Below are 72,089 nucleotides of genomic sequence, written 5' to 3' on the forward strand. Positions count from 1 at the left end.
TCATTTTAATTTTTCTTATTATGCATGTGTTGATTTCAACTTGCATGAAAATGAGTTCCTATAACAACGATGAGCCTCATACTAGTTCAAATAATGTTGATCCTCAAGCAACAAAGGAGAAAATATTTCGAGATGTTTATCGTGGTAAAACGGTGATGGTGAAGTTGATCAAAAATAGAAGCATGGGTATAAAGCTACAAGTTAGCTAGAATATCAAGGGTCAACCAATAAAACCAAATGGAGAAAAATTAGTCACTTATATTAGGGTTGTGGCTCGAGATCATATGCCTATTACATTTACTAATTGGAGAAAAGTTCTGAATGAATACAAGAGATTTATATGGGAACAAGTTGAGGTAAGAAGAAAAAGTCATTAATATTTTATCTTTTTGATTATTTTCCCACACTTATAGTGATCCAAGTTATTTTCTTTCTTTTTTACAGTCTTGTTTTGAACTTGATGAGACTCAAAGAACATATGTCCTTAAAAAAGCTAGAGTTCTTCTTAGAAAATTCCATGCAGATATTTGCAAGTGGTATTTAATAGATAATAATCAAAATATCATTGAATACCTACTAAAGCTTTATGATGGGATTATATCCCAAGAAGATTGGGATGAATTTGTTCTAACACGCACAATAGAAGAATTTAAGATAATTAATTCTAGATTTTGAAAATTAAATATAGTTTTACTCATGTAAAATTAATATGAATTCAATTTGGATTTGAACAGGTGAAAAATGAGCAATATTGTCAACTATCTGAAAGCCAAAAACATCATTTTAGAAGGGAATGAAAAGGATATGCATTCACTAAACAAGATAAAGTACATATTTTATATTCAATAATTATTACATGCATCTATTACATATGTTTGAGTGATTTATAAATTTAGTTAATTGTGTTAATATGTAGATGAAAAAAGATAATTTAAATTGTGAACAATTTACATGGTATGAAGTGTGGGTTGAATGACAACTAAATTCAAAAAGTGAAATTGAAGATGAAGTTGTGAGGCAAGTTTGGCGGACTTATGTATGTACTAGTATTTAATTCATGTTTAAAATTTTATTTAAATGATTTCATTTTATAAATAATTTGTTATGATCCTTTATGATAGAAAACTTTGTCACAAGAAAGTCCAGAAGAAGCACAACAATTTGGCCTTTAAGACATCCTTAGCAAAGCATTAAATGTAACATCCTAAGTTTTTCCATTAGTAATTATCAGTATTTTCTAGGGTAATTTGGTCAATTTAGATAAATTGTTGATTTAGTGAGGGTTACGGGAGATTAATATGGTTTTTGGATCCTTGGACAGCCTTAAAAGAGGGCTAGGTCGAGGTTCAAGCGGCCCACAACACGGAAGAGAGTTTAAAATAATGTGGGACTTTCTATGCCATGCACTGCAGTGGGTGTGTTGACGCGCTGCAACGCATGTGTGAAATCAGTACTTATCAGATCGGGAATCAGACTCGAAAAACAGAAGAGATAAAGAGAGATAATGAAAGAGTGATGAAGGAGAGCTTATGGTCTGCTAGGGCACGATCTCTAGGCTACTTTGAGGGCATTTGGAGCTTGAATCACCATTGGGTAAGTTGTACATTCCCTCTTCTCTCTCTTTTATGCGAAAATCTGAACATTTAGGGTAATAGGGGCTTTGATTTCAGTTTTCTTGGATTTAGACCAAACCCATTAGTTTATTTAAGATCTTGGTGAGTTAAATCAAGCTTCTAACCTTAAGTTTATGAGTTTTATGATGATTGAGAATTTTTGGTAAGGGTTTGGACGAACCCTAAGTATAATTTGAGGATTTTAAGACAATGTAGGACATTGATTAGCAAATTTGGTGTGTTGGAATATTTAATAGGATGGTTAGAGTGTGTGGGAATGGTTGGTATTGTTAAGAAAGGAATTTGAGTATTTTAGACACTTAGAACCTAGAGAATTCAGGGTTATCCGGAGTGATAATTGACGATTGTCACTTATTGGTGTAGATTGAGGTTAGAGTGTGTGGGAATGGTTGGTATTGTTAGAAAATAAATTTGAGTATTTTAGACACTTAGAACCTAGAGAATTCGGGGTTATCCGGAGTGATAATTGACGATTGTCACTTATAGGTGTAGATTGAGCATTGCTCGGGCTATATCGTGGGTATAGAACGTGTGGAGCTAACGTTGAGCCATAATAACCCTTTTTGTATGATAAAGGGTTAAGGTAACCATATAGTTTATTGTGTTTATTAACTATTATAATTGTGTAGAAGTAATTACTAATGATAAAATTGTGGTTTTGAAGAGTTTTTGTGCATAATTTGACATTGTAAATGATTTTAGCATGAAAAATTAATTTATAAATAGTTATTGATTTTAACTGAAATGAATATACTATGTATATAAGTTTGTGATGTGAAAATGTGATGAAAAGTAGTGGAAATTGTGAAAGGGCATGATCATAAGGGGTGGGAGTTTACCCGAGATATGTGGGGACATGTGTGTGTGAAGATATGTGAGTGAAAAATCTATATGGTCGGGCTGACACCATATGACATCTGGTGCAGCATTATATAGGATTGTTATCATGGAACATCCGGGCAGTCTGGCAACTCCTTAGTACCCGTTAGGGTGCGGTTAGGAGTCAACGATGCCTCTATCACAAGTGTGTGGAGAGGAAAAAATCATAGTCCGTAGGTGGGTTAGATTACCTTTGACCGAGTATTTCTACCACTTAAAGTGTGCTCGGGTCAACAAGTGATTGATCTAGGAGAACCTATGGTTTCATGTCGGGGAGCATTGGAGGTTCAATGGTTAGACGATCATACTAGTGTGAAGTTATGTGTTTTGTTGTGAAAAGATACACTTATCTCATAATTATGGTATACTTGTTATTACTATAGTTTTGATACTTTTTCATAGTTATTTGTGGTGATAAACATTTGATGAACTATATTGGTTATTGAGATGTTTATCTCACCCTGTGGTTATATTTTACAGGTGAGGGCTTCGGTAGGAGCAAAGGGAAGGAAGGGGAATTTGAAGAGTGAAGAGCATCATTGTATAGCTCTTCCATTTCTCTTTATGGGTTTTGTAACAAATATTACCACTATATATTGCCAACTTAGGAACATGATATTATTTGGATATTACTTGTGTGAATCTTGTGATAAGTGTGTAAATCTTATTCCAAGATTGTTGTTGTGGATTAAGTGTGTGCTTGGCCAATTTACACTTACATGTGATATATATGTCAAGTATTTTGAGTGCCAAAATCACTAATTGATTTGTGTGTTGAATTTTATTCACCCCATTGTGTTATTGTCCAATGGGGGTTTAGTGGTCATTTTGAGCATGATTGCTTAATTGTGTGGTATGAATGAATTGTTATGTGGGGTGTCGTCCATTTAAGGTGGCCAAGGTGTCTGTGGGGCTAATGGCATTGTGTATTGTGAGTTGGACATCATAGTATATGTTTTGCTGTGAAAATGAACCATTTTAGGTTTGGGTGTCCATCTTTTAAATGGATAATTATTTGAGTGTGGAACCAGTGCCATTAGCTAGAGGGCTCAAAGAGCTTCATGTGGACACTTGAACCGCTCAAATCGGATGTTAGATGGCGAAATGGTGTGCTCTGAAAGTTCAGAGAAATGCCATAACAGCAATTTGCTGTCATGACAGCAGGTGCGCGCCGTGGCGCATTATTATTGTCCTAGTAATGTCAAGGTGGACATTACATTTGAGTTGTGGTAACTTTGTCAGAGGATTTTATTTAATCCGAGTTATCACAATGATGCGTGAGTATTATCCTGGTAATGTCAAAGCGGACATTACATTAAATGTTTCAAAAGTCCCTGGTCATATTAGAGGGATTAGTTTTGGTGTTACCTAAACCACTAATTTAGGGGGCCGAAGACGCTCAAAACAAGAGTGTAATTCCTGAGTTGAAAGAGGAAATGAATGTATTTCAGCAACAAATGCTGGAACAAAACTTGCACAAGTAGCATTGTGAAGAACAATATCATCAATTACAAGAATAAAATAAGAAATTATTTGAGCAAATGAATGTTGTAATGCAATAGAGCCTAGTGAGAGTTCCAACAATTGAAAGCCCTAGTTTGAGAGATAGCTGCACTTTTGTGTCAAAACACGCTGCTCTCCCTCTGGTAGTACTTTTTCCAGACAACTTTTAATGTTATTATCATTTTTATAATATAAATTGCTAAATATTTTATTTGTTCCTAGGGGGAATGAAAATGAAATTATACATAGAAATTCCCTTCAAAAATGCAGTTGTCGTGGGTACTGTTTATAATTTCATTGGGGACACTTTACATTCAATTCCATTATACCTTGGTACCTACTAAGTTTTTGTGAACATTTTCACTTATAATGATGTTTGTACATTTTTTCTTTTTTGAAAGACATGGAGAAAAAGAATAGATTTACATTTATTAGTTTTCTTGATATTAGTCATGGGTTGATGTTGAGTTTATTTGAACAAGTAAATCTGGTAAAAAATGTTCATAGAAAAAGCAAAAGTTGAAAAAAAAAATGTTATTCTTAATAGCTCACAATGTAGGGTAAGTAGTTTATTAATTATTTCTCTCTTCATGTGCTAGATACCTCAATTTTATTAAGACATAATTAAAGTTTAAATTTTTTAGGAAACATTGAATTTTGATTGTTATCAATCCTATGATTGTTCCTTTACCTTTAATTTATTATTTAATCCTTTATCAAGAGGTATGCTAACAAGTCAGCCTAATATATTGAGGTTATTCAATAAGTATTTATATTTAAAAGAATTATTTTACATATATATATATATATATATATTTTGCATCACTTATTATTGATTAATTTTTCTCTATTTTGGTAGGGTTTTAAATAGTATTTGGGGTCACAATGAGCTTTCCTTTTCTAGATATAAAGACCATGGTATTGAAAACCGGACCGGACCGGTCGGGTCAACCCGGAGACCAGTGAATCGATCTCCTGTCCAGTCTGGGTTTGCCCTTAACCCGGTGAGGGTGTGAACCGGTGTAACCCGGTCAACCCGGGTTCAACCCGGTATAACCCGGATAACCCGGTGGGTTAACTGGGTTAATCGGGTTAATATTTTTTCAGACTTTTACTCCCAAAACGACGTCATTTTTTATTTTTTTTTATTTTTAATTTTTTAGAGCTCTGAGTTCGGAAAAAAGATAACAAAAAAAATGAAATTGAAGTCAAAAAATAAAAAATTAGAGATAGAGCATGCTAAGTTCAAAAATATAATATTTTATTATTATTAGACTTTTGAGTGGTTGGATTTGGTTGAATGTTTTTATAATTAATGTCTTTTTATTTAAATTATATTATTTTAATCATGACCGGTTTGCCACCGGTTCAACCCTAATTGAACCACTAACCCGTGACCCAGTGTCATGACCGGTTTAATGACCGGTCCGGTTTTACGTACCTTGATAAAGACTTCTCTAAAAGTTATCAATAAACAAAAATCATGGTATATTTATACTTAAAAGAATTTATTGAATTATTGAAAATAAATTTATTTCATTCATAAATTTACATAACCTTTTGGTTATTTTTTAGAGCTCTTTCCAACCAAATGACAATGATTTGAGTACTATGTTATGAAATTCATAAAGGACGTGACCACTCACGGTCAAACTTTTGTCCCATTCACTCACGGTCAAACTTTTGTCCCATTCAAGTTATGAAAATTTAATTTCATTTAATTTTATTTGGGTTTGAATATTTTTAGTTGTTTATAAATGACATCTTGTTTTAATATATTTTATAGTACTATGAGGAGACAAAATGTTTGAAATATAGTGATGAGAAAATTTATAATCTAATTAAAGAATGACCATCCTTTATTTTGAATTTAGGATGCCAGAACATTGATAATTGATAAATAGTTTTGTAAATTATAACCTATTGGAATTTTTCATTAGATGTCTTCACCTTATTGGAGAATTTAGATATATTAATGTAGTTGTAAACTAAAGTATGAGGAAGAAGGATGAGAGAGAGTAGTGAGAGAGTGACTAAGAGTGGGATAGGGCACGGAACATTGACAGGCAACTCCGAGAAGCTGGATGACAGTGGAAGAAAAGGATTATCTAAGCAGGATGAGGATGTTATAGCTCGAAACACTCGGAAAAGAGAAGGAGATATGGATATGAAAGAACACCAGGAAGAACATAATGATACCCAGATGAACGACGTTGAAAAGGAAGAAGTAATAACAGGGAACAATGAAGAGAAGTTTGCTAAAAAAGAACTAGTGAAATCACAAATCTCTTATAAAGAGAAACTGGTGGGGAAAGAAAACTACAAGGTTGAGAAAGATATCAAGGAGCTTATGAAGGAATGGTTAACAGAGGAAGAAAGGTTGACACCAAACCTATCAGATGAGCAAAAAGAGATTCTTAATAGCTTGCCAAAGATAGACATGCCTGATGATCGTCTAAAAAAACTTTGCATGCCGTGGAAAGACACAGTGGTGTTAACAGTTCTGGGGAAACGTGTAATTTTGAAGATCATGAAAGAAAAGCTTGAGTGGATCCTTAAATCCATACAGTTCAAACTCATCGATCTTCTCAACAACTATTTTGCTTTTAGAGCGTCCGACCCGTTATTGTCTCAGAAGCTTTTGTTCGAAGGACCTTGGTTGATACAGGGACATTATCTTACGATACAAAGGTGGAGCCCAAACTTCAACCCTTATAGTAACACTGAGTAAACTTGCAGTTTGGTAAGGGCCCACTCTTCCCATGCATTGTTACACCGAGGAGTTCATGCTAGAACTAGGGAATATGGTAGGTAGGGCCCTGACGGTGGATATGAATACACTGGTGCACTGTAGGAATAATGGCACATCTGTGGAGAGAGGACATTTTGCCAGAGTTAGTGTTGAGGTAGATCTAAACAAGACGCTGCAATCTAGATTTGTGATCAAGAACTGAGTTTACAGACTCGAATATGAAGCTTTGGATGTTGTTTGCTTTAACTCCAGAAAATACGGCCACTAAAAGGAGCAGTGTCCGCTGCTAAAACAGGCTCAAACGGAAAAACAAAACTCATCAGAAAAAATAGAAGAGGAGCCAAAAATGGAGGAGACAGAAAAGACCGCTTCAACCTTGGTAAGTGATCCCTTTACTACTCTCGAGGAGGGCTTAGGAGAATGGATGCTTGCTAAGCATACTTTTCGACAGAGACAAGTCTTCACAAATAACAGGGGGCCATAGCAAATGAAGCAGGAGTCAGTGTTGAAGTCTAATGCTAGAGAAACAGTGATAGTAAACAAGTCGAGGTTTGGTATCCTGTTAGAGGAGAAAGAAGATACAAAGGACATAGAGAAAAACAATGCGAAAAAAGGGAAGAAGGGAACTTTTGAATGGAGAAGGAAAGAAGAAAACAACCTGCAAAAGAATAGAAGTCAGCCACTTACAAGCGCACAAGAGCAGAAGATATGCAGAGAATCAGAAAAAGGTTCAACTAGCAAGCAAAAAAATGGTGATGGGACTGCTAACATTAAGGACCCTAGAGAAAGTGGCGGACGAGATAAGACCAAAGAAGCTCCAGTAGAAAAAGAAATCACCTGGGAAACATATGAGGAGGAAATAGTTAAAGAAGCAGAACACATGTCAGATCTAGGAGTGGATAATATGTCTCCAGAGTTGGGCTCAAGCCCGAAATTCTCCTCAGCAAAGGCAGACGAACCCAAAGTAAAAGGAAAAAAAGAAATAAGAATTATAGGCCCAAAATAACCTCCCCTATTATGAAAAGAATGCATTTAATTAGGGCCCATAATCTTGTCACTAAGTCAATCAAAAAATAGGCTCCACTTTCCAGAATCCAGTAGAAGTAAAGGATAATGGAGGTAACTCAGTTAACTCAAGTTCAGAAGCTGCTGGAATTCAATTTTTGAATCTTGTCACCAAAAATCGTAGGCCATTAAACCAATCTTTAGAGGATGATCTAATTCAATCACCAAAACTACCTGATCCCTCTGCAAATTTGGCTATGAGAAATGTTGAATTGAGTCAAGTAGAGCCCTCTGACCAATGGTTTGAAACCCAAGACAAGGTGAGGGATGAAATTGTGGGAAGCGAAGAAGGAGATGTGGTTCCAGAATCACTTTTGTGAGTTCCTGGTGTGTTTCTCTGGTCATTATTCTATAATTTTTATTATGAATTTTTTATCTTGGAATTGTTGAGGCATAGCCTCCAAAAATTTTGTGAGAAGACTTCTTGATCTTTTTGAAGGGTAAAAATATTAATTTTGTCATTTTGGTGGAAACGCGGTGTAAATACTATATTTTATCCGGACATTTTTTTTAAATTTAATAATAAATAATCAAAAAAATATAAAAAAATATAAAAATAAAATTTAATCTTTTTTTAAGATTATATTTTCAAAAACATCCTGCTTAAATTTTTTAAAAAATCTCTCTCAAATTATCTCAACCATTCAAAAAATATTGAGTGTCAACTTTTGAGAATTAACTTTTCTCTCCTTAAACTTTTTTTTTCATTAAAATTAAAAAGATATATCTTTAATCTAATTTCAAAAATAGACATTAATTCAAAAAATAATAAAAGGCTGTGGTGAAACGCACAGCATTTCACCACAGCTAAGAGCAAATCTTTTCGGCGCTGACCAGGGAGGAAAGAAAATAGAAACACGAGCAGAGAACGCCAGAAGCACACAGTCACGAAATGGAGAAAGGAAAAAGCAAAGAGCAAAGAGCAATGCCAGACGAAAACGCAGACTGCAGAAAAGCTTCACAGAGAGAACACGCGAACATGCAGCAAAATAAGAGAGAGATGCAGAGCAAGCAACCACAGCCCTAAAAACTTTGGCCACACAGCAGAAAAAGAGAGCAGAGAGCAGGCAAAAGAAAACACTGGACATGCATACAGACTGTACGCGAAACACAAGCAGAAGGAGAGCAACAGACGATAACAGAAGACCAGGCGTACACGTTGAAGCAAGCACACACATGCACGGAAAACACGCTAGAAAAATAGAGCACGGTCTAAATGCAGAAAAAGGGGAACGAGGGCACGAATGAAAGACAGAAGAGAGAGACCGAGAGTGAGGGAGGACGGGAGACAAGAATAAAAACTGGAAGAGAAGAAAAAAAAGGGAGAGCAGTGACCGAACGTAGGAAATGGGAGAAAGATGAAAAAAGGGAGACCGAGGAGGTGAAACAGAAAAAGAGAGACTGAGGAGACAGAAACGCAGAAAACAGAGACTGAGAGAGAAGGTGCTGTTCTGGCAAGCTGAGGAGACAGAAACGTAGAAAACAGAGCACGAAAGAACATAAGAGGAGAGGAAGAGGAGGACGAGAAACTAGAAGAAAAACAAAGTACAGGGAAGAGGGGGCGGAAGAATGTGAAAACAGAGAAAGAGAGAGACCGAAAGACGTGAAATAGAGGCTGAGAGAGGAGCTGTTATGGCTGGAGAAAAGGAGAGAAACCAAGAAGAGACGAGGAGTTGTTCTGGCAAAAAAAAACAGAGGCTGAAACGTGAAAGAGAGAACTCAACAAAGAACAAGAAAGCAGAGACGACGGAATTCGGTATAGTCATTTTTCTTCTTTTTCTTAATGATCGCTGGTTTATTATTGAGTGAACAGGATATTATGCATATGATTTGCCTTGCTTTCTTACTTCTGAATTTGAAAGGCACACGTTCGATTTAGATTTATTTTTCATGTTTAAATATCTGTCCCACATTTTTTTTAGTTCTCAAATGAAAATCAATGTAATTGTCATTTTTTTATAAAAAAAGAGTGTGTGAAAAAGAAGGATAAAGAGATTACAAATAATAATTTTTTCTTGCTATTATAACTAAGCTTAATTTGATTTTAGGCATAATCTCATTTCAAATAAAGAATTAGTGTAATTATTAAGCAAGGTCTTTAAATGTGTTTTTAGCATGAAAGGGCATATTAATATGTATGAGCATGATTTTTTTATCTTCATTAATCCTGAGGTCCTTTACTTGTCAATACTATTGCTACACTCATATCGTATGGCACTCTCCATCATGATTCCATGTACGATTTCATTTATTATGACAAGCCTATTTTATAAAAGGCAGATAGGAGAGAATTCGATTCTTACCCAATTGAAAAAATGAAATGAATAAGAGAAAATTTATCTCTAATCATTTACTTGTCGTGTGAGATTTTAAGAATTTTCACAGACATTTAAAGTGGTCTCATTTCGTGTAAATCAATAAGATTTCACAGGAATAGAGATCCAATTTATACGTATAATCAATAGTTTTAATTAACTATTTTTTTTAATCTTAGTAATTTATTTAAGTCCCATGTGAGATTTCAAGAATTTTCATAAGGACTTAAATTAATCACATTATCGTGTGGGATAATAAGTCCTCGCAGATATAGTGATTTTTAATCTTTATAATAAATAAATAATTTTTGTAAACAATCATATAATACACAATTTAGAAAATTAATTAACCAAGTTAATGCATTTAAATTGTAACCATATTCACCAATTATATCTCTTAGTCATGTGAGATTTTTGAATCTCCGTAGACTTCTAAAATAATCGTATTATCGTATGAGTCAATAAGACTCTGCAGATATAACGATTAAACTTTTTAAAATATATATATATATATATATATATAAATTATATATTAAATTAATTAAATTAAAGATGTATTTAAATTTAATTCCTTTATCGTGTGAGATTTTAGAATCTCTGCAGATATTTAGAATAATTATATTACCATATAAGTCAATAAGGCTTTGCAGGTATGTTGATTAAAATTCTTCAAAACATGTATATACACACTTAAAATATATTTTTAACACTTAAAATATACATAAGAATATAAAATAAATTAAATTTTCAAACTCTTTTATCGTGTGAGATTTTAGAATCCCCACAGATATTTAGAGCAATTGCATTACCGTATGAACCATAAGGTTCTGCAGGTACTGCGATTGAAATTTCCAATCATAAAATATAAAATAAAAATAATTTTAAACTCTTTTCTTTCTTTATTCCAAAAATTCAAAAATTGAGAAAATAATTAAAATTAAATTACTTCTTGCAATTTAAAACACACATATCAAAATTTCAGAAATTGTTTTATTTGCAAAATGGTGAGTTATTTCTAATTAATTTCTCTTCAAAAAAAATATTTTCACTAACAAATTTTCAAGCCCGAACTACGTGGACTTTGATTCTCATCACAGGGTACGTTGGCCTCAGAGTCAGATTCTAAGTCAAGTCCGTCCTCCCTTGTAAATAAATAAACATTTCTCACCTAATTTTTATCATTTTTATATCAAACACATGAATATAAAAGAGATAATTAAAATAATTATAAAATCATATTAATAGAACACAATAAACTTTAAGTAACCGTTCTGACGAACGGGTGTTGTGGGGTGCCTAACACCTTCCCCACACTCAACCGACTCCTGAACATATTCTCTAATTTTGCAGACCATCCTTATCCTCCATTAATCGGTTTCCCAAGATTTCCCTCAAAATCTTGGTGGCGACTCCTCATCTGATTCGGTTCCCACCGCGAAGGCCGGGACCTCCGCTGGCGAGCCGTCCGCATCGCATTTTTCCGGGTGCGACACGCGGGTTGGTAGGACTAAAGCTAATCATATTTGTGCTCATTTGGGATTTTCTAATTGGATTTGTATAGAGGCAACAGGTTACGTAGGGGGCATTTAGGTACTCTAGATTGCAAAATCTTTCACTGTTCATTGCTCTTCTACTTAATTCTTGCATTTAAAATTTACCGAGTCTCAAACTAAAAAATACTTTTGGATTACTGGAATTTATGCTTAACCAAATTGTCTTGCTTGAAAATGTCTTTGGGATGACCTTATAAGTATTGGTCACTCTATTACTGGTGATTGGCTTGCTATGGGTAATTTTAACTCATATCTATCAGCTAATGATAAATGTGGGGGGTTTGTGCCTAATGTAAGATCTTTGACTCAATTTGGCAATTGTGTTCAAGAATCTATGCTACAAGTTGTTGAATGTGTCGGGGATAGATTTACTTGGGAATGAAACCTTCTTAAAGAGCGCATTGATTGGGCTCTTATCAATTCCTCTTAGGGTAACCTATTCCCTTGCACCTTAGTTCATTATCTGCCCAAGTTTGGTTTAGACCATCGGCCTATCCTTGTGTGCACTAATTGGTACACTCCTCGGAATCCTAGTACTAAGTTATTTAGATGCCAAGCTGCTTGGTTACTTGAAGAGGGCTTTACTGATGTGGTCAAACAGGCATGGTCAAAAGGGGATTGGCATAATAAAATTACCTTTTTTATGGATAAAGCGAGAGAATGGGATAAGCAGAAAATAGGAAATGTTCCAGCTAAAAAGATGTTGTTGAACAAGATAAAAGGGGTTGAAAGATCATGAATCTCCTATGACAACCAATTTTTGGTGGATTTGGAGAAGGATCTATGGATGCAGTACAATAAACTCTTAACACAAGAGGAACTCATTTGGTACCAAAAATCTCGGTGTAACTGGCTTAAGTGGGGGGACAAAAATAGCAAATTCTTCCGAGCTTCCACGATCCCTAGAATGAGAAGAAATTGAATTGAGGGTTTGAAAAATGAGAATAATGAGTGGATTTTTGATCAAGAGGAATTGCAATCTATGGCAGTCAGATACTATAAATCTTTGTTTGAAGGCAACAATCAACCCAAAAATGGCATGGTAATGAGAGACCATTTCCCAAAGCTTTGTGATAGGGATGTTGAAGAGCTGCACTGTGAAGTGAGTAACCAGGAAATTAAGGAAGTAGCTTTCAATTTGGGAGCTTTTAAGGCCCCAGGTCCAGATGGAATCCAAGCTATCTTTTATTAAGACTTATGGCATATTGTTGGGATGATATTTGTTCTCTTGTCAAAAATTTATTTTCCAATCCCTCTCTGGTGAAAGGCCTAAACTCTACATACTTGGTTCTAATACCTAAGGTGGAAGTTCCTGAATCCATGAAAGACTTTCGACCCATATCTTTATGTAATGTAAGCTACAAGATTCTGTCTAAAGTGATAAGTAGAAGAATCAAGAAGGTTATTGATTACCTCATGGGCAAACATCAATGTAGCTTTATTGCGGGCAGACAAAGCAGTGATAATATCATTATTGCCGAAGAAGTTATACACACGATGAAAGTGTCAAAAAAAGGAAAAGGCTTATGACTGTTAAAGTTGATCTAGAGAAAGCCTACGACTGCTTGGAGTGGGATTTCATTCATGATACCTTATGTAGTATTGGGATTCAACCTAATCTTTGTGAGGTAATTATGGCTTGCATTAAGAGCTCTTCTTTCCAAATCCCATGGAATGGTAATCCTTTAGACAGCTTTGAACCTACTCAGGGAATTAGACAAGGGGACCCTATATCCCCTTACATCTTCACTCTTTATATGGAATGGTTGAATCATATTATAGAAGATACGGTGGAGGAAGGCCAATGGAAAACAGCATAGATCTCCCCAGGAGAACCCAAAATCTCACATCTATTTTTTATTGATGACCTAGTGCTATTCGGTGAGGCTTCTTGTAATCAAGTAGAAGTTCTTCTATCTTGCATTAAATGCTTTTGTGATATGTCAGGGCAGAAAATGGAATGGTAATCCTTTAGACAGCTTTGAACCTACTCAGGGAATTAGACAAGGGGACCCTATATCCCATTACATCTTCACTCTTTATATGGAATGGTTAAATCATATTATAGAAGATACGGTGGAGGAAGGCCAATGGAAAACAGCATAGATCTCCCCAGGAGAACCCAAAATCTCACATCTATTTTTTATTGATGACCTAGTGCTATTCGGTGAGGCTTCTTGTAATCAAGTGGAAGTTCTTCTCTCTTGCATTAAATGCTTTTGTGATATGTCAGGGCAGAAAATGAACAAAGCAAAAACTAAGGTTTGCTTTTCCAAGAAGGTGCATTTCTCTAGAGCCTTTGAGATGAGAAGACAAATGGAAGTGGGGCTAACAAGTGATTTGGGTAAATATTTAGGTATCCCTTTGATGCACCAAAGGGCTTCTTACCTACTCTTTGCTCCGATTTTGAAAAAAAACACAAAGGAGACTCTCCAACTGGAAGGGAAGATTTCTTAATTTGGCTGGATGTGCAACCTTGATTAGATCAATTCTCTCAACCCTACCTTCTTACCATATGTAGACTATGCTTTTACCGAAGAAGCTTTTGAATGATCTAGAAAAACAAATTCGTAATTTTCTCTGGGGAGATACTGAGGAAGTGAAGAAAGTTCATCTGTTATCTTGGGAAAATGTGATGATGGATAAAAAAGAAGGCAGTTTGGCTATCAAGGCTGTGAAGAAACAGAATGAAGCTTTCATAATGAAACTTTATTGGAACTTGGTGAACAATACAGAGGCTCTTTGGGTTCAAGTACTTAAAGCAAAGTATAAATGTGGATCTAAAAATGTGTTTGAAGTGGTAAAGAGAAGAAATTCTTCATACATATGGAGAAGCATATGTGAGGTGTGGAATAGATTTAAAGAGGGATTGGGAAAGAAAATTGGGAATGGAAGAACTACCTCCTTTTGGTTTGAGAATTGGTCGTTACTCAATGTTCCCTTGATTGAACTTGTGAATGGCAAGGAAGGGCTTGTTAAGAGAAATGCAACTATTGTTAAGAGAAATTAAATTATTAGTTTCAGCCAAACTCGGTTGCCTATCTAACCCATGCCCATCCACCCTGTGAGGAGAGAGGAGAAGACAAATATTTTTGGAAACCATCTAATGATGGCTATTTTACTATTAAATCTGCATATCTCTTTCTTTCTGTAGGTACAGGGAGGAACTCTAATAGCATTTAGAAGTGGATTTGGAGATGGTCAATATCGGAGAAGATGAAGTCTTTTATGTGGCTCTTTACTCATGGAAGAGTGCATACTGTTGAGATGCAACAAAGGAGAGGCCTATCTATGGAGTATAACTGTCTTTATAGATGCGAAGAGGTGGAGAACTCTATGCACATGATATGTGATTGCAGACATGCTAAATAACGATAGAAAGAGGTAATTAAAGATGAACTTTGGAATACCTTTTGCAACCTCTCTAGAGCTGATTGGATAAAATGGAACTTAACATATAAAGCAGGGAAGAATTTTACCAGAAAGGTGAAATGGGATATTCTCTTTGGATATTTATGTTGGGATGTTTGGGTAGATAGATGCAAGATGGCCTTTGAGGATGAAAATGAATTTTAGCACCATTCAGTTCTCCATACTTTCTTTAGGGCTTGTTCAAATCTTGATTTAATTAATTTAGCCCCTTTGTTGTCTTACAATCACACTGAGCCTAGGATGAATAATAAACCCAAGAATGATATCATTAGAGTAAATGTTGATGGTTCTATGCTAGCTAATGGTAATAGTGGCTGCGGTGGAGTTATTTAGGATAAGAATGATAGGTGGTTCAAAGGTTTTAGTTGCAAGCTCATTAATGTTCCCCCTGTTATTGCGAAGATCCTGGCCATCATTCAAGGCCTTCAACTTTGCTGGAATTTTAGTTTCAAAGAAGTGGAGGTTCACACTAAATACATTGATGCTATCCAACTGCTTCTAAGAGGTTGTGATGATAGTCACCCCTTCAAGGACATCATTGACGAAGGTAGATGTATCTTGCACAAAGATTGGAATATTAGATTGTCCCATGTTACTAGAAATTGTAATTCTCTAGCTGATGGCTTAGCTAAGATGTCACATAGCTTACTTAATAATTTTTATACCTTTGATCACCCCCACCTCTTTAGCAGGAGGAGGCGGATGATGAAAGTTTTTACTTTAGAAACCCAATCGTTTGTAATCACTATTAAGTCTTGAATGCTAGCTTTGTTTAATTAAAAAAAATGTAGTTGTAAACTGAATTGTTTGTTGTATTGCTAAGAAATGGTGTAACTTTTCATTATCTAGCTAGATTATTTGTAAATTGTTGGATTGATTGATATATATTGATGTATCTTTTATAAAGGTAAAAAATTTGGGTGTACAATATTTTAAAAAAATAATATTAGGTGGAGTTTCTTCAATGAATAAATGCCACCTAAGTTGATTTTAATTTTAAAAAAATTCACATAAGAGGTGCGAAGAAACGCCACCTCTCTAATTATAATTTAAAAAAATGAATCAAATAGGTGGCTTTTCTGCCATCTTGCATAAATGCCACCTTTGTATTATAAATTTAGAAAACAAAAATCTAAAAGGTGGCATTTTTAGGTTGAAGGAACACCACCTCTTTTGACATTAATATTTTTTAAAAAATAAATAATAGAGGTGGTGTTTATCACTTAAAAAAATGCCACCTTTGTTGATCAAGGAGAAAGGAAAGATGTGGCATTTCAATCAGGTGGAAAACAGCCCCCTCTCTAATTTTTTTTGAAAAAAAAAAAGACTCAAAGAGATGGCGTTTGTCAAACAAAATATCATTACTTTAACATTAGTCTCATTGTGTTTTATTAATTAATAAAATATTATCTAAAATCTATCATAGCATTAAATTTTATAGTATTTAATGCACTATGAAATTAAAATTTTAAATGACGTCAAAGTTTATTTCTATAGTAATGCAATGTCAACGGTTGAAACGGTTGATGTACGTTTACAATTTCTTGCATGGACCACTAAGTCATCAATATAATATTCATTCTTTGAGGCCATCATTCATCACTTTCACCATTATTGTAGAGGACAACAATATCAATTTCTTCAGTGTCCAATTTTTTTCTCTTTTTTAATTTTTGTCGAAACATTCAAAAGCTATTGCATATCTTCCAAGCAAGTTGCAAAGTACATTAAGCTCATGGCGCCCTTTCATGCCTGTACAATTAGAGTTTTAAATACTCAAATAAACAAATGAATAAAATTGAAATACATATTTGATAAGAAGATGCGTGCACTGCTCTATTATTAGTTACATTAAGGATCAACTATGTCACTTTTCGGTCCCCGTTTTACAAGTTATTTTGAGGAAAACAGGCACGACATTCTTGAAAAGCGTTCCCTTAAATTATCTAGTAAGCCAACCAAATATGGGCTTTTTTCCCCCCCGGCATAACCAATAATATAGTTTTGGATTGCACAACTAATTACGAAGAGCAAAGATGTTGTAAATGGGGAACGCTTGCTAGCACCACAATTTGTCAAGGAATCTATTAAAGATTTTGGATGTACAAGAATCTTATTACTCGTATTATATAATAGGGTTAAGGGTTATTTTTATTTTGAAATTATATACAAAAAGTTACAAATGTCTCTAAATTCAATTATGGGTCAATTTCATCTCTTCACTTTAAAGATTTCCTTTATCATCATCATAATATTAAAAATACTTAACGTTCATTAGTCATAGGGGGTCTCACTATTTTGTAATATTTTTATCAAATTAAGGGTCATTTTTGCCCCTTAACTCAAATATTTTATAATAAAAATATTACAAAATATAATGTGGGGTCTACTAATGGTCAATTAAAGGTAAAAAAATGAAAGGGTGATGAAGAAGAGAATTATTAAAGTTGAGGGATATAATTAACCCATATTGAGTTTAGAAGTATTTGTAATTTTTATTATACAATTCAGAGATAAAAATGACTTTTAACCCTATATAATATAAATCAAAATTTTAGAGTTATGATGAGTTCAGGAAACCAAATGTGGAAAGGGCACACTTGAGATAGGGGATGAACAAAAGATGGCAAGTTTAACCAACTAGCATATAGCTCAACTAGTAAAAGGTTGTGCTAGTTTAACTAGTGATTTTGAGTTGAAATTTTAAATATGCAGTTGCATTAAATATTCATTAGTAAAGCTTTATCATCCATGTGGTCCTACTAACTTGACCCATAAATAATGGGTAATTGTATTTAAAAAAAAAAAGACAAGTTGATGACTTCGACTAGGTTTGATCTGCTAGTTTAAATTTTTGGCTAAGCATGATTTTGGCTTATACTGACATTTTTTTCAAAGGGAACGGATTGAAATTAAGAATAGGTGTATTTTTTGAAATTTGATTTTTTAAGAGAAAGAGAGAAGATCTTGTATTTTATTAAAAGATAGTAAAATAAAAAATATTTAAAAAATTTCATAGAAATACATGAATCTAAACTTGAAATGATTTGCTCTCTTTTCAATAGGGCTGTGCAAAAGTCTTGTGGTCTCATTCGGTTCGGTCCGACCCATGAAAATTCGGTCCTGTCCAGTCCTGTAAAATGTTGGTCCTATAGGACCAAAAAGACCAAAAAGACAGGACTGATTTTTCGGGTAAGACCAGACTAGAGACCAAGCATTTGGACTAAGTGGTCCGGTTTGGTTCTATATAATTATTTTAATATAATTAAAATTAATTTATAAATTATTAATTAATAAGCCTTAGAAAAAAAAGTCTTAATCCTACCTTGCACTTTGATCAAAAAAAAAAAACCTCAACACTGTTACTCAACAGTACTTAGCGTCTCAGCCACTCACTCGACTTTATTCTCATTCTCAATTTCTTCAGTGCGCCAAAGCCCTAGTCCCTGCCTTGCACTTTACACTCTGATCTTGATCTATTCAAACTTTGAAGGAACATGTCTGTGGGCTGATTTTTATTACTTCTGTTCTTGCTAATTTTTTTTCTCTGGTCTATTTTCAGTCTTTCCTCTGATTTTTTATTGAAGATATGTATTTAAATCATTTGGAGTTTGGACTGTAATTAAAATATTATTTTCTTGGTGTTAGAAATTATTATGGATTTATTATGATTATAAGTGTTTTTATTATCTTAATTAAGTTTGTTAAGTTGAAATGGATTATTGGTCATCATAGAGAAAAAAAAGAAAAAAAAAGGCCAAGTGAGTATTGGACTAACAGGATCAGTCTCCCAATCCTATGGACCAAGTCCGGTCTTGTTAATCTCCGGGTTTTCACAGGACCAAACCGGACTACGGGTTGCCTAACCCAGTCTTTTTCATGAAAAGGACCAGACTCCGGGTTAGGCTAAAGTCCAGTCCCGTCCAGTCTTTTGTGCAGCCCTACTTTTCAAGGCATGCACAGAGAAACATGTGACATTCAAATAAGGGAAAATTAATCTGCACCTTCTTCAAATTTTTCTCAATTTTAAATTAAATTCTTATAATTTATTTTGTTTTAATTACTTCTTTTATTAGTATTATTTATAAAATTGTACTTATTAATACTTAATTAATACAAGGCTTTTTTTATAAAAGTTAATGAGATTTTAGTAAAAGATATTTTGAAAAATACTCGTATATATTTTGTTATTAGCTTAAATAATACCCATTTAGCCGTGTTTTTTTGTTTCTCCATCTGATGCTCTTCAGCGCTTCACGCTTCTTTTGTACCCGGTTATTGTTAATGCTGGCAGATATGGGTTTGTGGTTCATTTCAAAAATTGAAAAATTAGTTGTGCCGGGAAAATTGAGGTACATCATAAACTTCGTTTAAAATATGACATAACTCAAATATTTTCTACTTGACATTTATTGGAACCAGGAGTAATTTAAACATTTGATTATTTTTTATTTCTATTTATTTGTCCTCTTTCATTATTCTACCAAATATTGCTCGGCAAAATGCTTTGTTTTCATGTACATCAAACAGAGTTTCTTTCATATTTATTTTTGGAAAAGACTTAGACTCTTAGGCTAATATATTGAATATAATTTTCTCCAATCATTTCAAAACAAGTGAATCTTGAATTAATAATATTAATAACAAGAATTTGTTATAAAATAAATAATTTAAAAAAAATTATATACATGTCATGATTTAAGTGAACACAACCACTGTTGATCAAGGAAAAAAAAATGAACAAAAGTATCTTCAGGAATCAACTGGTAATGAAAAAAGTTTGGCTTTAATTCTTTGACTCCTCTATACTTAACTAAACTAGCATTTACTCCCCCGTGTGTTGCACAAGGAGAAAGTACTTTAACAAAAGATTATTAATTTGTGCTAGTAAAATTGTTCATCATAGAAAATTTAAAGTCCTAATTATATTAGAGGAAAAAAAATTAAATTTAAGTAAGCAAAATTACTATCCCAATACATGGTTCAAGAAAGAAATGGATTGTCACTATTCAAATAAGCGTAACTTGAAAAAAAAATCATGCCACCAAATCTTTAGAATCCTAAAAACCTACTGCAAAGAATTTTAAAGTGACTCAGCATATATAAGTACATTAAATAATATAACACATTTACCCATTTCGTCAATTATAAGTACGAGGGATTTAGCACTTGAAAATTACGGAATATCACTTGATAAACAACATTGGTAGTTGTTAATCTTATATTAGCCCCACCATCGTGCGATCAATTTTCAAATTTTTCGTAGTCCTCACTCTTGAAAGTGCAATATAGAGTTACCCATGTATAAACATGGACTTTGAAAGGTATGATCCAACATGTTACCCTTAACTTTTCTTAATAGTTATTGCAAATGAAAGAGCAATTGAAAATTGTCTACTTTGCATATGAAATAATTATCTATTTTCAAAAGTATTCATATTTATTTGATGAATTAGTATCTTTGGTTTGGCTTGGATTCATTTAATGTGATGCATTCAATGATAGTTTTACCAAGCCAAGTGATACATAATCGAGTTCCATTGCACAATTTTAAAGCTTGATTGTTTTACTTTCCCGTGCAATATGCAGGAGCATATATATAATGTCCGCTCTGACATTACCAGGACAACACTCACACATCGTTGTGATAACTAGGATTAAATAAAATCCCCTTAAAAAGTTACCACAACTCAAAGGTTTGAAGATAATTAGTTTAAAGCATTGAGATCCCAAGAAAACTTTTTTTTTAATAAAGTTTGAGCTCAAACCATGGTTAAAAATTGAATAAGAACAAATACAAAAGCATAGGAAACAAACTACGTCAAAATTTAGCTAAAACGCCATTTTTCAATAAATACTGGTCCGTCCGTTGCGGCGTAAGCTGTGCACGCCGCGGTGGATGGCATAGAGGGACGAGTCCCTCGAAGGCCCAATGCGCCGCGGCGCAACAACCACGAACCGCAGCGCGCACTTACTATCATGACAGCAATCATCCCCCGAAGGCTCAACGCACCGCGGCGCGCACCTACTGTCATGACAGCAAATTGCTATCATGACAGCCCTTCGAACTTCCAAAGCACACCATTTTGCCATTCAATGTTCGATTTGAGCGGTTCAAGTGTCCACATGAAACTCTTTGAGCCCTCTAGCCAATGGCACTTGTTTCACACTCAAATAATCATCCGTTTAAAAGATAGACATCCAAACTCAAAATGGTTCGTTTTCACAACAAAACACACACCAAGGTGTCCAACTCACAATACCAAATGCCATTAGTCCCAGAGACACCTTGACTACCTCAAATGGACCACACACCGTATAACAATTTAATCATAACACACAATTAAGCATTCACATTCAAAATGACCATTGAAACCCTAATTCACAACAACCTAAAAGGGTGGATAAATTCTAACACACACGTCATTTGGTCATTTTATATAATCCACTTCAAATTCATCACGTGTAATTGTAACTTGGCCCAACACATATATAATTCACACATTATCCTTGGACCAAGGTATGCATACCTATGACATATCCATACAAGTGATATCCCAATATATGTCATGTTCCTAAGTTGGCAATATATATATAGACTATATTCATTACAATACCCAAAAAGGAGAAAGGGAAGATCTATACAATGATGCTCTTCACTCTTCAAATGCCCCTTCCTTCCTCTTGCCCCTACCGGAGCCCTCACCTGTAAAATATAACCATTGGGTGAGATAAACATCTTAGTAACCAATATAGTTCATCAAATGTTTATTACCACAAATAACCATGAAAAAGTATCAAAACTATAATAATAACAAGTATACCATAATTATGAGATGAGTATATCTTTTCACAATAAAACACATAATTTCACACTAGCATAATCATCTAACCACCGAACCTCTAATGCTCCCCGACATGAAACCATAAGCTCTTCTGAATCAATCACTTATTAACCCGAGCACACTTTCAGTGATAGAAATACTCGACCAAAGGTAATTTAATCCATTTATGGACTATGGTTTTTTCCTCTTCACACACTTGTGATAGAGGCGTCGTTGACTCCTAACCGCACCCTAACGGGTACTAAGGAGTTGCCACCCAGATATCCCATGGTAACAGTCCCATATAATGCTACACCGGATGTCCTATGGTGTCAGCCCAACCATATAGATTTTTCGCTCATATATCTCCACACAATTATCCCCACATATCTTAGGTGAACTTCTACCCTTTATGATCATGTTCTTTCACAATTTTCACCACTTTTCGTCACATTTCCACATCACAAACTTATATACATAGTATATACATATCAATTAAAATTAATAACCTTTTACAAATAAATTTTTCATGCTAAAATCATTTACAATGTTAAATTATGCACAAAACTCTTCAAAATCACAACTTTATCATTTGTAATTACTTCTACACAGTTAGAATAGTTAATAAACACAATAAACTATATGGCTACCTCAACCCTTTGTCACACAAAAAGGGTTACCGTGGCTCAATGTTAGCTTCACACGTTCTATACACATGATAAGGCTTGAGCATCGCTCAATCTACACAATCAAGTGACAATAATCAATTATCACTCCGGTTAACTCCAAATTCACTAGGTTCTAAGTGCTTATAACACCCAATTTTCTCTTTCTCACAACATCAACCATTCCTAAACACTCTAACCATCCTATTAAACATCCCAACATACCAAATTCGCTAACCAATGTCCCACATTGTCTCAAGATTCTCAAATTATACTTAGGGTTCGTCCAAACCTTTATCAAAAATTTTTAATCACCACAAAACTCATAAACTTAGGGTTAGAAACTTGATTTAACTCCCCAAGATTTTAAATAAACCAATGGGTTTGATCTAAACCCAAGGGAACCAAAATCAAAGCCCCCATTACCTCAAATGTTCAGATTTTTGCATAAAAGAGGGAGAAGAGGGAATGTGCAACTTACCCAATGGTGATTCAAGCTCCAAATGCCCTCAAAGTAGCCTAGGGATCGTGCCCTACCAGACCACAAGCTTTCCTCCGTCACTCTCTCGTTATCCCTCTTTCTTCCTTCTATTTTTGACATGTTTTTCGCGTTTAATAAGTGTAGATTTTGCATATGCGCTGCGGCGCATGGCACAGAAAGCTACACCAAACTTTAAACTTCCTTCCGTGCCATGGCCTACTCAAAAATTGACCTAGCATCCTTCTAAGGCTGTCCAAAGATTCAAAAACTATATTAGTTTTCCATAAACCTTGTTAATCAATAATTTATTTAAATTGACTAAATTACCCTTGAAAACACTGATAATTACAAATGGAGAAACTTAGAATGTTACAATATACTTATATTATATTTAATTAAAATTTTTTACAAATAAATGTTACAAAAAGGTAAACAATAATTATCATAGACATCTCAATCATATTGTACTTACAATGCTTAATGAATGTGAAGAAACTAAAATAAAAATGAACTTTAAATATAAAGAGAAATGGTCATTAAAAAATAAATTATTCATAAAAAATAATATTACAAAAAAATGCAAAATTAACTTGTCTAATCCTAGAACATTACTCGAATAGCAACAACTTTTCTAATCACTTAACATTGCTTAAAAAAAACTAAACTAAACTGTGACTACTTATGTTAAATGAATTGGATTGCCATATAAAAATTGTAAGACTTGCTTCGACATGGGGCGTGCATTTTACTTATGTAGACAATAAAAGTAAAAAAGATTGCTACAAATGTCAAAAAATTTACATGAACTTGCAAGAAAAAAAAAGTCAAAACCATCTTTATTAAAATACATTAAGCTTAACATTGTGCAAAAAATTAGTATATATCATTCAAAACAAAGTCTTAAACTTTCATAGAAAATCAAAAAGCAACGAAGTTAAACCTTTCATGTAGCTTCTAGAAAGTTCTCCTCTCAAACTCAAAACTCTTTAAATGTTTGATCAAACAAAACTTTGGCAAAACAAAATTTGCAAAGTATGATGCTATCTGTAATAAGTACTTTATCTATCGCCAAAACTTAACATGGGAGGTCACCTAAATCTGTCTTGAAATCCAACAAAAAATGAGCAAATCACGAGTCCTTAATAAAAGCAAAAAGTAACAGAGTTCTTTTCCATGTTAAGCGTTCTCGATGTCCCGTGACATTGGTGATTGAAATTCTATCTCCATAATAAAAAGAATTATACACACGGGATTGCAGAAAAGTGTCTGCCTCTTATAAGAAAAACATCTCTTCCTCCAAAATTTAATATTTAACAATATATTATAAAAAAATAAAGTGCCATATCTAAAACGCATGTCAAACAAAAATTACCACGCCAACATATGATTAAACCTCTGCCATTTTGTTGTTGCAAAATAAAACTGAACTGAACCAAAATCATAAACAACAATCACTCTCAAAATCATTAGTAGTTCTTAAACATAGCAAGTGGAAGGAGAACATGAACATAAAAAACTAAAAAATTGCAACATGAAATAAAATAAGGCAACTTGTGCTTCATTCATCTTGTTGGCCCAAAAAAACAAAAGATTCATTCATCCTTAAATAAATGAAGGCAAACCGAAATCATGGAGTTTAGTTATATGATACTAAGTCCTAGCCTAGCAAGATTACACAAATGCTAACTATCATCTGCACAATCGAAAGGAAGGAAGATATTCCCAACAATCCTAGACAGCAACAATTTGGTATCATGACTGATCTCAAAATGGGTGACCAATCAAATTTTCATGGACAAGGAGGTTACAACAGAGGGCATTTTGTATAGCAACTCCAAATTTATGCAGACCCTTGTTGTAGCAAACTTGGCACCCCAACCTTACAGCATTAATTTCAGCAATAGCTGGAGGTAAAGACATGTTCAAAGCAGTAAATCCACAGATCCACTAATCCTCAGAGTTCCAAATTATCCCAGCAATGACGTCACCACAATTATAGCAAGAGATTCCTTTGATAGTGAATCGTGCACTCTTTGACAGGTGTAAAAGAACTGTTATTGCACATTCTTGCACTAAATGTACCAATGAACATTTTGAGCGTGATACCCTGCATCATTCCAGCTTCCATTCGTCACTCTAAAAAAACTACAGATCACTTCATCCAATAAGTTAGAATGCATGGAGAATTTAATGGACAATAGGCACTACCAACAAATTACATCAATTTATTCGAGCTAAGAGACAAAAAAAAAAAAAAAAATTACACAGAATTTCATACTATTATAGGTTGGTCAAGGTGATCAATCGAACAGATTTGAAGCCACAATAAGCTCTGTGAGGAACTGTACATTATACTATTGATTGCGAAGTTAAAAAAGTAAAAAGAAAGTATATTGGGTAGCTTGAATAAAAGGGAGGTCACTAATAGGTCTATGGTCTTGAAGTTTGGGTTTTGGAGTTGTCTTCTCAACTTTAGCCCACTTTGTTTGAGGTTGACTGATAAGGGTCCAAGTCAGCATAACAAACCCATAATCACTTATCAACGCAGAAAAAGTAGGAAGATAACAGAATCAGATGCTGTTATGCAGATTATGAGGGATTTACCTTATTTAAATTAATTCATTGCTGTTATTTTAATTAATTATTGTTTTGTTTTACTGTTAGTAACTGTTAGTAGCTGAATAATAGGACCTTCACTGCGTTAGTGGGGTACCAACGTGCTAGTCAGTTATTTCCTGATTTTAGGCTAATTATCTGCATTATTTGATTTATTTAATTGTAATTTCTGGTTATAAATATCCTGGCTGGTATGACAGCGGGATATCTGAAATTAATAAACCTTGTTTTTCCCTTGGAGATTCTCCTATTTGGCTATTAAGTTCAGGAGAGTAAGATCCTTGCCCTATTTAATTTAATAGAATCCTCCTTTTCCTTCGTATTTGTCTTGAGCCCCTACCATTGACACTTGCTTGTAAGATGGACAACCTGTTTTTCCTTTCTTATAGAAGTAAAATGTCAGAGGCAAGCCAGCTAGTGGCAGAAGTTAGAATGAGGCCTAATATGAGTAGGTTAGCATCCTATGATAAAAGGCCTAATTTTTTGCTTAGCAACATTCTTGGCAATTATTTTTAGAGGATAGCTAAGAACTCTTTTCTCACTATATGCGCCAACCTACAACAAATTATAAACATTAGGCCTGTGAAGAGCAATAGAGAATTTGGATTATTGAACATAAAACAACTGTGAGGAGCAACATGCACAAAAATATCTCCATGCCTGTCAAACAAATTATTCCTAACTCATTTAAGAGGCTTACTTTTTCCTCATCATTGTGAAGGCCCTCTATGAATGCATCTACCTTTTTAGCATTTATTAATTCATACTTAATGATTATGTAACCTCTAATATTAGCATTTAAGATTATGAATAACCTCAGGACAAAATACAATAATAGCATAAGTGAGTTGTCTAAATATTAATTCTAGTTACTTTTACATTCCTAGTAAATAAAAAATGAGGATGAGGTACATTCTCCTTTGCAACATTGCTTGATCAGTATTTAATCAGCCACTATCTAGTCAAAGTCATGAAAAGTATAACCTTGCGTGCTAAGGTTCAGAATTGCTTTTTCAAATTGTCAGAATAAGTTTCAGATACCTTTCTAACTATAGCAGACTTTGGATGAGGTTCATATGTTCTTTTTCACCTTTTGGCATGGACTGTAAGGTGTATACTTGCTTGTGATACATTCAAACTTTTTTCTATAACTTCTAACACAAGCAATATCTAAAACAAATATATATTCTGAGCTAAAACAGATAGTCAAAAAAGAAAACTTATCCCTCAAACATTCATTCAACCATATCCCATAATTAAGACAACTAAAACAAACAAATTCAAAAAAAAAAACATTTAATGAGAGATAATGGGGCTTGTAGCAAGGCTCTCCTCGCAGACAGTAGACGAGAGATCAAAACATGCCATAAAAAAATATGTTAGTGTAGAGTTCATTTTTATGCACATCACCAGCATAGTTACTACAAAGCTTTGGCCTATCCTCGGGTTGGATATTTACTACAGAATAATCAATTTAATATTTCGCATGCGAAAATGAATAAACTGCAAAATATCAAAGCAAGAAGAGAAGGGATCCAGAACATGCTTTAATAAGGATTATTCTCAAAAGTGAGGAGTAGAAACAAAACATATAATCAATTACAAAGGAAAGGAAACAATATGCTAAGAAAGTATTTCAAAGAAGAAGCAGATCCTTCACAGTTAACATCACCAAAAAGAAAATTTTCAAGTCACAAACCCTTAGCTCCTTCAAATCATTATAGTTGAAAGTGGTCCTGATATGGCAAACCTCACAAAGCCTCTAAAATGACCATAATAGATGAGAAGCTTTGACCTATCCATACACCTTGCATTTTGATATGTACCCTCATCCACCGCCTTTCGTTTTGATTTTAGACCATCAGAGTTTAAAAAAGAAAGAAATATTTAATCCTCTCTTAATACTTCTATCACAACACAACCATTCTACCAAGAAAGTATTATTATTCATGCATCAAGGACACACGTTAATCTTTGGTTAGCATGTGGGACAACTTCTGCAGATGTAAATAATCTTACTCATAAGGAATGCAAAAAGGGTAATTGCTGAAATTTGGCAACTAATCTAGGATTGAACCTAAATCAAGCAAAAATAAGTGCAAAGAAAAACCTCTGCCATTCTATTTGTAAAATAAAAGAATTGAACTGAACCTAAATCCTAAACAGCAATTACCCTCAAAATCATTAATAATTCTTAAACAGAGCATATGGAAGGAGAACCACGCCAAAAGAATAAAATAAAACAAATGCAAGAACAACAACGCTGAGGTTTCTTGGTTGCCATTGAAGTCTAGAATCTAGAAGTAGTAGAACAAAGATGAATGGCTTTTCAGAGAAGTTCACAGTACATCTAAGGAAGCATGATTTCAAGGTAAAGTTTCAATCATTTTAAACAAAAAAACTCAAGGGGTTACCTTAATTCAAGCAATAGTGCAAAAAATGAAAATTGAAAAATAGAGAACTTAATACGAATACTAATATTGAGATAGACTATGCAAAAATGAAGAAGAAACCTGTGATGAGATAATTGCCAAAGATGATGCCGCTCCGTCATGGTGACCAATCGCAAAAAAGCAAGAGAATCTGAAAATGAAAAACAAAATTTAAATTTTTAAAAGGAATAACAAATATGGATAAGTGATAATGTAAAGTGATCTCATAAAGTCGAAGAACCTAGAAGCCAACGTCTCTTAGAGTAGATGTGGAGTCACCCAAAGCTGGTCGACCGTGAAGACGTCTTCTCCTCAATCTAACGAAAAAAGCGAGGAATAGTGAAGCAAGAAATGGAGAGCAACGCGAGCGAATTTGATGACATTCCAAGCAGATGACCAGATTTGACGATACTCCATATGCTTCGAAAAACACAGGCTCGAAGCTTGGGATGCTGAACTCTTTTAGTTGATTTGTGCATCAAAGGTAGCCCAAAGAACTTCATTTCTCCTTCCAGATTGAGGAAATAATGGAGGGCATCTACTCACCAAAATATGGCCGGCGGACACGAAGAGAAAAGAGAGCGGCGGTGCGGCTACCAGAAGAGCAGGGTTGATATAGTAAAAGATGAGGCCATTGATATAAACTAACGGGGGGAAGCGAAGCTAAGAAAGAAACCAATGAAAACCGAGAGGAAAGATCGGATGAAGAAACAGGAAAGAATGAGAGGGCACCGGAGGTGGAGTAACAGAAAAGAAAGTGGAAGAAAGATAAGAGCACACGTGAGAGGGAGAAAAAAGAAAGAAGAAAAAATTGGACGAGTCATGAGAGAGAGAGAGAGAGAGAGAGACGAAAGATATTGGAGTGGAGTGTGTGAAATTATTTTTATTTTATTATTTTATTAATTAATATTTTATAAAATATATTTAAAGAAAATGATAAAATAAATATTTTTTATTTTACTTTAATGCTTAAAAGTTTTTTTTATTTTTTTATTTTTTAAAATAAAATTTTATTTTTTTTATTTTTTAAAATATTTTTTAAAAATATGTTATCAAATAAATTTTTTATTCTCTTATTTTAAAAATTAAAAAAATATTTTTAAAATGATTTTCCAATCAGGTCCATGGAATCTGAGAGGTCAGGTGAGAGCAAGTGAGGAAACCAAAGCATCTTAAATTTTGAAATTTGAAAAACTTGAAGTGGAGGGAGAGAAATAATTAAACCAAAGCATTTGACCAGAATTTTTTACGAAGCCGAATGCTTAGTCCAAGTTAGTTTGTGAGAAGCAGCAAGCCGAATGTCAAGCTGAAAAAATATTAAATGAGCCGTCATTGTTCATATGAACAGTGAAAGTAGAGAGAAGCTGAGATGAGCCGTTTAGAAGCTGCAGCTTAGGAGGTTTTTATTTTATAGATACATGGATCCTCTTTTTTTTTTTTAAAATGAAATGAACTCTTATATAAGATTAATTATATAAGTTTAATCCAAAAAATTTTATTCTTTTTTCATGTATCAATTTGCTTAAAATATTTACTCAAGCCGTACACTTGTATTTTCTGTTTAATAGGCCACCATGGATTTTGGGCTAGATAAATTGCTTTGCTTTTGGTTTTTGTTTTTCGTTTTTGTTTCATTAAAAAAAAAATCTGAGCTACAGTTATGCCTTTGCGCATTTTGTGCAGAAAATGGAACTGTTTAATATAGACCCTTTTTTTTAGTTGGGATCAAATTTTGATCACTGTTTTTTTTTCTGAAAAAAAAAATCAATTAGGATCCTTTGAAATATTGCAATTAAGACCCAAAGCTTTATGAAAAATAATACAAGAGAAATTCTTAAATAGATTGACAGTATTACGTCATTTATGGTCTATTCAATAAAAATATAATATTTAGATGATATTAAATATAAATTAATTTTGATATTAACGATAATAGAAAGAAAAAAAAATAAATTAATTATGCATTCTATTATAAGAAAAAAATTAATTAAAATAATATCATGTAAGATTTATTTAAATGACTTGTAATATTTTAATTGGACAGACTATAAATGCTATAGTGCACCCGATCTACATAAAAATTTCTCTTGCTATAAACCCAAGGTCTTCGATTGTAATAAAATTATGTATGTCAATTACTGAAATACCCATTTTTCATTGTTTTTTTTTAAAAAAAAAAAAACTTGCCACCATTATTATGGGCAATGGCTACCAAATCCCCATTGCTGCGGGAAGACCACACTGCCACCGGAGCTTCGATTCGTTAGTCAACCATAGGAGCAACACTCAATTAATAAAGGGGATGGAGTATGAACTCATGATCTCTTGTTGGTTTACCAAAATTTTGACGATTATTGAATTAACAAAGTCTTTTATAATCATATTGTTCATTGTAATATATATATATATATATATATTATAAATTTAGTTTCAAATTTTTTTTTTAAAATAAAAGTTGTTAAGTTTCAAAAGGGTTAAGTATTATTTTTATTCCTAAATTGCACACGAAAGATCACAAATACTCATAAACTCAACTATAAGTCAAATCTGTCTTTAAACCTTATTTCCTTCATCATCACCCTAACTTTAAAACACTTAATGTTCGTTAGTTATTAGTGAATCCCACTATTTTTATTTTATCAAGTGAAGGGTTATTTTTGCCCCGCAACTCAAATATTTTATAATAAAAAAGGGTTAATGTTCAAATTTGCCTTTGTACTTATTTTTTAGAAGCGTTGGACACTTTATACTCTTAAGTGAAGCAATTTTTTTTCTAAAGTATTTTTTTCAGGTGCAATAATGCCCTTCTATCAACTAGACGTGACATCCACCATTATGTGCTAATGTGGCAATTCATGGGGCCTAGGCAAACCCCATTTGACTCTCAGATAAAATAATGAGCAGTGGCAATGTCATTGATAGGGATATCGGCAAGAGAGAGGGAAATAGAGGAAGAAGGAGAGGGAGCAAAGAGTGAAAGCCTGAAAGAGCTGCACGGAGCCCTTTCTGTTGACAACTAGCCACAACCTCGTGTGTTGTACGGTTGGCTAATTCAAGAAATGTATATAAACCAAATGGCAATATAGTTCAAATAATGCTAACCACCATAGTATGTGACATGTGGGCAAAATAATTAAAGTGCAGTTTAGTAAAAGCTACTGTCACCATACATATTAATGTATAATCTGCAAAAGTTGTTTAGGCCAAAAAGTTTATTATTATTACCTCCTAATTATTTATTTGTAATTATTTCAACTCTTATAATTTATCCTCAATTCATATTTTATCCAAAATAGCTCACTTCTTATCGTTTTATAATTGACAAAAAACATAAGATGTCCTGTAAAAATTTATTTACTTAAAATGATTTATTATGTCTCTTTGATGCAAAGGAAAAAAAGTTTGGGAAAAGGTGGTGGGAAATGGGCTTTAAAATGAGCCTCAATTCATTCTTGAGAGTGCAATTTCCTACATCTTTTACATTTTATATTGACCATTGAAGTTATAGGGACTTACAAAATATAATTGACAATATGGATGTCATGTGTCTCTGCGTTGCATAACTCATAAACTCAAAAACTCCCAACCCTATCACCTCCGTATATTTTTCACTCGTGTTCCTCCAATACGACTCCAACAACACTGTATTTCCCTTATAATACATTCATGTCTAATATATTCAAACCCAAAATGTCAGGCTTATAATTTGATCACTCAATGATAGAAACAACCTCCTTCCATTTCTCACTATTTTAGTCTTAACCCAGCAAATCAGCAAGGACAACTATGGAGAACTATATATACGCACCCTTCCTATTCTGACTCAGGTGAGTGGTCTCCTTGCTCCAGAGAGGTTGAATTTGAAAATCCTCTACCGTGGAACAACCAACAATCACCACCCAATTATAAAGCTAAATTCATGTGTAGCTATGGCAGAAAGATCCAGCTTCATGGCTAAGACAATAAGCTCTCCCATGTCAGCGACGAGACCAAGATCCTCGCCGTTAACCTCAACATCAAGTTCTCCACTGTGATTTCCAAGCTCTCCATAAAACTTGAAGCACCCAAATTTAAACCAGGGGGAGGTCTTGGCGGACCAATCATCTCCCCATCATCATCATCTTCTGCATCAGAACCTAAACCAACAGGCAGTGGAGGAGGAAAATCACAATCTAAACCCTCTATCATGAATAGGTCCCTTGCACTCTCATCTGTCGCTCTGTCTTCAACCTTAACCCTCTGGTTTGTTTGCTTCACTTGTCGCTCTCTCTTACCATACTGGGTATGAGCTGCTATGATGGCATCATCCTGTTCCTAAAAAATTTGGTCTTCTTTGATGCACCAGGGACCTTTAATTCTGTTGGGATTGTTGCAAATCCTCTAAGGACTCTTTGAAAAGGAAGAGCTGGAGGATGAAGTGCAGAGTCGATTGGGAAAGGAGAGAGCGTAATTCACTTCCATTCATGCCACGTCGCTGGTGAAAAAAAAAAAAATAAGGATGCCATGTCATAGGATCAAAGAGGGTCAAAGCTTATAGATGAGATGCCAAATCAAAAGATAATGGAGCCCACATCATGACACATTAGCATAAAATGGGAGAACTAACGGTTGACTAATAGAGGGGCAATTTTGCCCCTTTAAAGAAATAGTTTAGGAAAAAAATTGCCCTACTTAAGAGTTCAATATGTCCAGCGCTCCTAAAAAAAGTACAGGAAAAAAATTGGACCTTACCCTTAAAAAATATTTAAAAAATAATGTGGGGATCCACTAACAATCAACTAACAGTGAGAAAATGATAAGGTTATGAAAAAGAAAATTTTTAAGGTTGATGGATAGAATTGAATTATAGTTGAATTTATAGACATTTGTGTCCTTTCATGTACAGTTCAAGAACAAAAATGACCCTTAACTCATTTTAAAAGTATTGTTGTTAATTCCTTTTAGTTAATTTGTCAAAATTTGAAAAATTACTTGTCTATTCAAAGATCTTTCCAATGACAATTTTTTCAAATTCAAACTTCAACTTATCAAATTTTTTTTTAAAAAAAGTTGTCAAATATTTCATATCGAGATGTTACCCATATATCGGTATGGAAAAGAAGCCATTGGATGTAAATTTGAAATGAACGAGTGTGATTAAAAGATGAAGACGAGAAAACTTACCTTTTATATCAGTATGTCACTAATATACCAGTATGTAATTTTCATACTGGTATGTACTAGTTACACTGGTGTGAGTGTGGGTTTCTTATTTATCTATAATAGTCTCAATCATACCGATAATATGTATTGATACCGATATGTATAATACACACTAGTATAATCATGCCATATCGATATGATTGTGGCATCCATAATAGCCTCAAGCATACCAATCTGTGTATTTGATATCAGTATTTATATTACATACCGATATAGTTAAGACATACTTGTATGCTTGTGGTTTCCATAACAGCCTTAATCATATTGGTATGTTGATTTGATACTGGTATGTATAATACATATTGGTATACCGGTATTATTGTGGCTTCCATAATAGCCTCAATCATATAGGTATGTTCATTTCATACTGGTATGAAATCAATATACTGGTATGAGTTTGGTTTTAAATACTAACTTATAAATCTTCTAGGTGACTTGTTTGTCACCCTATTGTATGTGGTTCATTTACTCTAGGTATCATGTTAATTTGCTTACCTGACTTGTTTGATATGACATTGGCTTCAGAAAATTCTAAGTGTAAAACATACCGATATGAAATCAACATACCGATATGAGTTTAGTTTTGAACACTGGCTTATAAATCTTTTAGGTGACTTGTTCGTTACCCTACTATTTGTGGTTCATTTACTCTATGTATCATATTAATTTCCTTACTTGACTTGTTCTATATGACATTGGCTTCAGAAAATTCCAAATGTATGCTAGTTTCATTTTCGATGACTTGTTTTGAACCTTACTTTGTGTGGTTCATTTCCTCACAACATGATCTTTATGGCCCTACCTTACTTGTTCTTTACAACACTAACTTCAAAAATTCCAAGTGCTCATAATGACTAGTTTTAAGTAAGGATGACTTGTTCATTAACTTACAAAATGTTGTTAGTTTTCTTACATAATTTGTTCATTACACTACTCTTAATTGACATGGGAGTACATCTTTATACTTTATTTTCCCTATTAAAGACAATTGCAAAAGAACGTAAATAACTAAATTCATTCCCATCCAATGACTTCTTCATATATATATATATAAAAAGAAAAGATAAATTCCAAGCAATTTCATGACAATAATAACATGTCAAAATAACATTGATGTTGTTAATTCAGCTTTGCCTCTTCTTGGCATTGTCACTTCTAAGAAGTTGCAGCACAACATCACGTTTGGAATTCTTCTTATGGCTGACAGGTATCACAACAATTCAACTTTAATGTTATAGACATTCTCATTAGAGTAGGATGGACTTGTATACCCATCTTCATGAAAGGGAGAGTTATCCTATAATTTCAGCCACTCAATGACGTGAACCCTATAAGATCTCCTACATAGGCAAATAGTTTTGGTCAAATTGCTTAAAAAACTAAAAGAAGCTATAATAATGGAAAGTCAACATATTAATGAACGCACATATCAATTTGGAGATTAACTTGTGCCCATTTAACATCCTTCTCAAATTCTTCCGCATTCTCAAATAGTTAGGGTTTCACTGCACGCATCAATTGGTGGTTAGAGGAAGAACCCCGACCAAAAAAAGCTACAAGGTTAGAGGCAACGGCTGACCTGGTGGTCACTCCTTCAATGGAGATTGTTGGATGACTAGTCTAGCAACGGAGACTTCATTGATAAACTTTGTTAACCTTGCTACGTGGTGCCTCGTTTACGAGCTCCAAAACTTTCAAGTAAATGTATGCAAGACACTTTTCTTCTCGGTAGTTTTAAGGGTAATTTTGTCATCTGACTTTCAAAATTAATTTCATATCAGAGCCCCAACAATGGAGTCATATATCAAAAAGTTTGGAGTCTTCTTTTTTATTATCTTTGATCAAAGGTCCCTTTGTGAAATTTTCCCTAGTTCTAAAGGCTAAGCATGCAGCGGCCGAATTTGGGAAGTGTGCTGGTCTAACAACTTAGATGAAAATCAAGTCTGTCGAGAAGTCCCGCGGTCTCGTGCCTGGCACTTTCCTCCTACCGGGTTCTTAAAAGTAAATTGCGATGGAGCTTTCAATCCCAAAAATAAATTAGCTGCTATTGGGATTATTTGTAGAGATGAATTTGGCATCTTTAAATGGTCTTTTGTTAAAAAAATAAAGTCTCTACCAGCGTTCATGACCGAGGCAATGGCACTAAGAAAGGCTTTATTATTGGCAATTGATCTTGGTAATAGCAAGATCATATTTGAAAGCGACTGCTCCGCACTAGTTTCTTGTGTGAATTCTGGTCGCTCTGATCAATGTGAATGGATGAGTGGAGGCGTGGTTCTTGATACCTTGGACCTTTTGAGATCCTTGGTGAGTTCTTCTTTAACTTTCACTCGTCGTGAAGGTAAGCGGATCATCTAGCTGCTGGACCTTGTAAGGATGTGTAACTTTTTGGGTGGGTAGATTCACCATCACTTCCTTTGTCAACCTTTTTAGCCGAGGATATCAACAAGGCCGAGCAACTCAAGAGCCAACTTCCTCTGTCTGTTCTTAGATCTGGAGTTGGCTGACTTCTTTTTTACTGCTATTTTTGTTCTTGTTGGCGTCTCTTTCTTTGCTTTTTGGTTGGCTTGGCTTTCTTTCTTGTTGGCTTTGTGTACTTTTACTCTTTTTTCGTAGTTTGGAATTTGAAGTCTTTCTGATTGATCAAAAGGGGAAAAAAAAACAAGAAGAAAAGAATCACTGCATGCTTTAAGGTAACTATCACATATAATTTATTTTATCATTATTTTAATTCAAAAGCTATTTGCTCCTTCCAATCAAGTTGCAGAGCATAGAAGGGGACAGACGCTGCAAAAATGCTCAGTGATCGTAGAATTAGAGTTTTGAATATTCAAAGTCAAACGACCAATCTCGTCCACGAGTCTTTTTGGCATGTTCTCTATGAACGTTCCACGATGCTTCGGTTTCGAAACAGCGCTTCCCGGGCCCTCGATCCATTCATTCCACGTACTCATCTCCATCCTCATCTATATAATAAAAAATATCTAATTATATACAACTCATTATTATATAAAGTATTAGAAAGTCAAGTATAAGTTGACGTGTTTTTAATATATAGGAATTCCTTTCAATCCAAAATATACACATTTTTCTTTAAGTAATTATTTTTATTCAATTTATAACTAACTTAGTGCATTTAAAAAATTTTATCCCCTTTCTACATCTTATATTTATTAACCTAAATTTTTATATAAAATTATCTCTTACTCATCATAAAATGTATTGGTATTTGAAACTAAAAGTAAATATATATATATATATATATTTATAAAAATGAGGACTTGCTTATATTTAGAACCATAGAGAGTAAGTTGTTAGTAGTATCATATTCACAATTCTGAAATAATTTTGGTGTCAATGTAAATATTTTATTAGTGAGTAATCTGCAAATGTTATCTCTATATAAGTGTTCTTTAAACTTGGAGACTTTCCTTGACCCTAGTAAGCTCCTAAAATTTAATTTATCTAAACTTTTTTTATAAAAAAATTAAATTGAAATCTCACATAAAAAAATTAATTAATATAAAGTTCATTTGCATATGAACTAAGGCTATTGATAACTGATTGTGTTGTCAATGACCTTAGTTTAATTGTCAATTAACTAGTTTATAATAATTAATTTCCTCTTGTGAGACTTGTATATAATTGATAATTCTCCAAAAAAAAAATATCTTTGAATTTATGATATAATGTTAAATGACATTTTGGATAATTACTGAACATATTAATTTATTTGACAATAAATAGTTTGCAGAAAAATTTATTTATATAATCAATATAATAATGACAATAAACATGTTAAGATACATTAAAAATCATTTTATTCTTAATAGTTAATACTTGTATTATTGCTCATTTTAAAAACCAAACTACCAAAACAAAAACAAAAACAGCAAAAACTAAGACAAAATTTAATTAAAGAGTGAAAGAGGGAAAAATAAAACAAGTCCCGTTAAAGAGGCAAACTTCTCCCATAAACAATTCTTCTCTCACGGACATATCCTGGAACAAAGATGGTTAGCTTCAGCAATAACGACGCTGTCTTCACAATGACCATTTCACTGTCACTCTCCTCGCCGTTCTTCTTCTTCTTCTTCCAACTCCTTTTCACCGTCCGGACCACCTCCTTCAGTCCTGTTGATCATTTCGCCGTCGCCTGCGGTAACTTAGGAAATATTCGGTCATCGGATAACCGGAACTGGACCGGAGATATTGGCTCCAGAATATTCTCTCCCATTGAACCCCGCAACGGCCTCCACTCCGTCGTCGTCAACGCATCGGTCAGAAAAACAGTCCCCTACGGCACCGCACGCCTCTCTTACTCTGAATTCTCCTACTCATTCCCGGTGACCTCCGGCCGGAAAATCATTCGCTTCTACTTTTACCCATCTTCCTACGACCTCAACTTCCTTCGCTCTGACTCTCTCTTCTCCGTCAAAGCAAGTTCCTTACCCCTTCTTATGGACTACAACGCTTCACTTGCCGCCGACAAAGCTGCCGAAGAAACCTTTTTCAAAGAGTACGTCGTCACCGTTGACCCAGGTCAGAGGCTAAATGTAACCTTCATGCCCAGTGTATCTTATGAAAACGCTTATGCTTTTATCAATGGGATTGAGGTTTTCTCTTCGCCAACTGATCTTTATTACCCCAACCTAGACAATATAATAACAGGTTCCAATCCTGTTTCACGCCCATCTCCCTCACTACCATCATCGAAATCATCAAAGAATGCAAAGAACACGAGGGTAATTTTCATTGTTGGAGGGGTAGCTTCAGGCATCGTTGTGCTTTCTCTTATTCTTTTGCTGATTTTTCTGCGATTCGCTAAAGGTTCAGTAAAGGAAGGAAAATCATGGTGGGGACAGAAAACAGTAGCCATGTCCAAAACAAGAAAGACCCAAGGGACTTCATTATTGTCGTCTGATTTGTGTCGTGTCTTTTCAATAGACGAGATAAGAGCAGCGACGAATAATTTCGATGATATTTTTATCATCGGTTTCGGAGGGTTTGGTAATGTGTACAAAAGCTACATTGATGAAGGTACAATACCAGTGGCAATCAAACGTCTCAAACAAGGTTCACAACAAGGACTGCAGGAGTTTCAAACTGAGATTGAAATGCTCTCACAACTTCGTCACAATCATTTAGTGTCTCTCATTGGTTACTGCAACGAAGGCAATGAGATGATCCTTGTCTACGAGTTCATGGCTAACGGAACTCTACGTGAGCATCTTTACAATTCTGATCACCACTCACTTTCCTGGATTCAAAGGTTAGAGATATGCATAGGTGCTGCACGAGGAATACATTATCTACACACAGGTACAAAGCATGCAATCATTCACCGGGACATCAAAAGCACAAACATATTAATAGATGAGAAATGGATGGCGAAGATTTCAGATTTCGGGTTGTCCAAAGTAGGACCCTCGGGTATTTTGAGATCGAACATTAATATAAGCACCGTAGTGAAAGGAAGCATTGGATATTTAGATCCAGAATACTGCATGTGTCAAAGATTGACGGAGAAGTCAGACGTGTACTCATTTGGAGTGGTGTTACTGGAGGTATTGTGTGGGAGGCCTCCTATTTTGCGTGCAGTGGAGAGGCAGCAGCAAAACTTGGCAGAGTGGGTTCGAAGATGTGTTCACGAAGGTGAGATCGGTCCTGCCGTTGATCCATTTCTCAGAGAAAGTATGAGGCCAGATTGCATAGAGGCATACATTGAAATTGCATTGAAGTGTGTGGCCAATGATGGGAATGAACGGCCAGCCATGGGTGATGTGATGCTGGGCCTAGAGTTTGTATTGGAGATGTTGAGGAATGAAGAGGAGATTAGTTCTGATGATTGATTGGTGGTGATGGCCGTGTAAGATGAAAAATGTAAATCGATGTTATAGAGTCCCTACATTGTCAATGTCAGATAATCTTCATTAATTGGCCATAAATTTGCTAAAGTCGACTCCATGTCTTTCCAATCACCGTGTAGTCTTTACATAATACAAATACTCTAAAGATGACTCCAAGTCTTTCTATTCTACTAAATAATGTTTGAATTGATGGATTTAAATTTAAATTTTAAAATTTAAAACTTAGATTTTAAACATGTATTTAAAATCTTTTGTTTGTATAATGTACAAATTTTAAAAGTAAAAAAAAAAAGATGAATTGAGATTCAAAGCAAAAATGGAAAGATTGTGATTTATTGATGAGCTTACCTTTATTTTTTAATTGATAAGAAATGAGAATAAGAAATGAGAGGAGAGGCACTTGAGAGAAACAGACAACGATAGTGAAAACAAAAAGAAAAAAAAAAGCTTGGAGCAGTTGAAATGTCAAATAATTAGGGTCTAGACGCTAGAGAGAATTTGAAATTACAACAAAAAATATAATAAAACATGGATGTGGATTTGATTCATAATTTTTTTTTAGGTATCCAAAGGAGAATTTCGTTCACATTCAATCTAAATACAAATCCTGATGTATTCAAATGCAATATTAATTAATTCCAAAATGATTGAACCTTCCATGAAAATTTTGGAGCCTTGTATAATCATAGATTTGAATATTCAAATGAATGAAAGTATCCAAATTAAATCGTCCCCGTACATCGATCTCGTGCATTGGGTGTGGAGAGATTGCTGGCACAATTAACGTTGCATTTTCTCTATCTTATTTTCATTTTAGTTCATCATTCTTAATTAGGCACATATTGATTTTTTTTAGTACAGTGATTCCTAGAGATGTTGTAATGACACAATACAAGGTCTGTCTTGATGTGCGTGTTATGATAAAAAATCAAAAGCATCGACAATTGGTAGCTCCTAGGATTAGGCGGTGAGAGTTAAAAAGTGAGAAGCGAGAAATTTTCAAGAGAAATCTTTTCGCCAAAGGAATTTGAGAAGTGAGAAGTGAGAAATTTTTAAGGGAAATCTTTTCACCAAAGGAATTTGAGAGTCCTAAGGAAGTGCTAGCATTTTGTGGAAGGATATGGCTAAGAAAGTAAGGAAGATTGCAAAAGAAGTTTTGAGAGAATCAAAAGGTTTTGATCTGAGAGACAAGGAGTCTTAGTAGTGAAATGATAGTGTACAGGAAAAAGTCAGACATAAGAAAGAGTCTTTTAAAGCCATCCATTTGTGCAATAATAATGAAAATTAGAAAAGGTACTATATGGCTAAGAAGGAAGATAAAAAAGCTATGAGTGAAACTCATTCTAAAGCTTTTGAAGAGTTTTATAATGGTCTTAGGATAAAGGAAAGAGAATGAAAAATTTATAAGATTGTTAAGAGTGGGGAAAGAAAATCAAGAGATTTGGAACAAGCAAGATACATAAAGGATGAAAAGAGAAGAGTTTTGGTCACAGATGGTGATATTAAAAACAGATGGGAGACCTGCTTTTCCAAACTTTTCATAACAGAGAGGGTTCGTCTAGTAACTTGAAGGATTTAATAACTCATGAAGGAGAACAAAATTTGTCATTCTATTACAGGATACTCAGTAGTGAGGTGAAGGAAGCTCTTAAGAAAAATTGCAGAGTAAGCTATCTCAAGTCCTAGGAAATATTTCAAAGGACCTAAATCTTTCATTTGAAAATTACTGTGAAGATAATCTTTAATTTCTTGTATAAATGTTTCAAAATTGCCAGTTATAACTATATCGTCCATATAGGCAAGCATAAGAACTAAATTACTCCCTTTTATTTTAGTAAATAAAGAATAATCATGCTTACTCTACAAAACCTAATTTAATTAGGGATTCAGAGAGCTTTAAATTCCATTGTCTAAAGGCTTGTTTCAGTCCATATAAGGATTTAACTAGTTTACAAACTTTTGTGCCTCCTTGTTTTCCAAAACCTGGAGGTACTTTCATAAAAACTTCTTCAGTTAAATCTCCTTGTAAAAGGGCACTATCTACATCCATTTGACATAAGGGCCAATTATTCTTTATAGCAATAGACAAGATAGCTCTAATAGTAGGCATTTTCACAACGAGAGAAAGTGTCAAAATAATCTACCCCTTCTATTTGACTATACCCTTTTGCAACCAATCAAGCTTTCAATTTATTTAAAGTCCCATCAGCATTGTACTTCTTTTCAAAAATCCACCTGCATCCTATAGCTCTTTTACCCTTTGGGAGGTTAACTTTTTCCCAAGTGTTATTTCTTTCTAAAGCATCAATTTCATTTTTCATTGCATCTATCCACCTACTGTCAATGGCAGCCTTGTCAAAGGTGTTCGGTTCTATAATTTCATCAGTACAAACAAGAAAATCCTTATATGATGATGAAACATTGGAATAACATACACTATGCTGAATTGGGTAAACGATTTTCTTTTTATCGTTTACCTGCATACTGTTTATATGGTCTAGCACAGAGCAATCATAATCTCTAAGCCAGCTAGGTGGTTTCCGATTTCTGAAAGGGCGATCCATTTCAGGTTCAAATTCCTCATTGCTGTTGCTTTGAACATCCGGAACTAGTTCACTTGAGGAATCCGGGGGTGCTTGACTAAAAGCAGGATTTCTGTCAAAATCAGGATCAAACAGAAAAAGGATCTTGGGATTTCAATTCAAATTTCACTTCAGAAGACTCTCCCCGTGGATTGAAAGCTGTTAAATCTTTATCTTTGTAAGGGAATTTTTCTTCAACAAAAATAACCTCTCTTCTGATCAAGAACTTATCATCTGTAATGCTATAAAGCATATAACCTTTTTGGTTATTAGGATAACCAAAAAATATGCATGGTTTGGACCTTGGCTGTAACTTATCTAAGCCACTTAAAGTTTTTACAAAGGCTAAACACCCAAATATTCGTAAATGACACAGATCAGGTGGTTGTTGATAGACTAGCTCGTAGGGGTTTGTATAGTCAATAACACTAGAAGGCATCCTATTAATTATATAAGTGGCAGCCCTTATGCTTTCTCCCCAGAATTTAATTGTAATGTAAGCTTGAAACATCAAACTCCGAGCCACTTCTAGAATAAGCCTATGCTTTCTCTCAATAACCCCATTTTGTTAGGGTGTATAAAGACATGAAGTTTCATGCACTGTCCCATTAGTTAGAAAATAATTGGCAACTTCATTATTGATAAACTCAGTAACGTTGTCACTATGCACTTTTCTAACATGGGAAAAAATTGATCATGGACATAGGCAAAAAATATCTTTAGATAAGAAAAAGTTCCATTTTTAGATGTTAACAAAAAAACACATGTAACACGTGAAAGTCATCAACTATTGTTAAAAAATATCAATAACCTTGATGAGTGGGTTCCTTATATGGTCCCCAAACATCAATGTGAATGAGATCAAAACAACGAACAGATTTGATATCACTAGCAGGAAAAGGCAGACGAGGCTGCTTAGCTTGTAAGCATATAGTATACAAACTTAAATGGTAACTCATTTTTTATACAAACTTAAATGTCTAAGTACAGGATATAATGCGTGGCCTAGCCTAAAATGCCATAGCTTATTATTAGAAACAGCATTAGTATGAATATAAGTCTCAGTTTCTTCAACTATGTAAAGCCCATAATCCAATTTACCAATCATTTTTGCGCTCCCACTGCAAAGATCCTGTAAAACACATATTGGGAAAGAAAGCAATCATGCAATGTTGTTCTTTAGTGAGTCTGGAGATGGAAATCAGATTAGAGCAAAGACGAGGTGCATAAAGGATGTTATGTAAAACAATATTGTCAAATAATGTAACCGATCCAGCATGCGTGACTGTTAGTTTATCATTATTTAGGATTCCAATTCTTAATGGGGGACCTTTATATTCTTCATAGGTATCTAAATAACTCAAGGAACTAACAACATGACAGGTTGCACCAGAATCTAACAACCAGTGAGCTGTGTGTGACTGTCCTAACGATAAAATGGTGTGAATCAAACCTGTAGACCCCTTTGGGTCTGTGGCAACAACAGCTCCAATATCAGTGGCTTCATTCTTCAACATCTTTAATATATTTGTATAATCTTGTTGTGACAGAAGTTGACATTCCTGGGGTTGATGCACCATAGAATTACCATTTGAGTTAGCAGTGGTTGCATCAGCATGATCAGCACGAGGAATCTGTCGAACTTGATTTCCTCTCCCTCTTCCTCTTTGAAAGTTGGGAGGAAACCCCACTAATTGGAAACATTCGTCTCTCTCATGACCACGACGCCGATGGCAATAGGAGCATTCCTCCGATGGATTTTCCCGAGCACCTCCTCTTCCAAATCGCCCTCTTCCTCTAGCAGCCATAGTTGAACCCTCGGTATGCAAAGGGGATGGAGAGGAAGACAGAGTGCGTTGTGTTTCTTCTTTGCATACCATAGAATACGCTTGATTAACTGTTGGAAGTGGGTTCATGAGTAGCATCTGACTGCGCACAGATTGATATGAAGAATTGAGTCCCATCAAGAATTGAAACAATCTTTGCTGTTGAACAATCTTAGCATAATCGATAGAAGAAGTACACGTGCAACTGGGTAATAGGGCAACGACTGAGTACTCTTCCCATATTTCTTTAAGCCGAGTAAAGTAACTTGATACAGACATGGAATCCTGAGTAAGGGAGTTAAGAAGACATGAAGACTGCATATTTTTGTACCATCTGTGTCGTTGAAGCGTTCATACAGATCATTCCAGACCAATTTTGCATTTTCTGAAAAAGTAATACCCGCCGAGATGTCTTTAGCAACTGAGTTGATCAGCCATGAAAGCACCACTGGGTTGCATCGATCCCATTGGGGGTGAAGTCGTGTGGGTCTTGACCGTCTCTAGTACAAGTCCCATCTATAATTTCAATCTTGTTCTTGGCTCAAAGTGCCATCTTCATGGTTCTACTCCAAATGATGTAATTGGTTGCTCCGGTGAGCGGCTGTGCCACCAAGGCTGTTGTCTGGGTGTCCGAAGGGTGGAGAAACAGTGGATGGTTGAGATTGAGAAGTGAAGGGGATTCGAATTGATTTCTTCATCAGTTGGCATGGCTGGATGATTGAAGCGACTGAGATCTACCAATCTTTGAAACAATGACGATGGACGAAGTGAAGAGTTGCATAGTGAGGCGATGAAGACTATGATGAGGCGCGGTGGAAGAAAATAAGTCTTTTTAAGGCTTCCAAGGAAAGAACAATTCTTGAGGGGATAAAAGGAATGGATCGGGTCATGAGCTGCGCTCTGGTACCATATTGAGAAAGAGAATGAAAACAAATAACACTTTATTGTGGACAAAAAAATCAGTCCAGAACAACTTTAACGCGTACATGAGGAGCAGTCCAAATATAAAGGAGCCTATCTGGAAGAAGTACAAGAAAATACCCAAGAAAGGCTAACGCAGGTCCTGACCCAGATATACACATGTAGGCCCAAAACAATATAACCCAATTAACAACTATTTTCTATACAAGGCCATGTCCCTTTCGCCGTGTTTACACTCAGCAACAAACTTCAAGTCGTGAAAGTAGGGGGCATGTTGACATTGTCCAAAGAACCCACTAAGTTACCCATCTGTAACAGTAACAAATAAAAAAAAAGTAATAACAAATTAAAAAGAAAAATAAAAAATCAGATGGTTTGTAGATCTATAGTACCCATCGAATGCTATTTACATAATATTATAGAAGCGATATAGATATAGAAATATTATAGATATGGATGCATGCACCTGAAAGTGTGGACTATGGATAGAGCCCGGGGGGGGGGGGGTCTCTCTCCTCGTCACATCCTGCAGTCACATTCACACAGTGGGGCAGGGACCAGGAGGGAGGAGATCAGGAAAACGGTGCCGTTTACATGATTAAAAAAATACAGAAAATAACAAAAGGCAACTGGAAAAAAAAACAGGCACCCACAAGGATTGACTTCTCTTCTCCCACCACATGTGCATAGTTTAGATTAAATATTTTAATTATTATTTTTTTATTAGCGCCTTGTACTTCCCCTGATCCGAGAGCTGCCTACATCTCTACAGAGAAGTGAATCAAAGGATAGAGAGAGAGAGAGAGAGAGGCTCACGAACTGAGGATCGATGATGAAGAAAAGCATTGTGATACTCTTGACGATCGTAATTCTCACAGCAGATTCATCGGAGACCAACATGAATATAACCACCAGTGGATGGCTTGCCCATTTTGATGCTGATGATAATATGGCTGAGCCTGAGCTCATGAGTTCTAATCATCACTTTGCCAGAATGCTTGCAGAAGTCAATTCCGTCACTAAAGGCTATGACCAAAGAGGTAAACAGGTCGTTTCTTGTCCCAAAGGTTCAAACGGACTGTACACTTCTTGCCTTTCCCTCTCTAAGAATCCTTCTTCAAGCAACCCATACTGCCTTGAACCTACAAATAGAAGTCCCGAATGCCATTGAAGAGAAATAGATATCGCTGAGTTTCTAATGTCTCAGGTTTCTTATTTGCTTTCTGTGTCGTTCGTTCAAGAAAAAGTGCTTTTCATTTCTGCCTCCATCGTTTTAATTCTAATCTGATGTTGTCAAACGCAGCTATATGCGATGATTTATATGTACTGATGTGTTTAATTTATAAGTTTGATTAGCTAGCTTGTCGGAATGATTATTTATGAGGTATGACAATGCTTGCACAGCACTAAAATTGATTTTTTTTTTCCTCAAGAAAAATAGTTGCAGCGTGATGAAGATTCGAAGGATACAAATTTTTCCAACGATTTGACCTGATATCATAACTTGTGTACCATTTTTTGGGGGGTATTTGCATTTTGCATACGCCAGGAACTTTTTTGTGTTCTAGGAAAAATAAAAGCCGGTTTTATGGGTGTTTTTGTATTAAAAAAATGGCATTTAAATTTTTATATTTATAATATTTTTCAATTAAAGTAAAACAATTTAGTTTTTAGTACGGTAGTACTTACGATCTGTCATGATTTATTCTTATAATTAATATTTTTATTAATTCTTAAATTTAAAATTTGATGGTTATAAATTAATTAAAGAATTTTAAAAATTTCATGAAATACCTAAATTAATCCGTCCCTCATCAACTGTTGTTTTAGCAAAACTCTTTGGTCCTATTTTAGCTGTTGTTTTACATTATTTTCAATGCATAATTAATTTATTTCCAACTTTATCTTGAATAAGTAGTTAATGTATGGTTTCAGCATCAACTGATATTTAAATGATTTGATTTAATAAAGATAATTTACTGAAATTACCTCACGGGTTAAATTATTTGTTTTGTTGTTAATTTTGAATTAAGTTTTATAATTTTTTATTTTAATCAAATTTTTATAATTTAATCAACGAAACATAATAGTTTATGAAAATTAAAATTATTTTTAAGAAAAAAAAATTACAGTGACAGCAACTAATTAAAATTTAATTATCTCCTTATTCAAAAATATAAGACATTTTTTGAGGAGTTGGATATTAAAAAATGTAAGGTATTTTAATTTTTCAAGGTGTAATCATTACTTTTTAAAAAAAAGTCTCTATTCATAGTGATTTCATATTTATTATAAGGTATTTAATAAAAATAAATATAAAAAATAAAATTAATTTAAAAATAAATAGTTATTTTATTAAAAAATAAAATTTAATTAAAAATATTTTATATTTTTTTGACCAAGAAAGTACTTCCTTCCTCCTTGCCGACAATTTCTTTTCCAAACTGTCGGTTACAATTGACTGAAAATTACATCTTTGACGAACGACAAAGCAGTAAATGGTAATAATAATCAATTAGTCATAGAATTTACATTATTGAAAACTTGAAAAACATACCCATCTAAACTTTTCAAAAGTTGCTCCCATGATTAGCAACAACCAAAAAAAGGACGACACGAGTTGAAATTGTATTGGTTCGTTTTTTTTATTTTTTTTATCAAAAGCTGATACCCAAAACGAGAGGGAGTAAGGGCAAAGGTTATTACAGTAGCAGGGACGGCACCCTTGCTTTTTCCACTATGCCACAGCTCTCACCTGTGACGGGGAATCATTTAAAAACAGTTTAAAAATAAAAAAAAATATTTTTAATTAAATTTTATTTGTTAATAAAATAATTATTTATTTTAAAATTAATTTTATTTTTTATATTTATCTTTATTAAATATCCTAAAATAAATATAAAGTCATTATTAATAGAGGCACTTAAAAAAAATAATAATGATTACACCTTAAAAAACTAAAAATATCTTATGTTTTTGAATATTCAACTTCTTAAAAAATATATCTAAACCGTTGTTTATGGTGGATAAAAAAATTAAAAAAATTACAGTTAAATCTCATAGAAGAGATTTTACTACTAAAAAGTTTCATCATATTCATAAAATACTCTCAAATTTTAAATTTTACTCATTTATAACTTAACAAAAGATATTTATAATTAAATAACTGGCATTTACAACTTGCAAAGGAAAATAACAACTTATAATAATAAGTTGTAAATATCTGTTGTCTAATTATAAATATTCTTTATTAAATTTTAAATATATAAGATTTAAGATTGATAGTATTGTATCAATTTTATAAGATCTTTTGATAGTGAAATGTTTTTTGTAGGACTTAACTGTAATTTTTCTTAAAAAATATAAAGCTCACACTCATGCTGAGGGAGGGGAGTGGCTGGCTAGTTTCTTTCTTTGTTTTTTTTTTTTTGTTTTTTGTTTTTTTTGGTGATCTGGGAGGTTGTTCTCCCCTGCAAGCAGAACTGTGGAGCAAATTTTTTGTTTTTAATATAAGATTACAAAGTAACCGTACAAAATAATTAAAGTCTAGCCAATATGAAAAGTCACGAGGCTTTCACAGTTGGAGGCGGGATAACTGTGGAGTGTTTATTATGGTTTTATAATCGGGAAAAAACTGAATATAAAGAAGCTCATGGTTGAGAGTGATTCGTCCACGTGTTAGCACACCGTAGTGTACATTCAAGTCAAACTGATTCTTGACATCTAAAACATGGGTTTAATTTTTTTAACTGGTGACAGTGAACTTTTGGTGAAGCAAGTGCTCAGAGTAGGCAATACTTGGTAGATTTTGCTTGTTAAGAAAAGTATGAACGAAATTAACAACTGCATTGTGTTGGTGACGTCTTAGGGAGATTGTTTCTTTGGTGTACTGAGATTTTTCCTTTTAGGATTTTAACACCTCATCTTGTGTACCAATGTACATATTTTGTTTGGGCTTCCCCTCTTTTCTTTTTGTTTTTGTTTTTTAAAAACAAGTTGTTACTAAATAATCTCTAACACACAAGACGCATAGGATAATAAATTTTAGAGAAAACATAATTTTATGTCCTTAAATTTTGTTCATGTTTTGTTATTAATCTCTATATTTTTTTTTTGTGGTTTAGATATATATACTTTATTCATAGAGAGACCTAAAATAATAAAAAAATAAAAGTGTAGGAATTTAGATCACTAAAAAAATATAAGAATTAATAGCAAAACATAAGTAAAATACAGGGGTCTAAAATTATGTTTTTCCTAAATTTTAAAATAAAATATATTGTTTAACTTTTTAACTTGCACAACTAACAAATCTTAAACTATAATGAGTTGTTTAAATTTTAATTTATTTGAAGATCACACATCTTGAAAAAATAAATTATTATTATTATATATATATATGGGGTAACAAATTCTATAATAATTCGTATGAAAATAAAAATAAGTTGTTTCTTTATTTTTAATACACATGGAATAACATATTCTAAAATAATTTTGTTGGAATAAAAAAATTTGTTATTTATATTCTTTTTTAATTTTATCTCAAACCTAACCCTTTCCCGTAGAAAAAGGAGATACGCACACGCACACCCCCGCAGCGGCCAACGTTGAATTGAGTGGGGGCAAATGTACCTCCTCACTTTGGCTAAAATTACAAAAATATGGTGTGGGATTTAATGTTTTATGTAATTACACCATATATTTTTTTATATTTTATACTTCTATCCTTAATTGATTACTTGAGATCACTCAAGTCCTGACCAAATCTAAATATATTAATTATAGATTTTCCAAATCAGTTTAGCTTGAGCATAATAAATTCTAATCCAAAATTTAACCTGTTACTATACACGAGACAACTTTTATAAAAAATATCATTATTTACTTTTTATTTACAAAATCAAATCCAAATTTTTCACAATGATTATTTTAATTATTTGTATTTTTCTCACTCAACAGTATTATTTTATAGCATGAAATCACAAAATATTAAAATTTTTGTCATCGTTTTTTTACATCTACTCTTGTAATGTATATAATTATTTTTTAATTATAATTTTTTTATAATATTAAAATTTTTATTTTAAATTAAAGGGTAAAAGGACAAAAATACCCATAAAAGTAGTTAGTTAAAGGCACCCAGTATCTTAAAGTGAAAAAAAGGGCAAAAATACGCATAATGTTATATGAAGGGGTGCAAAAGTGATCAAACCGTTAACTTTAACCTAACGTTATTAACTTTGACTATTAAATGTTGATTGTGTATATCACGTGTCAGCCTTTTCTTACGTGGACTAATAAAGGAGCAAAAATACCCATGAAATTATCGAATAAGAGCAAAACTACCTATAATGTTACTAAAATTGGTAAAAAAGTGACTAATCCATCAAATTCCTTAAATGTTGACTGATTAGTTGACATTTAAGTAGAAGTTAACCATTTTTTTGTTGACGTAGATAAAAAATATTCTAGATGAATTTTTACAAATGTTGATTAATTATCATATGAGTATCTATAATATTACTTTAGTAAGTGCAATAGCGACCAATCAATCAAAATTCATGTCACACGGTTTCTTTCCTTCATCATGTATCTCGTCCCCTTCCTTCCTCTCTCTCTACTTATTTTTCTTATTTGCAAAACATGAGATTCAACATAGTGAGACAAGTTGTATACAATTGCAGATTGAGACTGAGAACACCTCCTACACTGCCTTACCTTAAGAATATGTTACAACCTTAAGCAATTTCATTCATTACAGGTTCAAAATTTTTAAATAATTTTCACTATTGCTGCAAAAGAAAAGCAATTTAATTTAATATTTAGTCAAAATGACATTTTTTCATGTGACATTTTCTCTACTGCACACTGGTCAATGACTCCATAACCAATGATGACCCACTTTCTATGTCTCCATCGACTCAAGAATGACGATGAAGAACCAAGCAGCAGTGGACTTTCTTTTATGGTCGTTGCTGTTACCCTACTCGAAGGACATCATCATTTGCATCAATCTCCTCTTCTCTTCTTCTCTGGTCCTCATCTTCTTATTCAATTAGGTGTCGCCGGAGAAGAAGAAGAAGAAGAAAGCAGTGACGATGAACTATGAGAAGGTAGCGATAGACTGTGGGAGGGGGTCCTTGCTAGAGACAAAGAAGAAGAAGAAGATAGCAGTAATGGACGACGGTGGGGATGCTCATCAGATGATGAAGATGGGGAGGTAGTGACGCATCTACCCATTTGACGATGTGGGCTGGAATCATCAAATGAGAAGGAGGAGGAGGCAATGATGTTATGCTTTTGATAAGGAGAGGAATGGAGCTGCTGATGGGGATAAGGTTTTTTTTTTTTTAAATTTTGAAAAGGGCACTTTAGTCTTTTTTTATTCTAAGTACATATATTTTATTAAAATTATAGTAGGATTCTATTGTCATACCAAACACATTCTCAAATTCAATTTTATTTCAATTTCAATTTTAATTTTGATTTCATCAAAAACCTTTTCATCATATCCAACATGGCCTTCATTCTGTTGCTCTCTCTATCATTATCGGGAGTCTCATGTAAAAAAAGATCTAAAAGCCTTCATTTCATCTTGAAATTTTTAGCCAAAGAATTTCAAATTCATTTTTAGACAAAAGAATTTCAAATTCATTTTCAAAGCTTCAGGTCATCGCTTGTAGCATTTTATTTGTTGTGATTCTTAAACCGTCACATCTATTGTAGCGGCTTGATTTTTGTGGGAATAATTTTTAAAGTCGCTATTGTATCATTTGCTACGGTAAGTACGGCAGCCGTTTTCAAAATCGCCACGAACGTTTCTGTAGCAGTGAGTTAAAAAAACTGCTACAAAATGCTTTTTTTTTTTTGTCGTAATGTAAAAGTAGCTTTTTGGACAGGGACATAGATGCATCTGTGTAAGTATCAAAGAGTTAGTCTCCCCCATTTTTAATTAAGTCTAACATTGATAATAAATATAAAGACAAGAGATATATATTTAATCTTATATATATTTAATATACTTTAATTTTATCCAATCAAGTCAATACATGTAACTTTTAATATATTAATAACATTAATAACAAAAATTTGTTATAGAATAAATAATCTATAAAACATATATATATCTTGATTTAATTAAAAATTAACAACTTAAATATATAAGACTAAGTATATAAATTTTTTTAATAATATTTTAGTTGTATAAATGTTTTCATATTGCTCATGCAACGTTAATGACTTAAAAGGCTAGTATCAAATTATTTTTTCATGAATGTCAAATTTTAAATTTCTTTGTAGGGTGTTTGATGTTAATGTTCTACATTAAAAACTAGTTATATAATATTTTACAATTTATTAGTTTTTCAAAATCTAAAATATAAAATTTTGTACTTCCTCTATTAAAAAATATAAGGCATTTTAATCTTTCAAGGTATAATCATTGCTTTTTTTAAAAAGTGCCCCTATTAGTAATAATTTTATATTTATTGTAAGGTATTTAATAAGGATAAATATAAAAAATAGGGTTAGTTTAAAAAGTAAATAATTACTTTATTAGAGGGTGATATTCAATTAAAAATGCTTTACATTTTTAAATAAAGAAAATATATTTTTTTATTCACTTCACATTTCATTACTTAAAAATCTTTAGACCTTTGCTTAAATTTAAAAAATATTACTTAATTTATCAAAAAATATTGCTTAAAAATTTTTAATCCTTTACTTAAACTTTAAAATTTTTATCCTAAACTAAAATTGATCTTTTAGGTGGTCTTTCCAAACTTTCCTCCATCATATACAAGTGTTTGAGTGTTTTTTTTTAAAAAAAACATAAATTTAGATTTTCACACTTTACTCTCACTTTGTTATTAATCCCTGTACTTTTCTTCATATTTTAAGTCTCTACACTTTTTTTGGTGTTTTAAATCCCTCCATAAACAAAGTGTAGGGACATTGGAGGGACCTACAATATAAAAAAAGTATAAGAATCTAAAATACCAAAAAAACACAGGAATCAATGGCAAAATACGAGCAAAATGTAGGGATCTAAATTTATATTTTCTTTATTTTTTTATATAGAGACAAATGCAGACAGAAAAGTTCACACAATCAAAGGTAAAGAAAAGATTAAAAATCAGAGAAATATTTAGGTGAATCGAGTGCACCACGTTATTTATAGTCCCCCAATTAAAATGCTTCAAGTAATTTAAGTAAAATCTTGTGTGATATTTTTTTAATTGATTTTATTCTTATAACAGAATGCACATTTGATTTCTTACATATTATCTCTTTATTATTATTAATATCAAAATTAATTTATATTTAATGCCATACAAATATCATATTTTTATTAGATAAATCACAAATGATGTGGTGTACTAGATTACCTAAGAATTTTTCTAAAAATCAAAGAAGGGAAAAAAAACCTTTTTTTTTCCCTTAGGAATAGGTATAAAGCTTTAGGCTGGGAGAAAGAAAATAATGCTAAAATAAAGAAAGGCCTCTGAAAGAGATTGAATATCTTTTCAAGCCTATAGATGCTCGCCTCATGTGAGAAGGTAGGTGTTAGAGTTGGGAATAAAGGTCAGATCTAAAGAGCTGGGCTTGTAGGCTTTGTTTAAATAAGCATTTGAGTTTTAAAAATTATTTTTTTAAAAGAAATCAGGCTTAAGGGCCTAGCCCTGATAAGCCCTGTGAAAAAAGACTTGGACTCGAGTAGCCCTTCAAACCCTAATAAGCCTAATTATTTTACACACACACACATATTTAATTAATAGTGACACAATTTAGTTAATATTTATTATAGGTGATGAAGAAGAAGTTGTAAAAGTAATTGACATTGAATTTTCACCTCTATTTTCAACAAATACACTTATATCCAAGGGATCTAATGTTTTATTTGTAGATGATGAGGATGGGGAGGATTTGGGTTTTAATTGATGAATGTGTGTTATTTAGATTTCTAAATATGTTATTTAATTTTTAAAATATTGTGTGGATTTTAATTTTTTTAATTTTAAAATATATTAATTAATTTATAATGTTTTATTTTATTTTATTTTATTTGAATAGGGCTTTTGGGCTCGATCCTAAGCCCTTTACATAAAGGTTGGGCCTCAAAAAAGAGCTAAAAATGGATAACCGAGCTTAAGAGCTTAGGTCCTTAAGGGCTGGCTGGGCCCTTAAGAACCGTGCCCGCTCATATTCCCAGCTATAGTAAGTATGAAATAGTGACAATGGAAAAGGACGTGGCTGGTAGCAAAGTGCCCGTGATAGGTTTTGGTATTTTTTTTTACAATTTTTTTGCAGCCCAGCCCATTTAATTTTTATTAATAAAAATCATAAATTTTTTTATTAATAAATAACTTTTTGAATTATAATTTTTTTATTCATAACCTTTTCCTTCATTTCAAATTAATTTAATTTCTTTCATATTTTAACTCTTAAAAATTTTATTCTAGTGTTAATACTTTTTTTTGCTAAAAAATTATGTTAATACTATTTTTCTATTTTGATTTCTTCTTCCTTACTTGAAACTAGATTTTTTTCCCGTATGTGATATGATGTTTTTAGGATGCTATGTTTATTATGTTCATGATGATAAATTATATTGTACATATAAAATTAGTTAGATTCAGTACTATTTCATTTCCTTGGATGATTGTGCTTAGTTTTTTGGTCCCTTGGCTCTGTGCACACACCCTTGCTCTAAATTTATTTTGCATATAAAAGCTATGAATTTCTATTGCTCCCTCTTGCAAATCAGGTTGATCAATTTCAAAGAGGGGAGGGTTTGGCTTTTTTATTTTGGCCTATTTCTGTCGTCGTGTCTTTTGCTTTGAGTTGTGTTTTGATTTGGGTTTTGGCAAGGGTGTGGTGGGTATTTGATAACTCTTTAAATTTTCTTCTTCATCTGAGTCTTTGCTCATAGTTCAAAGCTACAAAGGAATCAGGGCTCATAAAGGTGTGTAGAGAAGGATAAGCACACAATTTGTTGTTTGAAGCACAGAGAAGATAGAGAACAAAGAAGATGGGATTCTAGTAATATCCCTCTTGAGAGGTTTTTTTCCCCTTCGATTCAGATTATTGCTTAATTTGTAAATTTGTAAAATCTCGACTAAAAGCAAATCCAAAGCTTCTTATAAAATCTTGGCCAAGACTTTTTTTTTTTTGAGTAAGAAACTGAATATCATTCAATAACTGAACAAACAAGAAACTAAAAGCAAACTAAAGGGAAACCTAAAACAATCATCATCCACCTCCTACAAATGCCTAAGGTGGTGGATGATCAAAGATGCGAAAGCAATCCTCCTTAAAGTGAGCTCTCCTAGCTAGATTGTAAGCAGTAGTAATAACATTTCTAAAAGCAAAATTGATGGAAATAGACCAATTCCTATTTAACACATTAGAAGCATGGGATAGGATGTCCTAAAAAGGGTGATCCTCATTAAATCGTCTAGTTAGGATATTAATGGCTTCAACACAATCAGTGTAGACTTCTATTTTCAATAACCCTATTGACCAGCAAATTTCAAGTCCCATAATGATACCTATAATTTTAGCTAATATCAGTGGGAGTTGCCCCAATTTACCGCAGAAACTCGTGATCCATCTTCCATTCTCATCTATCAAAGCTCCTCTACATGTGGCAAGACCATTATCATGCACTGACCTATCAACATCCCATCTTACAAAGCCCTTTTCAGGTAGGTACCATTTATTGTTTGGCTTGTGGGAGTGTTTTTCCATGTTAACTCTCCTAGTGAGATTGATATTAGTCAAGGTTTTCATGATGCACTTGTTAATGTCAATCTGCAATTTAGGCTTTTCATTCCCAAATAAATTTGTACATTTGTTGGTCCAAAGTTCCCAGCAAACATAAGCAAAAATAGTGGTCCAGGGTACCATTTTTGTAGACTCAATGCTAGGATCATTTGTGTTATTCCATCTAATCCATTCCAGAAAATGTTGCTACAAAAAATCACTCAAATGTTCAGGTTTTATAATTTGTCTCCATACATCTCCTACAATTTTGCAATCTCTAACTATGTGCATAGTTGACTCTTCTTCAATGCATCCCATTGGACAAGCACTTGAGATAGTTATGCCTCTTCATTCTCTGAGTTGTGCTGAGTGGACTCTGTTGTTCCCTAGGAGCCAAATGAAGTTTTTCATTTTTCAAGTGCATCACATCTCTAGATTTTTTTCCATAGGCTGTCTCCATTCACATTAGTACCTGTAAGGAGAAAGTCATAAGTAGATTTAATGTTAAAAACACCATCTGTTGATGGTTTCCACACAAATTTATCACTTCCTCTCAACACACTTGGTGGTCTAGTGCTAGTAATTTGACTAATAATGGAGAAAGTGAGCCAATTCGCCATTTTAGCTTTGTCCCACCCCTCGCTTGGAGAGATAAAATCTTCAATGGTGGCTTCAATTTCTAGTGGAAGACTGTTACTTTTGACATACTTGATTAAGGGTTCATTTATGATAGACCAATTATCACACTAAAATTTTGAAGTTTTACCCGAGTTACATCGCTTGCCAATGCCCTCTGTGAACCTATCCCAAACTTTAAGCACACTTTTCCACATTTTTGAAGCATTTTTCCTTTTGGAAATCATAGGCATATCAGAATCCCCACACTTGTATTTGGATCTCGCAACTTTAACCTAAAAAGAGTCTTTATTTGTAATAAAATTCCATCATAATTTTAGAATAAAGGCTTGGTTTTGCATTTGTATGTCCTTAACTCCTAAATCACCTGATTCTTTTTTATGTTTAACCATATCCCAAGGTACAAGGTGAAGTTTCTTTTCACCATCCCTGCATCCCATAAAAAGGCATTGCTTTCCTTCTCGATTTCTTGAAGTAATTTCTTAAGTAGAAGCATGGTTTGCATATGGTAGTTTGGGATTGTTGTGAGTATGGATTTTATGAGCATTGATCTCCCAGCAAATGTGAGTAGTTTTCCTTCCCACCCTGATAGTTTGGCTTTGACTTTTCCCATAATGGGCTTGAAATTCGAATAGTTTACCCTCTTAATCAATAGAGGGATTTCCAAGTATTTTTCAAGGTCCTTAGTGAAGTTGACACCTAGTTGTTTGCTTAAAGACAAAGCTCTGGAGAAGTGGACAGAGTTGGAAACACTCATCTGAGTTTTGATCTTGTTCACCTTTTAACCCAAAAGGTTGCAAAATCTCTCCAAACAATTGTTGATTACTTCAATTTGGTCAGAAGAGGCTTCCCTAAATAGGAAAAGTTCATCCACAAAGAAAAGGTGTGAGATAGGTGGTCCATTCTTATTCAGCTTTATTGGTTTCCAGTTGCCCAAGTTAATCTCATCTTGAATCATGTGGCTAAGTTTCTCCATGCAAAGTGTGAAGATGTAAGGTGAGATAGGGTCTCCTTACCTAACTCCTCTTAAAGGTTTGATTTCTTCTGGAGGCCCCTATTCCAAAGAATTCTCATTGTTGGACTTTTTATGCAAACCTGTATCAATTCCAAAATTTTGCCCGTAAACCCAACTTCCTGTAAGCACTGTTTGACAAATCTCCAATCCAATGTATCATAAGCTTTTTCTAAGTCTACTTTGATAGCTATTATCCCCTTTCTTTGCTTGCTCTTCCTCATTGTATTTAGGACTTCTTGGGCAATAATCACATTATCACTTCCTTGCCTTTCTGGAATAAAACTACTATGATGCTTATCCACCAATTTGCTAATAACACCTTTAATTTTGTTCGTTAACACTTTGGAGACCACTTTATAACTCACATTACATAAAGAGATGGGGCGGAATTCCTTTATGCATTCAAGATTGTCTGTTTTGGGAATTAGCACTAGGTGAGTTTGGTTCAGCTTTTTTATATTAGGCAGGTGCTGGAAAATACCTTTCATCATTCGGATAATATTATTCCCTAATAGTCCCCAGTAGTGTTGCTAAAAGAGTGCTTGGATGCCATCGAGTCCCAAGGCCTTAATAGCTCCCATGTCAAACACAACATTTTTAATTTCAAGTTCAGTAACATCCCCATGTAGCATATCAAGTTCTTCTTTTCTTAACCTAGGATAAGATTTTAGGGAGTTGGGACCTGATGGCAAGTCTCCTTCAGAATTGAACAAGTTCTTAAAGAGTTGACTGCCATTGACTTCAACTCATCTTGATTTTCAACCCAATTTCCCTATTCATCCTTGAGAGAATCAATGCTGTTTTTCTTTCTTCTCATTTTTGTGGTGGCATGGTAGAACTTGCTATTGTGATATCCCCATTTCAACTAGTTACATCTAGATTTTTGGTACCACAGTAACTCTCCCTGGGCAATGGTTTTATTATACTCATTCCATAAGTCAGCTTTTACTTTTTGAAGATATTGACTATCTTTTTTGTTTCTTGGTTTTTCCACCCTTTCTAATCTTTTTAGCAAACCCTGTTTCTTGTAAGGAATATTGCCAATTCTGCTACGATTCCACTTTTCAGCATCTCCTTGAAATTGTCTAACATTAGAAAGCCAATCTACCTCTGACAAAGCATTTTTAATAACATTGATAAAGTCCTCTTCTGAAAAGAAAATCGTCTCTCTCCCTCTCCCCTCCCCCTGTGAAGACCACTCAAGTACACATCTCTAAACACGAATACAAAATAACTTTTTTATACTTCATATTTACACTAGTTCATGCTCATATGTATAGAAATAAAAGGTGGTGGTATTTTTATAAATAAAGAAGTAGTTATGATGATATCTACATTGATTCCTTACATAACCAATATAAATATTAACGCCGGTTATAATAATACGTAACTGATGTAAATAATATATTTAATTTTTTTTTTAAAAAATTGATTTTTAACATACTACATCAATTATTATATAATTTAATTTTTTTTAAAATGTTGTTTTTGACATTTCTACACCGCTTATATTAATAACTTGTTTAAAAATGTTTTTCATTTTTTCCTAACCTTTGTCGTAGCCCCAATCCCGATTCATTTCTTGTATACTCTTTCTTTGCAGTGGCTGCATTGCGTGTTCCTCTTCCTCTCTATGCCACCCCATGCTTGCACCAGCCATCATCTTCCTTTGCAAGGTCGCCGCTGTCTATTGCTCCCCTCTGCAAGCTCATTGTCGTCCTTATTAAAGGACACCTTCATCGTTTCTCCCACCGTTAAAGATTTTCGAAGCTACTTGTGACAAAGTTAGAATTTTCACGAGGTTAAAATATTCTAGAAGCTTCCGGAACGATCCAGGATAATTAAGAAGGCATCGGAGTCTTCTGGGATACACCGTATGACCTTGAAAGACCTAGATATCTCTAGAATAGCGTAGAAAGCACTTAACGTATCTAGATCATTTTAGGAGTATCCTACTTTTGTACATTCTAGAAGTCCCCTTGTAAATATCAAGATATTCCGTGTAGATATTTCTATAGAAATATCTAGAGAAAGAATGTACACCGTTAGATCGAATTAATTCCAACCATCCATTAAGGAGGTGGGAATTTTTTAGAGAAAGGGGGAGGCTTATAAATACCCCCTCACCCCTCATTTGTAATCACTCAAACAAAATAGTAAAGCTCTCAAAGTTCATTCACTCAAATTTTCTACTCTCTACTTGTGCATCTAGCTCTCTTAATCTCTTTGCTTACTTTGTAGGTTTGGTTGACTTAGTTATGATCAAAAGCTTGATTAAGCTAAGGCCAGCACGGTTTAAGGAAAGGGAAGTTCCAAGGCCGTGACATACTACTAGGTTTTCTCACAAAAAACCCCTAAAGGGCAAAAATCATAGTTCAAATCTCGTGCATCGTGAAGGAATACGGAGGGCGTTCGTCACGGAGAATTTGGTGAAGGTCTTACAGAAGTATCACTAGAAGAACTTATATGCCGGAGTCTCTCCCCCCAAATTTTCGCTAAGGTTCCATTTTCTGCTTTGGTTTCATTTTGATTTCTTCTGCCTCTGTTTTATTTTTTGTTTCAGTTACTGTTTATTGATGGTTATTTAGTTAATTCCTTTCCTCTTTTTTCATTTTTACTGCTCTGGTTGTTAAGGCCTGAGGAGTTTTAATATAGTTGTAACCTTGTAGAACACCAAAATTTGTATCCACCTTGAATTGTTTGAGTTGTTGATCATAGTGGATTAATTAATGCTACCTTTTTCTATTAGAAATTTTTTGGTTCCCGATCCTTTTAGCAGCAAAAGTCGAGAGGCAGAGGATGTGTGTTTATATTTCAGGCTCCCACTCCTAATACATGCAGGAAATAGATGAACAACTTATCTAATAGTATTGTATACCATCAAATAAACTACATTTGGCTTGCAACAGATTGTTACAACACGCAGCATATTGTTACACTACATGGATATGTTGTCAATCATTACTCTGGGGCAAACCATCTAAATTTTGTGCAGGCCTTCATTTTAATTATGAAGTTGCTTGATAATTCATGGACTAAAATCTAGTATTTTATTGTGTTCTTTCCTTTATTGTCCTCTGTGATTGGAAGTCGATGAATTTGCTGGCTACTATTGTCATGCTACCAGCTAGCTCTTTTAGTTCTCGTGTTTCTGTCAGAATGTTGCATCTTTCTTTTCTGAAGTCTGAATTGCATTGATATTTTCAGTGGGATGCCTTTGACTTTCTTGTTCTATACTCCTACCTACCACCTTCTAGTCAAATTTATTCCTAAAATATCTGTTTTAATAGGAATTTTCGTGATATTACAGTTTATTGATGAAAATGAGTTTGTGATCCATTGTCGAAGACTGTTGAAGAGGGAATGGTAGTGAAGGCAAGGCTGGTGAAGAGGATGATGAGGCGAATTTGTTTAATGGGACAGCATCCATTAGCTTTAGAGGCAAGAAAGGTCACGATAGATATATACTTTGTATTTCCTTGCAGATTAGTCTGTTGATTCTTAAATGTGACTCAATATATCGAACTGATTGTGTTATATAGGGAATAACTTCTAATATTTCAGGTTGATTCTTAAAGCTGAAATATAAGTTGTTCATCTATTTCAGTTGATCATAATGTGTGTTTATGAGTGTGATGTGAGAGAGGCAGAGTATTTTTTCTTTTTGATTATTTACTTTTACACATAATGGCTGGAAAAAAATTGATACAACTAATTGTGATTGCTTTTAATCATCAAAGTCATTTGGTTGTCTCAGCGACTATATGAATTGCTATTTATAAAATTGTTATTTACTTTCACACATAATGGCTGGTTGAGGGAATGTACATTTTCATATATGTTGAACCAAATGTCCTGACTTTTCTAGAGAACTTTATTATAATTCACAGCAACTAGCTGTAATTATGTTTGTCCATTTTACATTTCAGAGTCTGTTGATTACTCTTATAAAGTCATCACAACCAGTGACTTCCGGTCTCCATTTCCAGATAATAAGCCATGGCTAATTCAGGTATAAACACTTGTTAGAATATTCTGACATAGGATAACTGAGGTAACTAGCGTTTCATGGCATGATTTTCTCTCCTTATTATTTCTCATCATTATTTCCTTGTAATCACAAAGTTTAAGTTTAACAAATGGACTTTTAGTTTCATGTGCAATTTTGTACTTTTCTTCCTTCACTTTTGGGTTACACTCTTGGTATCCTTGGAACAGAGTCAATGCACTTGACCTCCAAAGGCGGGCGAGCATGATGAAATTGAAGAAGATGAGACGTGCGCCAGCATGCATTCTGAAGAAGGTGATCCTATTTCCTCAACCTGATGATTTTACAGTAGGCCTCTTAAGTAATTTCTGTAGCTGGCACTTAGAGGTCCATTTCTTTTTCAGTGAATTTTAGTTCAGCTTGTCTTCAAGGATTGGTATAGAAGCACATTTCAACTTAACATTACCGGGACAAATTTAAGTTTTGTCAACAGGTGCAGAGTTGCCTTTCCAAGTAGCTGCACAGATTTTTTTTTGGGGGGGGGGGGTAAAATGCTGTACTCTTCATAGATAGATCTTGAAGCTGGTAATGATTTCATTTACGTTTCTGTTTTTTCAGTTTGTGTGTTACTCATTGTTGTTATTATGTAACGCCCAATACAAATCTTCCATGAATTTCACCAGTTTAGTAACTGTTTTTTTGTTTGTTGTTGTGCATTTTTATTTTTGTTTTTGTTTTGCCCAAAAAATGCTACTTGGTTAGTTTTTGTTGGGCTTTACATGTAATCTTTTTACTTTTAATACTTTTAATGCTACCTGGCAGATAATTTAAATATATTGTTTAAACAGGGGCATTTTTTTAGATAGGAAGTGATTTAATCCTATCCAAAAAAATGCCCCTATTTTTTTTTTTTTTAAATGTCTCCATATCTACACCGGTTGTAAGCTCTCATCACATGGTGTAAGTGTACCCTCTGGGCCACATATTCAATATAAATAATAATATAAAAACTTCATAACTGCTTATACCAATCCTAAATTCCTAAAATGTACGGAATACTCTCGTTGCTAAAGCTTGGCATCTTCCTTTGATGTCCGGTGATTTATGTATGTTACCACGGCAAATGTTATTTCGTCGACAAAATCTGCCGTGCCACCTATTTCCATAGCTACATGGTTGTGGTTCATAACCAGTGTAGGTAATGATTTTTTTACAAAAAAAATTATTCTCATTCATTGCTTGTTAGCTACACCAGTTAACCAACTGGTGTAGATATGATCAATATCTACATCAGTTGTAAAACCGGTGTAGATATTTACCTTTAGCCAGTGTACATATCCTTTTCTGTACTAATGGAAGATCATTGCTTCTGATTCATCAGTTCCCTCAATCTTTTGGAATATTGCTTTTTAAGTTCCTCTTTCTCCTTCAATCTTTTGGAATATTGCTTTTTAAGTTCCTCTTTTTCCTGGGGCTTTATGCATTCCATAAGTGTTCATAGCTTTATCGTTTGAGGAATAAGAGTTTGAAGTTCAATTTTAATTGCCAGTCTACAAAACGTCCCTTCTTTCATGAATATATAGTTTCTATCCGTAATTGGACAGGTGGATGAGAGCTTGAGCATGACGACGATGGTTAGGGTAAGGAGGAGGGTGGCGTAAATAGAAATGGTGGCGATAAGGGTATTGTGAATCAAAGATCATTGCTTTTGATTCATTAGTCTCCTCAGTCTTTTTTAAATATAGTTCTCGAAGTTGCTCTTTTTTCTTTGGATTGTTGCATTCCATGAGTCTTTCTGGTTTTATCGTTTCAGGAATATATACAAGAGTTTTAAATACAATCTTGAAATTCATTTGGATTTTCCGATTGAATGAATGTCAGTTGAATTTTCCTTTTTGTATTATAATTTCAGTTTTAAAATGGATTTGAAGCTTCTCATTCTCCTTTGGCTATATTTTATTTAACTCCTTTTTGGCATTGCTAATCTTGAATATTAATAGATGTAACCTTTCAGACATCATAATTAATTCTGGTAGGCTTAAATTTTATAATTTATAATTTGATTTTTTTTTTAATTCACATTTATGTGTCGGCAAATTAACATTATGCATGCCGCTAGGTCTGTCTTCAGGATGAAACCTGATATTGTTCCTATATTATAGCTGTCAAATGCTGGTGAGAGGCTTATAATTGCTTCTGATGCCATCTGGGATGCTCTGCCCTAAAAAATGGATTCAAACCTCTCCTGGGGGAAAAAAACTTGGACTATTGAAACATTGGACATTAAAACCTTTCATTAATAGTATTTAAAATTCAATAACTTTAACTAAATATATTTATGTTTAAAAATGGTGAAATCACATTATCTATTATGTGTGTCTTAATTTATGACATGTTGCCAACAATTGTGTTTTGTCATCTGTCATGTCACTTACCATCTCGTATTCCATCATCCACCATGTGTGCGACAACTTATAACATATCATTGTTAACCTCGTGCCATGTCATTTGCTCCTTGTTATATCACATATTGATTATGTCTATATCAAAGTTGAGATTTAAACCCTTAACATTTTATTTTTTAAGCTTTATGCTCTCATTATTTAATATTTGAACTAAAAGGCACTAACAATTATTAGATGAAAAATAAAACCCGTTATTTAACTATACAAATATATTAAATAATATATTATAAAAATACACATATATATTAAATTTTATTTTCAATTATTAATATGTTAAAAATATTTATATTTTATTTAAATTATTCTTTATATTATATTTTTAATTAAATGTTATTTTATTAATGAAAATGAACTCAAAATAAAGAAAATATTAAATATTAAATAATTTTATTATGAATATGTTAGTTAATTTTTAAATTTAATTTTTATTTTTAAATAAAAATAATTAAATATATAATTAAGTCAGTGTTAAAAGTTGAATTTTTTTGTAATAGTTAATTAGGGATAGAATTCTTCACTAATTATTTTATTTTATAAAGTGATTGATAGTCTCTTATTATTTTCTTCACTAATTTTAAGTCAAGTTATGAAATTAATATCCTTCATTAATTTTTTTATTAATTTGATATTTTAGAAAAAAATAGATGATCACTTGCTAAATTTTTTCCGTAATTTACATTTTACTAGTAATGTTATAGATGAATTAATTTTTTAGTATTGAATGAAAAAAAAAATTGTTAACAGAGTTCAGGCATCCTGAGAACAGATTCTCATTTTCATTCCAATTCCAAGTTTTATAAAAAACATTTGAGGCCTTAATAATGATGATCCTTACAGCAGATTCGAGGTGACCAACTCAAAAATGCATATTCATTGACAATCATGAATGTTCCACACATTAGTATTAGTCTGTCCGTGAATGATCAAACATCATGTCATTAATATAATATACACGCATTTCAAGGATAAATTAAAAAAATTTAAAGACCGTTGACTTGTCTTCCCATGATTCACTCTGGTTCCTGCAAGACAAAGGCGTTTCCTTTAGTAATCTTCATCTCATACATTTGGATTATCACTCAGGTGTGAGCTGAATTACAGACAGGCCTGATCCTTAAGAGTCTGGCTTTTATAGGCTCGGCCTTTAAGGGCCTGAACCTTAAAACCTAATTTTTTATTTTGAACCTCATTTCTCAAGCTCAGCCCTTATGTGAAGGGCTCAGGGTCGGACTAGTAAGCTCTTTTTCAAAAAAATAAAAATAAAAAAAATATTATAAATTAATTAAAATATTTTGAAATTAAAAAAATAAAATTCTCATAATTTTTTAAAAATTAAAAAACACACATTTAGAAGTCTAGTAATAAAATTTAAATGTTGGTTAAAAAATAATTTATTTTTTATAAATACACAAACATAATAATTATAGAAAAATAAAAAATATTAGAAATTTTATACTACACACTGATATTTATTAAATTATATTAAATCAATTTTAGAATAAATTATAATTAATAATAATATAATGTGTGTAGGATCAGGTGGGCAGGACAACAGGTCATTGGCTTCAAATATATGTTCTACCAAAAAAATAATAATAATATAACAGGGCTTGAATGGCTACCCGAGCCCGAGCCCGAGCCCTTTTTTACAGCGCTTATCAGGGCCAAGCCCTCAAGCCCGATTACTTTAAAAAAAAATATTTTCAAAGCTCGAACCCTTATTTAAACAGGACCTCCAAGCCTGGCCCTCCAGGCCCGACCCTTATTCTCGGCTCTACTCAGATGCCATAGGCAGAGGAAAGAAGGTAACAAACAATTAAACAAGGGAGGCAACAAATCATAATAACTTAATAGTATTATATTCAAATCAATATTAATATTAAATTTACATAAGAGTTGTAAAAAAAAAAAGAATATGCCGTGAAAAAAATCATGTATAGAAGAAGCCATTCCAAAACAGAATCTTAATTATTCACAATCAAGAGCCATTATATATATATATATATATATATATAATTATTTTTCCTTAAAACAAGAATCAATGAGTCCAAAACAAGCAATATGTCAATCACCAATACATCAATTGTTCATTATCAAATCGTTTTGTTTAAAGCTTCAAAGAATATGCCATCAAAGCAATTATGTATTTATAAAAGAGAAAGTGCCATGTATATGAAAAATCTGACAGCACCTGCATAAAAAAATAAAAATAAAAGGGTTAAATAAAAAAATTAGCCCCTCAATTATAAATTTAAGAGTGTTTGAGCTCTAAATTTGTTTTTTTGGATAATATTTTTTTTACATTTCAAAATAGTGCAACATGTCAACAAGTGTTAATTGATCAAAAAATAACACAAAATAATATAAAAAATGTCAATGCTTGATAGACAAGCTCCCTTGTGCAAGGGTGGGAATAGGCTAGGTCTCTATTAGGGGTTAATGTTTTAGCCTACATTAGATTCAACCTAATTTATTTATTAAATAAGCTTAAGTCAAGTTCAAACATTTAATTAGACGCATTTAGTTAAATAGGCTAGATTTGGTTCTTTAAGGCCTAGCTTATGAGCCCAACAGACCGGCCTATTAACACACACACACATGTACACACATTATGTAATATGTCACACACATATCACCTTTACTATTTGATTTTTAATTAATCTATTTTTTATTTCTAGTTATGTTTTCAGTCAAATTGAACTTATATATTAATTTTAATGTTATTACTTTATTATTATCTCATATTATAATTGCTGAGTCCTTTTAATTATTATATATTGTAATTGATAAATTAAATTATATATTTATACTAATAGTTTTAAAGTATATTTGAGATGTTTAAAACTAAAATACAAACTTATTCAAAAGGCTTATTTTTAAAAAGTAAGTTTTTAAATAGGCTTTCAAGCTAAGCCATGCTTTAGGTAAATTCAGGCTTGAGCAATTAGAAAAACCTTATACAGGCTTTAGGCTAGGCTTAGGTCTCTAACTTACCATACAGATTCAATCCTATTTAGCTAAAGCCTAACTCAACCTAACTTATTTCTACCACCCTTTGTGTAGCTTTGCCAAAAATGCTCATTCTACCCCTAACGCCTATTCAATTTTAATTTTTCCCAAATAAAATTTGGATAGGCTCTTTACATCCCAACCTAGATTTGGATTATCCCAACCTAAGTTAAGATGTTAACCAAACACACACTAAGTCTAATATTGCTAATAAATACTCCCTCCATTTCTATATATATAAAAAATTATATCACACAATTTAAGAAAAAGTTGGTTAACTATAATAATTATATTTAAAAATAAAATAAGTGTTCTAAAATGCCATGTATTAATCAATATAAGCATTGTCGCACTCGAAAAATGCAATGCAGATGACGAGAGAGCAAAAGTTTTGGCCTTCCAAAGGAGACCGAACAAATAGGAGTCGCTACTAAAATTTTAAGAAAAATCTTGGGAAACTGTTTAAAAGAGGATAAGGATGGTCTGCAAAAATAAAAAATAGGTTCAAGAGTCGATTGAGTGTGAGAAAGGTCTTAGGCACCCCATAACACTCGTTCGTGAGAACGGTTACCTAAAGTTTGTTGTGATATATTAATATGGTTTTAAAATTATTTTAATGATCCCTTTTATATTCATGTATTTGATATAAAAATGATAAGAATTAAGTGAAAAATATTTATTTATTTACGAGGGAGGACTTGATTCAGAATTTGACTCTGAGGCCTACGTACCCTGTGATGGGGATCAAAGTCCATGTAGTTCGGGCTTATAAGTTTGTGGGTGAAAATATTTTTTAAAGAGAAATTAATTAGAAATAATTCACTATTTTTCAAATAAAACAAATTTTTGAAATTTTGAAATGTGTGTTTTAAATTGCAAAAAGTGATTTAATTTCAATTATTTTCTCTATTTTTAAATTTTTGGAATAAGAGAAAGGTAAAGGGTTTAAATTATTTTTTTATATTCTATGATTGAAAATTTAACTGCCATACCTGCAGAGCCTTATTGGCTCATACGGTAATATAATTATTTTATATATCTACGAAGATTTTAAAATCTCACACGATAAAAGAATTTAGCAACTTAATTTATTTCTTTATATTCTTATGTATATATTTTTAATAATTTTTTAAGCATGTATGTACATATATACTTTTTTTTAAAAAGACTCTTAATCATCATACCTGAAAAACCTTATTGACTTTTATGATAATATAATTTTTCTAAATATCTGTGGAGATTCAAAATTCTCACACAATAAATGATTAAATAATGTATATATTTTAAATATATTTTAAATGTGTAATTATACAATTTACATTTTTAAATATAGAAATCTTAATCACTATACCTGCAAAGTCTTATTGACTTTCATGATAAGATAATTATTCTAGAAGTCTATAGATATTCAAAAATCTCATATGACCAAAAGATTTAATACATTAATTTAATTAATTAATTTTATTAAAAAACATTTATAATTTTATTTACAAAAAATCATTTATTTACTAGATAAATTAATAATTGTAAAATTCTATGAGGATTTATTATCCCACACAATAATGCACTTAATTTAATTCTCTATGAAGATTCTTAAAATTTCTCATGAGACTTAAATATTTTATTAATTATAAAAAGAGAATTAATTTTAATGATGAGTCTTTGGAACCCATATTATTGTATACAAAATTGACCCTCATATCTGCAAAATCTTATTGATCTTCACGATACAGAATCATTTTAATTGTCTACGCAGATTCTTAAAATCTCACACAACAAATAAATTAAAGGCCAGAGAGATTAATATTATGATCAAACCATACCCAAAACAATCAACATGAAATTAACAAGTTTTCATGATTAATAAGCAAGCATAATGATAAATTTTCAAATACCAAGAAACTAATAATTCAATTAAACCATATTCTTTGATCACTAAGGGGTATAGGATCATATTTAGTCTCATATGTAGTTGGACAGGGATCCATGAAAACTTAGAATAAAAATGTGATTCAAACTCATAATCTTTAGCCGATACTTTAAAACTTGAGAATATGCTCTTATATTTCTAAATATATCATCAAACACCTAAATTTGGATAATTCTCATAATGCAAGTAGTAAGATCATGAAATCATAATTTTGAAGAACCAGATTGTTAATCTATCTTTAAGCATTTAAATGGATTTAAACATGCATTAATCACCAAGTTAGAACAAACACTCACTCAATACATGCCCATATTAAAAAAATTAAACCAAATTTCACCTATCCCTACTACAACATATATGCACACAACATTTATCACAGCTATAATTGCATTAGCAATTATTCAAGCAAAATATTTTAACCAAACCTGTATTAATGCAAGCTCGACATATTTTCTGAGAGTGAAGTTAAGACCCTACCCATGGACCAGATCATTTTGAATCATATGCCACACGCAATGCCATGCATCTTGTGAAAACACAGGAGCCATATTCTCAATAAAGGCTGCACAAGGAGGCAGATGAGGATTTATGTAGCATCCTAATTCCTCCTCCATTATTCTGTGAACTTCACGATCACCTTTCCTTTTTTTTCTCATAAGGTTTAAGTACTTCTCTGCATTGAAATGCTCAAGTCCCAAGTCTTTATCCTATGCAAATACGTAGTCATAGGGTCCCATAATATCTGGATGCAGAACTCTCCCACACTCTCGGTCTCTTCTTCATTTCTCTCCTTTGCATTTCTATGTTGCTTCCTCTCTCTCCTCTTTCCTTCACACTTCTTAGCAAGATCCAGAAGCAAACCCTTTCGTTCATCTTTGCCTCCAGGAGCTAACTTTTATCTCCTCCTCTCTCGAACATTTTTCTTTATGCTCTGTTTTTTTCTCCTCTTCGGTCTCTCTCTTTTTTTTCTCCTTCCCTCCTCCGTGCTGCGTCAGTTCTTCATCCAGACTTCTCTCTCAATCTCTCCCTCGCTCTTCTCAGTCCCCTACTCTCCTTCTCAGTGCTCTCTCCTTCCTCGGCTTTCCTCTTGTCCCCGAGCTCTGTTTTTTTCTTTTCTCTTTTTCGTCTGGTTCTCGTGCATTTTTTTGTTGAAACTCCTCCTCTTTGTTCAGGCTTCTTTTGTGCTTTATTGCTCTCTCCTTTCTCGATTTTCTGCTCTCATTCTCGTGCTCTCTTTTTTCTATTTTTTTACATTTTCCTTCCCTCCTCCTGAGCTCTATTTTTTCTTCTATTTTTTCGTTCGTTGCCTCTCCAGTTTTTCAGTCTCTCTTCTGTCTCCACCTCCCCTTTCCATCTCCCCTCTTCTCATTTTTGTTCTTGTTTGTTTTAAAGTAGAAACAGGGAGAGTTGCGTGTTAAGAGCTTATGTGCTGTGCGTGTGTTTCGTGTGTTCACTGTGCACGCTTGCTTCTTTTTTTTCTGGCGTTCTCTGCTCCTCCCTTTTCTTCTGTTCTGTGTTTGCTTCTTTTCTTTATGCCTTTCGTGTATGTGTGTACGTGTTCTACTCTGTGAAGCTTTCTTTCATGTATGTGTGTACATGTTCTGCTTTGTGCTTCCTTTTAACCACAATTTTTTAGTTGTTTATTTATTTGTTTTGAAAAATAATCCTTAAAGGATTGAATTTTTATTTTTTTATATTTATTATATTTTTAGTTGTTTTAATGAGCTAAAGAAATAAAATCCTAATCAGCAGATTATAATATTAAACCTTATTAATTAAAGTATTTTTTTATTTTGAAAATATAATCCTAAAAAGGATTAAATTTTATTTTTTTATTTTTATATATTTTTTGGTTATTTATTATTATTTTTATTAAAAAATGCCCAGATAAAATACAATGTTCACAAGCATACATTAATTATTTCTCGTTAATGTAAATTATGAGGGGTGATTTAAGAAATATGAAATAAATGTTTATTAGAATGAGTGATTTTGCTTATAAAAAATACAAATCAAAAGTAGTAGTTTCTCTAACAATAAAAAACATAGGGAGTATAACGGTAAGAGTTGTATACTTAATCTTGTATATACTTAATATACTTTAATTTTATCCAATCAAATCAAGGCATGTTATTTTTAATATATTAATAATAATAAGATTAATAACAAGAATTTGTCATAAAATAATTTATAAATGATACACACACGTCTTGATTTAATTAGAAAATAATTTATAAATGATACACACACGTCTTGATTTAATTAGAAAGTAGCATTTTAATCATGTATAAAACAAAGTACACATGTTTTTCCCTTGATAATTTAGATGTATAAATGTTTTCATATTGCTCATGCAACATTAATGATGCATGAGACCAAAATCTAGTTATTTTTAATGTACATTAAAAGTTATAGGTTACAAGGCGGAGGAATTTTTACCTACTCATGGTCTGAGGCTAGGTGATCCTATATCTCTGTACTTTTTTTTTTTTTTTTGTTATTTGCATTGAGAAGTTGGCTCATATAATGCAAGGTGAAATTATTGCTGGTAGTTGGAGGCCTATTAGACTTCAGAAAAATGGTCCTGTCTCTCACACCTATTTTTTGCTGATGATCTCATTATTTTTTCAGAAGCAGAAATTGATCATGTGGAGGTCATTACAAGCTGCCTACAGAAATTTTGTGAGACATCTGGTCAAAAAGTGAATCGAGCCAAGAGTGGGGTTTATTTCTCGGCTAATGAGGGCCGCTCGAAGGCTAATCATCTCTCAGATCTGTTGGGGTTTGCAAGTACATCGGACCTTGGTAAGTATCTTGGAGTGCCGTTGCATCACAAGCGAGTCACGAAGGACACATATAGTTATGTGGTAGATAAAGTAAAGAGCCGACTTAGTAGCTGGAAAGTGAATCTCTGGCTGGTCACAGCACTTTAGTTAATTCAGTACTCACGGCCACTCCTCAACAGCCTATGCAAACGGTTCTTCTTCCTGCTGCGATATGTGAAGACTTGGGGAAACATTCGAGATCGTTCCTCTGGGGTTCTACCCAGGAAAAAAGTAAATCTCATTTGGTTGCCCAGGATAAGGTGTGCAGTGACAAAGATAAAGTTAGTCTTGGAGTTAAAAAAACTAATGGCACAGAACCAGGCTTTTATTATGAAGAAAGGGTGGGAGCTGATTCAGAAGAAGGACTCTCTTTGGGTCAAGGTCATAAGATCTAAGTATAAATGTGGTAATGACTTGATTCCAACTGTAAAAAATGATCGCCCTAGCTTGAGATTCTGGGGTGACCTAAAATAGACTTGGGATCTTCTCAAAACTGGTTTACAAGAAGTTGATCTCCCTAATGGGCAAAAAACGGCTGGATGGAGTTTTGAGAAACATGGGAACTTTACTGTAAAGTCAGCCTATGGGTTATGTCGTGAGGATGAGGCACCTACCTCTACAATGTACTAGAAAATTTGGAAGCTGAAAACTCCGCCTAGGAGCAAGACGTTCCTGTGGCTTGCAGCTAGGGACCGTTTGCTCACAAATGAACTTAGAAGGCGTAGAGGGTTGTGTTCTGATGCTATTTGTCTTAGATGTGGAGAAGAGAATGAGGACACGACTCATGTCCTCCGTGATTGTATGTCTACGAAGGAGATTTGGTTGAGATGTGTGAGAACGGAATATCATGCACAGTTTTTTGAGATGGAGCTAGATGCATGGATTAAATGGAATCTGACCAGTAG

General features: G+C 33.2%; 2 protein-coding genes and 1 long non-coding RNA gene across 4 annotated transcripts; 1 reads left to right on the forward strand and 2 right to left on the reverse strand.

The window, feature by feature from the left end:
* Positions 1 to 24,635: 24,635 nt before the first annotated feature.
* LOC129312626 (uncharacterized) lies at positions 24,636 to 28,965 on the reverse strand. 2 transcript variants are annotated; one of them, XR_008593640.1, is made up of 3 exons: positions 28,393 to 28,965; positions 28,233 to 28,302; positions 24,636 to 25,210 (listed from the first exon to the last, which is right to left on the reverse strand). It is a non-coding gene; the product is annotated as an uncharacterized LOC129312626 (long non-coding RNA). The 2 variants fall into 2 exon arrangements; XR_008593639.1 differs by having other exon boundaries at positions 24,636 to 25,248.
* An 8,325-nt stretch (positions 28,966 to 37,290) lies between these two features.
* Positions 37,291 to 39,373, forward strand: LOC129312618 (receptor-like protein kinase FERONIA). The gene has a single exon (XM_054955295.1). The coding sequence runs from the start codon at positions 37,367 to 37,369 to the stop codon at positions 39,203 to 39,205; it is 1,839 nt and encodes a 612-aa protein (XP_054811270.1). The 5' UTR covers positions 37,291 to 37,366; the 3' UTR covers positions 39,206 to 39,373.
* A 3,290-nt stretch (positions 39,374 to 42,663) lies between these two features.
* Positions 42,664 to 44,523, reverse strand: LOC129307314 (uncharacterized). Its single transcript, XM_054948241.1, has 2 exons — positions 43,259 to 44,523; positions 42,664 to 42,937 (listed from the first exon to the last, which is right to left on the reverse strand). Exons 1-2 carry the CDS (start codon positions 43,950 to 43,952, stop codon positions 42,903 to 42,905), a joined length of 729 nt encoding a protein of 242 aa, XP_054804216.1. The 5' UTR covers positions 43,953 to 44,523; the 3' UTR covers positions 42,664 to 42,902.
* Between the last annotated feature and the right edge of the window lie 27,566 nt (positions 44,524 to 72,089).

This window comes from Prosopis cineraria, unplaced genomic scaffold, assembly GCF_029017545.1.
Source record: "Prosopis cineraria cultivar Desert tree isolate PC_DT_omini unplaced genomic scaffold, ASM2901754v1 PC1, whole genome shotgun sequence".
Classification (NCBI taxonomy): domain Eukaryota; kingdom Viridiplantae; phylum Streptophyta; class Magnoliopsida; order Fabales; family Fabaceae; genus Prosopis; species Prosopis cineraria.

What these genes read in the sequence shown, in the direction of transcription:
- LOC129312618 (XM_054955295.1), top strand. Translation starts at nt 37,367, where the DNA reads ATGGTTAGCTTCAGCAATAACGACGCTGTCTTCACAATGACCATTTCA.
- LOC129307314 (XM_054948241.1), bottom strand. Translation starts at nt 43,952, where the DNA reads ATGCAGTCTTCATGTCTTCTTAACTCCCTTACTCAGGATTCCATGTCT. An exon ending in AGACCCAAAGGGGTCTACAG is followed by an intron (nt 42,938 to 43,258) that starts GTTTGATTCACA and finishes TGTGTTTTACAG; the next exon opens with GATCTTTGCAGTGGGAGCGC.